The sequence below is a fragment of the Nelumbo nucifera genome, chromosome 1 (assembly GCF_055504915.1).
Source record: "Nelumbo nucifera cultivar China Antique chromosome 1, China Antique-T2T, whole genome shotgun sequence".
Lineage (NCBI taxonomy): Eukaryota > Viridiplantae > Streptophyta > Magnoliopsida > Proteales > Nelumbonaceae > Nelumbo > Nelumbo nucifera.
Window position 1 is genome coordinate 27,848,483 of NC_142649.1, and position 60,948 is coordinate 27,909,430.

The 60,948-nt window shown below is 39.1% G+C and overlaps 2 protein-coding genes across 8 annotated transcripts in view; both read right to left on the reverse strand.

Annotated features, from left to right (window-relative positions):
• The window catches only part of LOC104609666 (fatty acid elongase 3-like), a 1,104-nt gene extending 832 nt beyond the window's left edge, over positions 1 to 272 (reverse strand). The window contains exon 1 of the mRNA XM_010276030.3: positions 1 to 272. This exon is cut by the window's left edge and continues 832 nt beyond it. Coding sequence (XP_010274332.1) covers positions 1 to 215 — 215 coding nt within the window. The 5' untranslated portion in view covers positions 216 to 272.
• Positions 273 to 26,712: 26,440 nt separating this feature from the next.
• LOC104609667 (DIS3-like exonuclease 2) lies at positions 26,713 to 54,723 on the reverse strand. 7 transcript variants are annotated; one of them, XM_010276035.2, is made up of 9 exons: positions 54,076 to 54,722; positions 52,703 to 52,769; positions 38,999 to 39,055; positions 38,619 to 38,761; positions 38,444 to 38,497; positions 38,268 to 38,336; positions 34,255 to 36,504; positions 28,128 to 28,199; positions 27,114 to 28,054 (listed from the first exon to the last, which is right to left on the reverse strand). In XM_010276035.2, the coding sequence occupies exons 3-9, from the start codon at positions 39,027 to 39,029 to the stop codon at positions 27,635 to 27,637; spliced, it is 3,039 nt and encodes a 1,012-aa protein (XP_010274337.1). In that variant the 5' UTR covers positions 39,030 to 39,055; positions 52,703 to 52,769; positions 54,076 to 54,722; the 3' UTR covers positions 27,114 to 27,634. The 7 variants fall into 7 exon arrangements, 6 of the variants coding, with proteins under 6 accessions (XP_010274337.1, XP_010274336.2, XP_088753369.1 ...); XR_016082176.1 differs by lacking the exon at positions 52,703 to 52,769 and adding an exon at positions 26,713 to 27,010 and having other exon boundaries at positions 27,198 to 28,054; positions 38,619 to 39,055; positions 54,076 to 54,723; XM_010276034.3 differs by lacking the exon at positions 52,703 to 52,769 and having other exon boundaries at positions 54,076 to 54,723.
• Positions 54,724 to 60,948: the final 6,225 nt, after the last annotated feature.

Consider the following 60,948-nt stretch of genomic DNA (forward strand, 5'->3'; position numbering starts at 1 on the left):
GGTGGTGGTGATGATGTGGTGGGTAGGGTTTTAGTCATTGATTTGGTGGAGAGGTAGGCTTTGTGGAGGATTCCGACGATGGAGAGGTAGGTGATGACCGCTGTTGCGGTGAACTTGGGTGAAGAGCCCCATGTCTCCCCTTCCTTCCACTCGAAATCTCTCACCACCGGGTGCTCTACTAACCAGTAACTCACGTTGCGGTGGATCCACTCCATCCTCTGGTATTGTTCCTTCGCAGTTTGGAGTCTTTTTGAATGGAAGGGTCAGAGAGGACTGAGGAGTCTTCTATTATATATTGGTTATAACCTATAGCTCTGGGGCCGATTTTAATTGCGTCCGTAGGTACTTCAACTGAATGACTTATTACGTCTGGATAAAAAAATATATACTATTTATGGGCATACATCATATTAATTAATTATCTCTTCTATTCAGCCACTAACTAACCGACAACCTCCAACCTCCTTAATGGCAGTTTAATAAAGATAGGAAGCCATTCTATCTCATCAATTGGGGTGGGTTTAAGGAGGTTGGAGGTGGGCTGAGCTTCAAGAATTTAGATTGGATGAATGAAGTTTGCATTGCAAAATTAGGTTGGAAAGTTTCGAACAAAGAATATAACTTATGGGCTCAAGTTGTAAGTAGAAAATATCTTCAGAGAGAGGACTTTTGGGAGACTACATCAAAAAAGATTCATTCATGGGCTTGGAAAGGCATCGTTGGGGTCCATAGTTTAATGAAGAGGGGATTAGGAAAAATTATTGGCAATGGTTAGATGAGGTTCCCCTCGTCAATTTGGCTAACAAAGCATATATTGGTAATATTGGCCTCTGGGTTAGTGATGTCATCAATCATGAGACTAAAACTTAGAAAGAAGATTTGATTAAGAGCCTTGTGTTGTTAAGTGCGTGGGAAAAAATTAGAAATATTTTCATTCCATAGGATGATCTCAAGGATAGTAAAGTTTGGAGACCTAATCCAAACGGTGAATTCTCTATCAAGTCAGCATATAATGAGGCCTGCTGGATGCATGGAAGATCAATGTTTTTTTTATATATCTTGTTTAATAATAAACTCCCTTCCAAGATAGCTCTTAGGAGAAAAGGTGTTGATATTGATGACTGTTGTGACTTTTTTTTTTAAATTGCCATTTCACTAAACAAATTTGGATCATCATGAAAGATTCTATTCCGGTTCAACAAGGGAATTACAATTTGGTTCTTGAATGGTGGGCCTCCCTCGATGATATCATCCTAAAAGAAAAATGGCTATCTTGTTGTGACAAATTTGGAAAAATCGAAATAACAAAACCTTCAATAATAAAGAAATTCCTTCCCCAATTACCATTGATAAAGCTAAAAGCTTCTTTATGGAAGCTTCTGCAATTTATGATTGTGGTTCGTTAATGATGGAACCAAAAAAGATGGTCATCACTATCAAATGGACTAAGCCAAAAGTAGATGGAAATAAAATAAACTTTGATGCTTTTTGCATGAACGACAGATTTACCATTGATTGTGTGGCCAGAAACCACCTTGGCCAGATCTTAGATTTCAAAGCCTATGGTATAGGAACCTTGACTATCAATCTTGTTGAAGCTTGGGTTGTTTGGAAAGCTCACAATCTCGCTCTCAACTTCAACAGAAAGTCCATTATCATTGACGACTATTCAGAGCTTGTTATTGACTATCTTAAGAACTAGGTGGACCCCCCCCCTCCCCCCTCCCCCCTCCCCCCTCCCCCCTCCCCCCTGTTGACTTGCTAATTGTGCTCATTCAAACCTTGCTTGCTTACCCCCCGGGTTGTTTGTAGCCCTTCTTTGGTTTCTATTAAAAAAAGAAAAACACTCCAAAAGTTAGTATAGACAAGGCCATTCAGTTCAACAACTTTAATCGTTACTTATTCACTAAAAGATGGAGAATAATAAGTTACTCAATTCAGTCGTTCAGTTATATGAATCCATCCCAACCATTTTTCTCCAACGCAGCACCCGGCAAAAAACTTAATGTTGGGGGTATTTTGGTCAACATAGAAAGTGGTACAGTATTCAAAATGTTCACTGCATTGAAGCAGAAATTAATGTTCTGTGGGTCCATAGAACTCACCGGCGGGATTAGATTGGGCCACTAGGTAGTGCTGAAACAAGACATGTATTGCAAGGCGCTTGTGAGGCCCAATAATGCCGCGAGAGCCTATAGTTACGTGGGGTCATCTACAGAATACCATTTATCACTTTACCAGCAAAAAATAAAAAAATCACTTGTCAATATTAGATAAGTAGGGGTGTAAACGGATGGAATTCGAATAGGATCAGGTAACATTTGAACTTGAATCCGATTAAAAATTCATATCTGAATTCAATTTGATATCCCATGGATATTAAAACTTGATATTTGAATATTTGATTTAATTTAAATTAGATTAATTAATTATTTTAGGTAATTAATAAATATATAAAATAAATATGGATAAAATACAAAAATCTCCCCTAAAATTTCTGACAATCATAAAACCCCCCTTTAATTTAACTTTAGCAAAAACCTCTCTTCAATTATGAAAAAAATCGACAAAAAACTTCCTTTCTTCGATGACGAAGACGAAAAAAGTTAAATCGACGATAATATTTCTCGAAATACCTATTTTATCCCTCCAACCTCTCCTCTCTTTCCCCGTCCGACCGCAATCGGCTCGTCTTCTCAGATCCCCAGAAAAATCTTAACACGCTCCAAGTTTAAATCCAAACATGGGCCCCACTACTTCCGCCACCTCCACCTCCACCCCCACCACTAGCTGATGATTCCCCAATAGTGACTCACCCGCCATTGTTCAACAGGGTGAGTGATGCTGCTATCGTCGTAGCTCAACCATCTGAAACGGAATCTATGTTGCCGCTGCTGAAATCTCTCCTATAGTGTGCCCGACTGGCCGATTTTGCACAGGAACGAGCCGTCAAACCACTTATTCGACCTCGGGAATCAGTGTCTGAACGTGACAATCCGATGGAAAGAATTGTCTTTTATTTCACTAAAGCTCAGTCGGATTTCTTAAAAAACTGGGAGAACCGCACCAACTTTTGAGACCTCGTCGGAGGATTTCACACTCCCTAGCTTTAAACGATGCCTGCCCATATTCGAAGTTTACCCATTTGACGGCGAACCAAGCGATACTCGAAGTGACCGAGACTGCGAATCGGATACACATTATCGACTTTGAAATAGTTAAAGGAGTTCAGTGGGCGGCGCTCCTCCGAGCCCTGGCAACTCAGTCCACCGGAAACCCTCTATTATCCGAATATCTGGCATTCCTGCTCCTACAATCGAGGATCACCGACGGAATCTCTATCCGCCTCTGTGATTTCGTCAAGCTTCTTGATCTAAATTTTGAGTTCGAGCCTATCTTGACGCCGATTAACGAATTAAGTGAATTTTGTTGGAGAAGATGGGGTCGCTGTAACTTTGGAGGAGAAGCTTTAAGGCGCGTCTGAAGACATGTCTTTAAAACGTTTTTTGCCCCTACTTAGTTTTACTGAGTTTGCTGTTGTGTTACAGGCAAATTCGTTCCCAGGATACAACAGAGCCTTGGGCGAGAATCTGCAACCAGCAAAGTTGAAGAGTCTCCAAAGAAACCTTCTGTGAGACCGTAGCAGACCGGACTGAGAGAGTGAATTTCGAAATTGTGTGTTTTAGAGTCTGATTCATGCTCCTTAAATAATTTGTGAAGAGGTATGAAGAAAAGGTAGGTGCTGGTTTAGAGAAAGCACCTTGAACAGTCACAATTTCAAACATTGTGACTGTTTAAAAAGTAGTTAACAGTTTGTGACTGTTAACTTTGAATTGTGCCTCTTGATCACACCCAATCGAATCGTGACCGTTGATCTCATCAACGATGATCAACGCACCAAAACCAGAGTCGCCCATCGCGAGCCACGCGGGTGCGCGCAAAGTGCGAGCAAAGTGCGCCTCTAAAGCGCCTCATTGCGCGCGTTGCACAGTATCGAATCCCCATACTCTCCTCTACTAATTCTAAGGAGTGTAAATCAGCTCATATTGAAATATTGAAAACAAAACTTATAATTTTCCAATGTGGGACAAGTTCAAAACTGGGTTTTGTAAGAGAAAAACTGATTTTTTCAATCAAGTGTACAGGTGCAATTTCTCATGTAATTGATCAATCAAACCCATTGGATTTAATCTCTCATGAGATTAAAATCCAACAATCCCCCACATTGATTGATCAATTACATAGTTCTCTTTCAATCCAAACTACTATGACACAATTATGCATACAAAAGGTGTTTATCAACTTAAACCTCTTGTGAGTATAGTTATCTCAGAGCCTTGTCAAAGTTATTGGTGGTAAGACCTTAAACCAATTACTCTCAAGACAGACCAGAGACACCTATACAAACAAAAATGTTCAGTCTCTGCAAGAGTTTCAAGTTTTTCTTAGCACTGTTATGGCCATGTGCTTCTTTCCTTGTTTCATGAACAATCCCGAGAGCAAATTCAAACCCTCATGAGAAGCGCCACCACTTCTATGTTCACATAGGTGAATTTCCACTAAGTGCTCTGTTATTTGACACATTTCAGAACTTCATTAAGAGTTTATCTCAACCTCTCATCATAACGGATAACACTGTTTATGTTGTGATGGGAAATTTCTCAATGTCAGTGCTAACAGTCACATTGTTGTAACTTGTTGTTACCCATTAAACCCAATACTGATGGTTTTCAGTTCAAGTTGGGTTACCATTACAAGTGACTAAGTAAAGGGTTTTAATCTCATCTCTTTGGTTGTCATTCTTACCAATTCTCTGGCCAAGCCCTTGGTAAGAGGATCAGCCAAGTTTTTGCTTGACCTCACATGGGTTATATTGATGACTCCATCTTGAATCAGTTGCCTAACAAATTCATGTCTCAGACTTATATATCTGGACTTACTATTGTAGGTACACTGTAGGCCCTTGACAGAGTTGCCTCACTATCACAGTAAATGGAAATTAGAGGCATAGGACTAGGCCAAAGTTTTATATCCAATAATAAATTCCTAATCCATTCAGCCTCTTTTCCAGCAGCTGCTAAGGCTATGAATTCGGATTCCATGGTCGAGTGAGATATACAAGTTTGTCTTTTGGATGCCCAGGAGATTGCACCCCCACCAAGGACGAAAATCCATCCAGATGTGGACTTGTTATCTCCATTACCGGTAATCCAACTTGCATCAGTGTACCCTTCTAGTACAGCTGGATAATCACAGTAAAACAAGCCAAGTTCCAAGGTTTTCTTGAGATACCCAAGAACTCTTCCAATTGCCTTCTAGTGCTCTGCACCGGGATTACTTGTAAACCGACTGAGTTTACTTACTGCAAATGCAATATCAGGTCTGGTACAAAGCATAGCATACATCAAGCTTCCTACTGCATAGCATACTCAAGTTGTGCAATTGCTCTACTAGTATTTTCTACTAGCTTTATACTAGAGTCATATGGCGTGCTATATTCTTTAAACACTAAATGCTTAAATTTCTCAAGTACTTTCTCAATATAATGTGATTGGCTTAATGCATAGCCCCTAATATGCTTTTTAATTTTTATTCCCAAGATGGTATCTACTTCTCCTAAATCTTTCATCTTGAAGACAAATGATAAGTAGTTTTTAGTTTCATTTATGCCAACCATATTTGTACCCACAATAAGCATATCATCAACATAAAGACATATAATTACTCCATAATTTTCAGTGAATTTTGAGTAGATGCATCTATCAGCACTATTATGTTTAAAACCAAAAGTTAGAATGCAAGAATCAAATTTCTCATGCCACTGTTTAGGTCCTTGTTTTAATTCATATAGTGATTTAATCAGTTACAAACTTTCTTCTTGTTTTCAGGAAGAACAAATTATTCTATTTGTTCCATGTAAACCTCTTCATTTAAATCCCCATTTAAGAAAGCAGTTTTAACATCCATTTGGTGAACAGACAAGTGATAAATGGATACTAATGCTATGAGTGTTCTAATAAAAGTTGTTCTAGCCATTGGTGCATAGGGGTCAAAGTAATCAATCCCTTACTTTTGACTAAACCCTTTGGCTACCAATCTAGTCTTAAAAGTTTGTACAGTTCCATCAGTGTTGTATTTTCTTCTAAACACCCATTTACATTTTATTGGTTTTGATCCTGGAGGCAGGTCTACTAGTACTCATGTGTTATTTGACATTATTGAATCCATTTCATCATTTATAACTTCCTTCCAAAAGTCAGCATCTCTAGAGGTCATGGCCTCACTATAGGTTTTTGGATCATTTTCAATGTTTAGGACAATAGGTATCTTATTTAAAATCTTCTCTCAACCAAAAATACAATTGATTGAATGGAGATAAAATATGAACCTAACTGTTTCTCTGTTCTTTGTCTTTGACTTCTTCTAAGTCCTATTGTAGGTGTTACAGTTGTGTTATTTCTTCTTTCAGTCTCATTATTATCAACAGGTATTGAGATTTGAGTTTCTCTGTCATTTTCTATGGATTCATTTTCTATAGGTTTGGACTCTAAGTCTAGAAGCCTATAGGCCTTGTTATGTTCTGCATATCCAACAAACATACATTTTTTAGCTCTGAGTCTTAATTTGGTTCTTTTAGGATCTGGAATTCTATAATATGCTAAGCACCCCCACACTTTTAGATATGCTAAATTATGTTTTCTTCCTGTCCATAATTCATATGGGCATTTGTTATTAACTCTAGAAACAATTCTGTTATGTAAATGGCAGGCTGTTAGGAGTGCTTCCCCCCACAGGTTTAAGGGTGCATTAGCTTTTAACAACATGCAATTTAACATTTCTGTAAGTGTTCTATTTTTTCTTTCAGCTAGGCCATTCTGTTGAGGGGTATAGGGAGTAGAACACTGATGTATTATTCCAAATTCTTCACAAAAAGAATTAAACTCATTTTTAAAGTATTCAGCACCCCTATCACTTCTAAGGATTTTAATTTTCTTTTCTAGTTGATTTTCAACTTCAATCATATATAGCTTAAATATGTCAAAGGCTTCATCCTTAGTTCTCATAAGGTAGACATAGGTGTACTTAGAAAAGTCATCTATAAATGTTATGAAGTATCTTACCTTCTCTAGTTAATACACCATTGAGTTCACAGATGTCAGAATGGATTAGTTATAGAAGTTGAGAATTTCTCTCAACACTAGGGAAATGTTTCTTAGCCATTTTAGATTTTACACATATTTCACATTTTTCAGTTGATTCATTGTTGTAAGCAATTATACCTAGTTTGCTCATGTTCTTTATAGATTTAAAATTCAAGTGTGCTAATCTATCATGCCATAAAGAGAAAGAATCAACAATATAAGCAGAAATTTTTCCTTCATTAATACTTAATTTGAACATACCATTACAACCATATCCCTTTCCAACAAACATCCCATTCTTGGATAGGATTAGTTTGTCGGATTCAAAAACTCTTACAAACAAGATTTACTGAGACCAAGTTCTTTCTAATGTCAGGAACATGGAGAACATTCAGGAGAGTCAGTGTCTTTCCAGAGGTGAAATTCAGCTCTACGCTACCTCTTCCAGCAACTTTGATACATGTTTGGTTTCCCATCTGTACCTCCTGGCCATCAGTCACTTCTTCATATGTCTTGAACAAGGACTTGTCCTTGCAAACATGGACTGTGGCGCCTGAATCAAACCACCATCCAGAAGACGATTCTGCCATGTTGACTTCAGTAATCATGGCCACGAGATTGTCTTCTACCATGTTTGGAGACTTGGTTCCACCTTTCCGATGTCAGAAGACTCGGGCATAATGCCCCTTCTTTCCACAAACATAGCAGGATCTTTTCTTATTGTTGCTCTTCTTGAAGTTCCCATCATTCTTCTTTACTTGTAATGTAGGGTTAGTCTTCTTCGATCCGTTTTCCACAAAATTGACCTTAGAGTTCAGCATACCGGTCAGGGTCTTATCCCTACTGTGTCTAATTCGAGACTCTTCTTCAATACGAAAGTGTTGTTGAAATTTGCTCCATCGAACTGGTCTAGTCGAACAAGATCTTGGTTCATCATCTTGATTGAAATCATGCTTGCTTCCGCCTCCATTGCAGTATAACGTTCTAAAATTGTTGGAGAAGATGGGGTCGCTGTAACTTTGGAGGAGAAGCTCTGAGGCGCATCTGAATACATTGTCTTTAGAACGTTATTTGCCCCCACTCAGTTTTACTGAGTTTGCTGTTGGGTTACAGGCAAATTCGTTCCCAGGATACAACAGAGCCTTGGGCAAGAATCTGAAACCAGCAAAGTTGAAGAGTCTCCAAAGAAACCTTTTGTGAGACTGTAGCAGACCGGACTGAGAGAGAGAGAGAAAGAGAGTGAATTTCGAAATTGTGTGTTTTGGAGTCTGATTCATGCTCTTTAAATAATTTGTGAAGAGGTATGAAGAAAAGGTAGGTGCTGGTTTAGAGAAGGCACCTTGAACAGTCACAATTTCAAACATTGTGACTGTTTAAAAAGTAGTTAACAGTTGGTGACTGTTAACTTTGAATTGTGCCTCTTGATCACACCCAATCGAATCGTGACCGTTGATCTCATCAACGGTGATCAACGCACCAAAACCAGAGCCGCCCATCGCGAGCCACGCGGGTGCACGCAAAGTGCGAGCAAAGTGCGTCTCTAAAGCGCCTCATTGCACCGCATTGCGCGCGTTGCACGGTATCGAATCCCCATACTCTCCTCTACTAATTCTAAGGAGTGTAAATCAGCTTCTATTGAAATACTGAAAACAAAACTTATAATTTTCCAATGTGGGACAAGTTCAAAACTGGGTTTTGTAAGAGAAAAACTGATTTTTTCAATCAAGTGTACAAGTGCAATTTCTCATGTAATTGATCAATCAAACCCATTGGATTTAATCTCTCATGAGATTAAAATCCAACAAATTTCATGCTTCAGTTGTATAAGGACGAGACAACAGTTGCCATGGAGAGGGCTTTGAAGTTGGCGAAATCTCTGAAGCCCAAGGGAGTGGATTTGAATCCGTGGCTCTTAGCCATTATGCGATGAGTCAAGCAAATCTTCTGTGGATCTACAATTGCAGTGAGGAGGACGCAACCATTCTTTGGGACGGACCATGTTCAAACTTCAGAGACTTGTAGATATGGTCGTACTCAAAGTTGTACTTATTAGGCCAATCTACAATCTAAACTCCATTGATTCATCTGTTGAACGGTGGCGGATGAATTGTTGTTGCGGAATCATCAGCTAGTGGTGGGGGTGGAGGTGGCGGAAGTAGTGGGGCCCATGTCTGGACGAAGGAGAGGAGAGTTTGAGCTGACTGGAACTAGAAACGAAGGGATCACCGCCACAGAGAGAGAACTCGTGGTTGTGCCATGCATCGCAGTCGAAGGGGTAAAATAGGTATTTTTCATCGATTTAACGTTTTTTGTCAATTTTATGAAAATAGAAGGGAGGTTTTTATGATTGTCAGAAATTTTAGGGGAGGTTTTTGTATTTTACCCAATAAATATTTTATTTATATAAAGTATATAAATATATAAATTATTTAAATAATTTAATTATTATATGTAGAAATTACATAAAACATTTAAAATTTTTATATATTATATATAAGAATTAAATAATCGGTCGAATTTGGATATTTATCAAATCGAATCAGGTCATATCCGAATTCGACCAATTAAAAATTTGAATTATCCGAATTTGATTCGATTATGTTGAATCTTGAATTTGAAACCGAATTTTCTAATACCATTGACACCCCTAAAGATAAGCAGATCAGATTGGCCGATTTGACTGAAAAAACTTGGTTAGACTCTAAAAACTGGGTATTAGAAAAATTGGTCATAATCGGCTAACTGCCGGTATAATCGTGTGAATTGGTATCGGTTTTATAAAACAGGTTAAATACTTAAATGCTTCTATGATTCATAAATAGATAAAAACTTATCTTACCATTTGAAAAATGACTTAAAGCTGAGTTTGCAAGGAGTACAAATGCAAATATGTAAAGCATAAAATCTTATATTTTGTATTATTTTATATGTATTTATACTATATGTATTTGCATTTATACTTTTTTCAAATTGAGCCTAAAGATTTAAGTTTATTTGATAATAGACAAAATCCTTCTTTATCATTAGTATGCCGTTACAATCTGCTTGCATGTCATATGACTTGTATAATTTTTCTTAATTTCAAAATCACCGTTTTGTATTCTTTAAATTTTCAAAACAGAACCCAACTTACTCAACTGATGGACACGGCGATGTCGACCAGTTTAAAAGAAAGCAAGCCTATTTACATTAGCATTAGTTTTAACTTGCCTACTTTCAGTTTCTATGCCCTTAATCAGAATAGGTGGTCCCTGATCAGAAAGAACAGCTCCTCCGAAGGAGAGGATGACATAAGGGCCTGGTTTCTGATCTGTGCCCTTTCTGTTTTGTAGAGATTGAAGCCCCTGTGCTTTGTGCTCATCTAAGCTCGTCCTGCAGCAAATTTAGCCAAGAACTAAGCTCTTTTCTTTGAATTGGTTCAACAAATGGAAGGGTTAATGCATTTGATTCTACACCTGATCCACTGCTTTCACCATTTCTTTGCACTGTATCACCTCCAAAAACCAAATGTGACCAGGATACAAGAACTGATGGCATTTGAAACTACAGCGTCCAAACTGAAGCCTACCAGGCTCAGAATATTCCTGACAAGAGCTCAGAGTACACTACCAAATGTATATTGGGTTGGAAGACATGCGCACAAATCATCGAGCGCAAAATGTATCGATGGGTATAGCCAGATATCAAGCAAGTCCATGTAGCACCATTTTTCTCCAAACTTTTCTCCCAATCTCTTTGGAGACGGAAACAATTTTCCACCGTTTCTGAAACTTTATTACCAGTGCTGCTTAGGATGGGGCTGAGGGTAATAAGGTAATTTCATTTTTGTTCAAGACCGATGAATCCAACCTGAGAGTAAGAGGAGAGCATACACCAGAGGCCTTGGGTGTTATCTCAAGGGTGGAGACTCTGACGATAAAGTTAATCAAGTGCTTAAAAGACCCCAAAAGTCTTTAAGTCATTTTTCAAATAATAAGGTAAGTTTTTGTACATTTATTAAACCATAGGGGTACTTTATGTATTTAATCGTTATAAAACCCATTGGTTTTTATTCATATAAATTTTAGTGTATATGAAAACTTTCAAATCCCATGACTTCGTCCCTCTATTTTTGTTAAAAATGTTTTTTCTAACTTAAAATCTTAATTCTGTATATAAAAAATTAAAAATTAATAAAATAAAAGATATGGCATATGCAAAATATAATTATAATTAATATTATTATATATTATTTGTATACAAGGGCAACGCTTTCTCCTCACTTGATCTCCTACTAATTCTCTTTCCTCCCATTCTCTCTCTCAAGAGAGAGATCAAATTGGATGGATTAGTTTGGTTTGCAATCCATCGGAGAAATACGGACATGTCTAATGCAGATTTCTGAATTCTGTTGCAATTCTTTAAACATTCAAAAGTTTAAAAATCCACACTCTATGCATCCATACCCGCTCATGAATTGGTATCAATTTCGAACTGACACCTACCCCAATTATACTTTGGGCCTATGAATTCTGACACTGGGCTGAATGGTCATTCTCCCTAAAATATTAATCCGTACTCTCATACCCATCTTTAGGAGGGAGGTTGGCATATTCGGTGAGCACAATGACTTTTCTAATTGGATCAATTCTCATTAGTTTCTTCACCAACCATCCGTACTCTAAAGAAAATTGGGTCACAATTAGGAATAATCATGGGTTGGGCCGGGACCGAACTTTGCCCCAGTGATGTGATAAGGGATGGGCCGAGGCTTAATTCTGAACTTATGTCTTTTATGCAAAAAATGTGACAGAATTATTTTTAGTGTATCTTATAATATGTATCATAATTCATAGGTCTTATGCTTTGATATTTATATATAAAGTATAAAATATAAAAAAATAAAAAGCAAGCATAATAATTTACAAATCCATTTTTTTACAGGAATTTATAAATTCATTTGGGTTCTACTATCCACAAAATGTTCTCACATCTATACACACAAAAAACCCAACCCCCTTAAGTTGCAACCCTAAGAGCAATTTGACATTTGTAATTCTCTTAACCAAACTGAGCTATGGGGGATGGGCTACCCCCATTGTGTAGCCCAATGAACCAAAACCATAAAAGATATTGGGCCAGATTTTCATAGTGTATTAATAATTTTATAGGTTGCCATAAATTAAAATTAAATACAAATTGTAATTTATAAAAGAAATCATACTTTTATAATTAACACAGGCAAGCTTGTCCCTATCCCAGGCCCAAACAAATATTATTACAATTGGGGTGTGGGTTTAGTTGGGCAAGGCAACCTTAAAAACTATTAATACAATATTAAAATTTGGCCCAAGATCTTTTATTTTTTGGTTCAATTGGCTACATGAATGGGGGTAGTCCACCCCCCATAGTTCCTTCAGCTTCAAAATTAATAATTTTTATCTAAAATTATTTAAAACCCCAAAAATAATGTATGGATGGGTTGTCCTCATTTTGGTTCAATCCAATTACGAATGCCACATTTCTCTTAGGTGTGCAACTTGAGTGGATTTTAGTTGAGTTGAGGATCAACCAAAGCCCAACCCATAGTCTTAAAGCTCAAACTCGGGCTTAGATTAATTCAATTATGACTATAACATAACTTTATATATTTATTAATATTTAAATATTTTAAATATTTGAATAATAATTAAGTAATTAGCAATAATTTTTTGTTAGCTATACTTGTGTTAATTTTTATTAACTTTTCTATTAATGACTATTAATTTTCATCATGGTTAGATAAATTGTTATTAATTTTTATAATTCTAAACTGAATTTAAATGAATGTTATTTTTATTCATTTCTATTAATTTTTGTTATAGTTGTGTCTTGATACTAATTTTTATTAGATTTTATTCACTTTCATTTATTTTAAGTAGGATTTAAATATATGTGCGCTATACAAATAAAAATTTCAAATTAAATGGCTAATTTAAAACATCTATTGAAATATTACACATATATACTTATTTTAATTTTCATAACTTATCTTAGTAGTATTTTATTGTTACTAGCTTCATATGTTGGTATTATTAATTTTTTATCTAATTTTTATTAATTTAATATCTTAACATGGTGGAATTTAGGAACAGGGCATGGACCATACTCATCTCCTTGTCCTCAATCCCCATTGGGGAGGAAAATGAAACTCCATCCCCGAAATGGTTTCCCTATCGGGGACCCGAAGCCCTGATTTTTTTAATTAAAACATACTTTAGGAAAAAATATTTACTTAAGAGAAAAGAAATTGAACGATTTTCAAGTTTCCAAATTGCTGCATGTTTTAAAAATGGCCCATAAAATGAACACTATAGGTTTGGATTAGAGACTAATTTGTCAAATCAATTGACAAATTGATTTTATGGTACTTCTAATAACTTAGATTCTTTATTATTATTATTATTATTATTATTATTATTATTATTATTATTATTATTATTATTATTATTATTATTATTATTATTATTATTATTATTTGTTTCATGCGGCTACCTCCATCCCCAAAACCCATAACCTCCAACCCTAGTAGCAGTGGTAGTTGGTTCAAGATCTCCACTACAAATATCCAGAAAAATTATCAACTAAGCCACCATTAATTGGTAACCTAGCAATTCAGATGGTCTCCCACACGGATAAGGTGGCGTTTGATTGTACTTTTCAAACGTCTAAATTTGAAATTATTGCTTTTTAGACGCTACCTTTGTTTGGTGTTGTATCTGAAATACGATTTGAAAAGTTTTTTCAGATATGAAATTTTAAGACTTAGGCCTGTCACTTAATGCGTTCAGACACATTTCAGACATAGCCTAAAGTCAAAAACACCCATCCTTATTCGACCTCTCTCTCTCTCTCTCTTTGTCTCTCCCCTTGTCTTCTCGCCATCGATGCTGCAACTTGCAATGGCAGTTCTCTCTCTCTCTCTCCCTTGTCTTCCCTCCACTGTCATTGCAACTTGCAACAATGGTAGTTTAGTGAGTAATAATAATAACCATAATAATAATAATAATAATAATTATTATTATTATTATTATTATTATAAATTATTTTTACTATTTATTAATTATTTTAATATTTTTATAGTCATTAATTATTTTTTTAATGTTAATCATTTTATTTATTAATTTAATATTTGTATTGTTTCAATATTATTTTGAGGTTGAAAATTATTTTTTATGAGATAATGCAAATTGAATATAGTATGTTATAGGGGTAAAATAATAAAATCAGTAAATTTCAGATGATAAAGGGTTGATCCAATACAAACAAACTTATGGATTCAGAGCGCCTAAAAAGTAAAAAAGCACCTATTCTTTTTCTCAGATTTCACAAAAAAAGTATCTTTTTAACTTTTCAGATCTGAAATTCCAGATTTATCAAATGCCACCTAAGTGTTTATGTAATTTTTATATTTGATGAGACCTGAAAAGCTATTTTATGAAAATAATATTAGGCATTTGTTTTGCATTGATCAAGCTTTCCTGACCCAACATGAAGCTTCGAATTCAAAAAAAAAAAAAAGTGGAAGAGTTTTAGAATCTAGCTACCAACTCAATAATTATTACCGAATGCCAATCAATGTTTCCCATAAAAAATCCAAACTCAACTCATGTTAACCACAAAATAAAGTCCCTTCTACATGAATTCATTAGCAAACGACCAAATTACCCATTTCAATTGAAGCAACCAAAGCATAAATAAAACTCAACCAAGTAGTAACCCAACCCCTTTTTCTAAAATTTCTCAAAGAAAGCAGAAATCACGGTGTTCCAACCCAACCCTCTCATCAAATTCTATAGAACAACAACATAAGTATGAGGAAGATTATTGGCTACCCAAGTATTCCTTTTTTTAGCCTGTGTACCACTGATATAGAACCCATTTTCATTCATCATTCAACATAGGGAGAGTTGAAAAGTTACAAAAGCTAAAACAAAATTTAAAACAACAAAACTCAAGTCTATGAAGCAAAATAAATAAATAACATAATTAAAGAAATGAAAGTTTGCCTGTAAGGCTAAAACCTACAACAATGAAAAAGTTTAATTTGCTTCTTCAATGATGTACCCAATCCCATAAGCCCCTCGTGAACTTTTGCAACTTTTACCAACGAACAAAGCTCATCGACATGTTACTTATCATCCCTCTTTCGATCCATGAGAACTCGAACTCACCTTGTCACACTTTGGATCCCCTATTGCTTTCTATGTAAACTTTTTGATTTGTAGAGATTGAAGGTGTACTCCCTAGTGACGATCTCCTCTCATTTCTATCATTGTTGTGGAAGCTTTCTGAAAACCTAAATCTGAAATAGAAACTGAATTAGAATTGAGGCTGCAAAAACCATAAAAAAAAAAAAAAAAAAAAAACACAAAACATCCTCATCCTTCTTGTGGATTGAATAATCACCATAGACACTTTGAAGAACTTCGTGTCTATGGATTGCGCACATCTCACTGTCAAGTGAGTCTTCAGCTTTCAAAACCCAGGTTATATAATCACCAGAGACACCTCAACAAACTTGGAAATAGAGGAATAAAGGGAAGGATAGGGAAGATGAGAGGACAGTAGAGATGAAAATAAAAACACATAGCTACTATTCTGTACATGTACAACTGCAACGATCCAAAGATCCTCATAAAGCTCTCTCATTCTGCGCTGATTTTAAGAGAACTGATAGATAATTGCACCTGAAGCAAACCCCGAAGCATGCTCTAGGCTTCATTAAGAAGAAGAAGAAGAAGAAACGAAAAAGGGGAGGAATAAGAGGAGAAGTAAGTGAGGACGTAGAAGAGAAGGGAATGAAACGTCTCCTAAGAAATACTCCATTTGAGAGAAAACCCTCTACCCAAGCCTTGCTTTAATTGAGGACAGTAAATGACTAAAAGAACTTGTTCCTTTTTTAATTGTAATGCTGATTAAGGGCTAATAATGTATTTTACAATGAGAGACCATTCTCACCTTCTCTTTTTTGCAAGAGAATTGCTGATGTGGTACAAATATAATCAATGGTTGACGATAATGATAATTTTTTTTTATATTTTTAAAATAAAAGAAAATAAAAAATACAAAAAATAATAGAAAAATAGATAAATAACTTCTCTCTACCGATATGGCACGTTCAATTTTATTATATATATAAATATGTGGGCCCAGCATTAGGCCTAAGTCAAATTTGAAGTATTAAACTCAGGCCCAACCCTAAAATTTGCAGACCATGCTTAAGTCCAAAATTTCCAAGTCAAGCTGAAAATGATCATTCATTCCTAATAAATCTCAACTTGGATGAGTGTGGGTGAGTGGGTCTGCTGCTGCCCACAATACTGTGTCATGGGCGCATCAGTGCTCTGTACACATAAATGATCTTTTATGACCCGACCTAGAAATTTCTGAGCCTGAGCAACTTTTTTTTTTTTTTTTTCTTTTTTCTTAAGGTTTAATTTGGTTCAAACCCACACCGAGCCTACACATAATGAAGGCCGAACCCATACTAAGCAAATCCTAGACCTGGACGACCCAATACTCGCAAGACAGAAAGCCTGGTCTAATCCCAGACACATATTTTTAGTCTCGGGGTGCAGGCCGGACCCGGCCTAGGCAGCCCTTAAAGCCAATAATAGTTGTCCGAGCTGTGCCGGACATGACCCGATATTTTGAACCTTGCTTCCATCATCTTAAAAAACTTGTTAACCATAACTGCTCAATCAAGTAAATCTGAAATTTCTTAATGGCTTAATGCTCATAAAATGACAGGTTTAGTTCATGTGTAAGACTTTCTGCAATGAAATTACAAAGCATCTTAACCAACTTGTTGAAATCTGACATTAACATATAAACAACTGGTTAGCCTTTCTGGTCATTCGGTTTTCTGAGATAGTACTTTCCAAACCACCTCATTGATATTTCAATACAAACCACGGAGATAGGGATACAAAGTTAGGCGTTGTCCTCAGCATACCAAGCTTGCACTTGGGAATGAAGGATCCTTCAAACCTAACAAACTCTGTATAACACCCAGGACAAATTAATCCATCCAATTTTTTCAAAATCTTACATTCACGATTTGGATCATAAATTTCAAGGGTTTCGATTTGAATATTATGTCTAAATCATTTTCTGTAAAAATCTTATGATTTTTGTTTGAATCTTACGATTTGATCCATAAATCTTACGGTTTATACAATTTCTACGATTCACTAGGATTCAAAAAAACACAATTAAGAAATATTTCTTTACTTTGTTTTTATTTAGTTTTTTCACGGGAGACTTTTTTAAAGAGCAAATTTCTTAAAATATTCTTAAGGTTTAAGAAATTGACTATCTCTACCCCTATTGTTTCAATATTGTCTTAAAACACTCTTACTATTTCTAACAATTGACTAAATCCTCTATTTCCTACCATTAACTTTCCATCACACTTGATCTTGATCACATATGACATTATGTTGTCGATTTTTTTTTTTTAATTTCAAAAATACCCTTTAAAAAGTGGAGAGTCAAAGTTCTCAACATAGAAGAGCGTTATCTCAGCAGCTGGGCTGGTTTTTCTACGAACTCCTGATATGCGAAGAGGGGAGGTGGAGAGGGAGAACAAAAGGGGAAGGGAGCGGAGGAAGAAGATCACCGCCGCTGTACAGCGGCGAGGTGATTTTGGTCGATCCAAAAAGAAAGGTGAATGTTATGATCCATTGGTCCCACATCGATAGTATGGGATGTTGTTGTGGGGTGTATATGTGTTTGGGTTCCCTCCCTTTAACAACTAGCTTTTAGGGGTGAATTCTCCGGCACATATCAAATGGTATCAGAGCCTACGCTATACCTCTCAATTGCAATCATGCGTCGCAGGTGGTGACAATGGTATTGTAGTGTTTGGCCAGGACTAGGAGGACTAGTGCAAAGCTGACCTACGTGAGAACCAGGACTGTGGAGAGTGGTGGAATGCTACAATAGAATGGGATGCTGTTGTGAGGTACATATGTATCCGGGTTCCCTCCCTCTAACAACTAGCTTTTAGGGGTGAATTTTCCTAAGGCAATGAAGGGTGGAGGAAGAAGAAGATCATCGCCACTGCTAGAAGTTGTGGCGGCGGTGATTTTGGTGCTGAAAAATAGAAGGAAAAGAGGAAGTTGCCATTGGAAACCCTATTCCCAGTCTTTGTCCGTAAGCACAAACAACTATGGTGCCGAAAAATAGTAGTTGAAACCCTATTTCCGGTCTTGGAGTAGGAAGAGGAGGTCCTATGAAGAACAGTAGCTGAAAAATGTAAATATCCTCCAACTATGGCATCGCTGCAGTTGCCATTATTGACCTCTTTCAAGGTTCACAAGCAACTCGCCATAGGCCTTCAAGAGCTTGGCCTTGTCAGGCATGTGGATGACATCGGCTTTGTCGTCAAGTTCGGCTCTATCCTGCTTTCTTCACCAATGGCGGCAACCTTCCCTCTGATTTCTCTCTCTGCCACCTCTCTCCCATATCTCTTGCTTCCTCTCATTCGCCTAAATCTCGTCTGCCACCTCTCTGGATCATAGAGATGCTTCCTAAAGCTATGCTTCGTTTGAATCTTGAATAATCGCGTCCCAAGGTTTTCCTCTTTATAGAGGGAGGACGACATTGATATTTCTACCCTTCCTCCTAAATCTCCACATCAATCAATGGCTTAGGGCTCTGCTATGGTAGTTTACCGTAACATGTCTGCCTATAATCCATTGATTTTCTTCTAGATTTAATCGATTTATTTTCTTTATTTATTCTATTATTATTATTATTTTCAAAATCAAAGTCTAGTGGCCCTTTCTTTTCTTCAGAAATCAGACAGAAACCCCAATCTAAAACCTAAGAGGCTTATACAAAACCCTGGTCTCTCTTTCATTTTGAAATTTTGAAAGAGAATAATGGGTAAAATAGTGTTTTTCATTTTTCATTAATAGAGGTTAATGGCAAGGAGTATTTAGTGAATTGTAAGAAACAATAGGGGTACTTTAAGACAATGTTGAAACAATAGGGGTAAAGTTAGTCAATTTCCTAAACCTTAGTGGTAGTTTAAGAAATTTGCCCCTTTTTAATACCCTTACTAAAAATCTATTTATTTACATTATTTAAGACAAGAGGTTGAGTTTATTTTCCATCATATATAGGTTGAAGAGCCATTGTATGCAGATTTGTTTGATTTTTAAGTGCAACTTGATTATATCATCTTAGACTTCTATTGTTAAGTCTAAGATCTATTGTTTTAAGCAATGTTTCGAACTGTCGTTGACTTGGACAGTTGGACCATTTGGCCTAGGAACTATCTAGGCAATTGGTTCCATTTTACCCCAAACCTGGTATTTGGCCAAAAACCGTTGAATTGGTCAATGACCCGTTGACCTGGGTAGTCAAATTGTCGACCCGTTCAATGAGTTTTTGCCATTTTTTATTTTAATTATTGTTTTTTATTTTTTGTTAGAACGGGCCATCCATTCAAACTAGATAGTTGAATCACCGACTCGAAAACCAGTGGCCAAAATAGTTCTGGTTTCAGGTCATTTTTTAAAACATTGGTTTTAAGTACAGATATGGTAGATATTGATTAAAAATATAGTGAAGTCAATTTCCTATATATATTTAGCCTTTTAATATATCTACATTTAATTTTTGAGAAAATTTCTTAAACTACCCCTAAGGTTTAGGAAACTGACTAACTATACCCCTACAGTTTTTGACAATTGACTAGCTCTACCCTTACAGTTATCATCCATTAATATTCAATCAAATTTTGCACGCAGGTGGCACCACGTGATGTGTAATTTTTTTAAAACCCAATTTTACCCTTCACTCACCCACTCTATATCTCTCATTCCCCTTTGTTCTCTCCCCTATTTCATTACCACCACTACAAGTCATTGTAACAACAGACCCCTCCACCTCTAACCCCTCTCTCTCTCTCTCTCTTTCTCCTTCTTCCCCTTCATTTTCTCTCCCTCCCCTGTTTCATTATCTCCACCTCCGGCCCCTCTCTCACTCACTCACTCACTCACTCGGAAAAGGTGCCCAAGTCTACGGAAGGTTGAAGCACTTCCCCAGTTCAACGGAAGGTTGGGTGCCCATATTTGTTGAGTATCTCCCAGATTTGCAAGAAACCTAGATCTGAGATCTAAGAGATACTCAGGTCCATCATTGTTGGTCAAAACAAAGGGTTTGTAAACCCCTATAGAGAGATACTTTGACAATGTCATTTCCTGTTCATTTCTTTTCAAAAAACTAGAGCTTCGGACATGAGCTCCCTCGAAAAGTGGTATCGACATCTTCTTGGAGGAGCCGAGAAGAGTGCTTCCTACCTCTCCGAGCTATGGTGCTGCCGGCACCGCTCAGGAGAAATCTCGAAGACTTAGTGTATTGGGAAATTATTATCTCAATTCTCTGCTTATTCATGCTTTTGTAGGGGCTTTATAGGCAACCCTTATGGCTACAACCATGTGGGTCACTTCCATGTTGCAAATACAAATCATGGAAAGCTGGCCAATGATTGGCTATAATAACAACTGTTAAAAAGTAAAGAGTTTGGTGATAAGGTTCATGCAACATATGTGAGCCTTCTACCCGATCATGAGCTATTGGGTTGGGCCACCCTTATACGGGCCTTCACCTAAAGGAGGGATCCATATCATTCCCTCCCCCTTAGCTGAAGCCTTCTCCACAAGGTTGACCCTAGAAATTCTCTTCTGTAAATCTGTCCACTACTCCCATGTGGAATCTTGATCGTCTATTCCCCCCCATTGGATCAAAACCTTAGTAGTTGCCTTGTTTCCTCTCTTAACTATTATTCTATCCAAAATGGTTTCAGGAATGGGATCCAAAGTTGCATTTTCTTGTTAGGGAGGTAATGTGGGTCTGACAGTGATATGGGAGCCCAATTTCTTTTTCAACCAAGATACATGAAAAGCTGGGTGGATGCGACTTCCTTCAAGTAGTTCTAATTTATATGCATAGGCCCAATGCGGCTAAGAGCTTAGTAGCAACATTACATTGTCTATATGGTTGGATCCGAAGGTAAACCCAGTCACCAACTATAAACTCTCTCTCCGACCTGTGCTTGTCTACCAATTTCTTCATATGGTTCTTGGCATTATTTAGGTTAGCCTTCAGTTCAATCAAGAAAAACTCTCTGTTTTTCATCACCTCCACTAATTGAACATTAGTGGTCCCTAGGATGTATGACAGTAGTGGTGGTGGTGGGTACCCATACAGTAATTGAAATGGAGTGTTTTTGGTTGTTGAGTGGAAAGTGGTGTTATACCACCACTTAGCTAGAGGTAACCACCTACAGTAGTCTTTGGCTAAGAGTTTGAGAAACACCTGAGGTAAGTTTCTAAGGTACGGTTCAAAATTTCTGTTTGGCTATCACTTTGAGGGTGATAATCTGAACTCATGCTCAGTTGGGTCCCTTGTAATCTAAATAACTCCTTCCAAAATAGACTTGTGAAAGTTGGGCCCCGATCACTTACAATTGAGGAAGGCATGCCATGAAGTTTAAAAACTCCATCCATGAAAACATGAGCCACTTCTTGGGCCGTATAGGGGTGGGCCAGAGGTAAGAAGTGTCCATATTTAGTCAATCTGTCTACCACCACCAATATAACTGACTTTCAATGAGAGAGATGTAACCCTTCTATAAAATCCAAAAAAATGTTGGACCACACTCTATCTGGTGTGGGAAGTGGTTGCATCAACCCTGGTAATGAAATGTTTTCAAACTTATGTTTTTGACACACTTCACACTCCTTAACCCATGTCTTCACTTCCTTTTGGTATCCCTTCCAATAGCACACTCATCGTAGCTTGTGTATCGTGTTGTAGAAACCCGAGTGTCCTCCCGTGGGGGATGAGTGAGTTGTGTTAAACAGATTCCACCTGAACTTGGATGAAGAACTTAACATGTCTCCCTTTATACCACAACAACCCATTTTTGTATTCATAGTTAGGCCTAGGATTAGGCCCATGGTGAATGGCTTGGATTAATTTTTGTTTTTCGGGGTTGTAACCATTTCTTGTTTCAACTCTTCCACCTAACTTGGAATGGGCCTGGTTATACCCAGTAATTTTGTTTCTTCCCTTCTAGATAATGAATCCTCCACTACTTTCTCCTTACCTCATCTATAACAGACTTCAAAATCATACCCCATCAACTTCCCAATTAACTTCTGCTGAGCTGGAGTGTGTAGCTTCTATTGGAACAAGAATCCAAGGCTTTTCATACGTGGAGGCTTAAAGGTTTCTACCTTGAAGAATCTTGCTTAAATAAGCAATTGGGTTCCCCCCTTGAGACAGCACTGCTCCCACACTCATTCCACTAGCATCCGTTTCTACAATAAACGGTCTTGAGAAGTCAGGAAGCGCCAGAACAGGGGTAGAGGTCATGGCTTCTTTGAGTTGTTTGAACGCTGCTTCGGCCTTCTCAGATCACTCCCACCTTCCCTTCTTTAGTAGTTGGGTCAACGGTTGTGCTATGACTCTGTACCCCTTCACAAATTTCCGGTAATAACCGGTGAGACCCAGGAACCCACATAATCCTTTTACAGTTTTGGGCTTGGGCCAAGATAACATAGCCTGGATTTTGTCTTGGTTCACTACCACCCCTTTGCTGAAATAACATGGCCCAGATAATCTATTTGAATTGAGGAAAATTTGCACTTACTCCTCTTTACGAACAACCGATGATGTTTCAGAGTTTCTAGAACTATTCTCAAATGTTTGATGTGCTCCGCAAGGCTGTTACTATACACCAATATATCATCAAAAAAGACTAGTACAAACTTCCGTAGATAATCCTTGAACACTTCGTTCATTAGGGCCTAAAAAGAAGGAGCATTGGTTAAACCAAAGGGCATAACCAAAAATTCATAGTGCTCCTCATGAGTATGAAATGTTGTTTTGTGTTCATCTCCTATCTTGATTCGAATTTAGTGATATCCGGATTTGAGATCCAATTTGGAACTCATCAACGATAGGTATTGGAAACCTATCACTGTGGCTCTACTGACAGCATTGTAATCTACGCACATCCTCCATCCCCTATCTTTTATTCCTTACTAAGAGTACCGGGGCTGAGAAAGGACTATTACTGGGCATGATAATTCCTTCCTCCAACATGCTTCTCGTCAATTTTTCTATTTCTCTTTTTTGATATTGAGGGTATCTAAATTATTTAACACTTATGGGACGCCCTTCCTCCCACAAGGGAATTGCATGATCGTAGTTCCGGCTTGAAGGCAACCCCATAGGCTCTTCAAAAATTTCTTTAAATTCATCTAGTAGTGATTAAATACCTAGGTCGATCTGTTTTTGGGCCTTCATATCCCTACAACTCAAGGTTGATGGGACTTACCCAAGGTCTGAGAAGTCTTTTCTAGGCTTATAATTATTGGTTCACTATCCTGTACTCCCTTCAAAAGGTTTTCTCCTTCCTGATCTGAGTATTTCAAGCTTAGTGTGTTGAAATCCCATGTGATGGGCCCTAGGGATTTGAGCCAATTAATTCCTAAGACCGCATCATAACCAGGGAGTGATAATAGATAGAAGTCCGGGGTTATGGTAGTGCCTTGAATGGTAATGGGTACCTTGGAGCATTTCCCCATACCCTAAAGTCTTTCCCCACTTCCTACCATAACATCAAATGTAGTGTTCTTAGTTGGAAAATTTTGGGCCTTCTCAGCCATTCTTGGGTCCAAGAAATTATGTGTGTACCCACTATCTATCAATACATCCAGAGGTTGGGTTAGAATTCTACCAAACACGCACATGGCTTGGTATGCTGATGTACCTAGAAGGGCCTGCAATGATATCTTTGGTGTTGGGCTTGTCTCCTCTGGACTTTGTTCTTGTACTGGCTCACCCTCGTCTGTCTCCAGTTCTGGACCAACAATCCAAAAGAATTTTTGGATTTTACATCGGTGTTGTGGATGATAGACTTCATCACAATTGTAACATAGGCCCTTGGTCCGATGTTCCTTAGCTTCAGCAAGTGAAAGCTTCTTTATCTTTGGCAACTTAGTAGTGGTTGGGTTCGGTTGCAGTGTCATGCTCCTCTAAAACTCTAGCCTAGCGACTCGCTTCCTGGCATTCCACTCTTCCTCCTCTAAAAGAGCTAATCGGATGGCCCTTGTTAGAGTAGCAGGTTCTAGATTCTCCACGCCCGATCTCAATTCTGGTTTTAGCCTAACCATGAAGCATCCCCCCAAATGTTCCTCTGACCATCCTTTCACGTGACTCAAGAGGCGATGAAAGCTCTCCAGGTACTCCTGCACCGGCAAAGTCTGCACCAGCTTCATTAATCTTCCCGTATGGTTCCCCCTGACGGCCTGTTGAACCAGCTGTCCACCGTCTCTACAAACTGTTCCCACGCCATAGAAGGTTGATAGTTCTTTGCCCAGCAAAACCATTCCACCGCCCGACCTTTAAAGCCCATACTGGCAACCGTCAGTCATTGTTCCACCAACACCTCCTCTAGTTCAAAGTATTGGTGGATCAACAACAACCAGCCATCAACATTGGTACCGTCGAACCTTGGCAATTCCACCTTCAACCTCCGGAGTGACTAGGTAGGAGCCCCGCTCCCTTGAGTAAAGTCTTCCGTGTTCTATGGTGGCCGATGTGAGTTCACTTCAAATGTTGGTCGTGCATCAAGTCTACTCAGAATCTCGTTCAAGGTTTTCTGAAGAGATTCATGGCTCCTCTCCATGCTACTGACCCTCCGCTCTAAATCCTCCATCACTGCAGGATCGGTTAGCTCTGATACCAAAATGGTGTCAACCTTTTCTCGGAGGAGCCAAGAAGAGTGCTTCCTACCTCTCCAAGCTATGATGTTGTTGGCACCACTCAGGAGAAATCTCGAAGACTTGGTGTATTGAGAAATTATTATCTCAATTCTCTGCTTATTCGTGCTTTTGTAAGGGTTTTATAGGTAACCCTTACGGTTACAACCATGTGGGTCACTGCCACGTTGCAAATACAAATCATGGAAAGTTGGCCAATGATTGGCTATAATAACAACTGTCAAAAAGTAAAGAGTTTTGTGACAAGGTTCATGCAACCTGTGTGAACCTTTTACCCGATCATGAGATAATGGGCTGGGCCTCCCTTATACGGGCCTTCATCTAAAGGAGTGATCCGTATCAGAAAGTTTGACCTTTCCGATGACCGGGGCAATGGAGGTAGTGGATCACCAATCATTTCAGACCTATTCTTATTCCTTTTCAGAACGAGGTTCTACTCTCTCTCTCTCTCTCGTTCTATAGTAATGGGGTTCTACTTCTGTGTTCTGGTGTGATGGAAGAGAAGAATAAGAAAGGAAGAAAGAAAGGGACATTTGATTTTTATGTTTAATGTGCGTGAGAGATGAAATAGAGGCTTTCTGAAGACACGAGGAGCTCGTCATTGTCATCAATGTCATCGGCTTCGTCACCCAAATCGAGGCTTATCACCTCCTCTACCTCTACTGCTTCAAGGAGGTCAATGGCATGTTCCTACTTGGAATCATCCCTCTCCTCCGATAACTCTTCCCAACAGCTTTTAGTGTAGGAGACAAAACTTGGAATAAAGAAGAAAAAAGTAGAGGAAGAAATAGATCCCTCCTCTACCTCTATTGCTTCAAGGAGGTCGATGACATGCTCCTACTTGGAATCGTCCCTCTCCTTCGATAACTCTTCCCAACAACAAAAAGAACAATATGCTAGAAACTGTAGCAGTTGCCGACGTTGTTCTCGTCGTGAGAGAATAAGAAAGAATCAGAGAGGAGGGACTACCATGTCTAGGAAGATTTAGATTCAACTAAGGTATCCCTCCCTTTATTTCTCTCTCTTCCTCTCCTTTCTTTCTCACTTTTGTCAATCCAACAAGCTTTGCTCTACCATTTTCAGGGAAAAGCAAGGCCCAAAAACTAGCCATTATTATTAGAGTTGGCCTTGGTTCCTCCTTTCTCATTCTAACAATTGCCCTCTTCATCGGGTAGCGGAAGAACTAGAAGACCGAAACAGTATTGAACATAAATGTTTAGCAAACGAAAAACCCATTAACAATCTCTCTTCAAAACCAGAACCCACCAAAATTTTTCATTAATAACTAACTTTTGAGCTCATTTGGTTTTTTTGGCACAGACAAACAAGAGGCCATTTCGATAAGCCTCAACAATCTGAGATAGTTCACACTCCCTATTAAACATTGATAGAGTTTGTTGAATTTGTTGGTTCTGGGTCGGCCAAGTTTAGTGTTTGATCCTGCTTGGTCTCAATCTACAAATCATGGTTTTGGGTCCATCTCCTCGTATAAGTTTTGTTTGAAGTTCTCATTTTAAATAAGGATTTTGAAATTTTAAATAAGAATGGAACACTGATGGTAAGGAAGATTTAGTCAATTGTCAAAAAGTAAGGGTACTACTTTAAGACAATACTGAAACAGTAGAATTTCCTAAACCTCAGGGGTAGTTTAAAATATTTGCCCTTAACTTTTTTGAGAAGTTTGTCAAAAAAATAAAAATAATCTTATGATTTACAATACAATTCATGATTCGATTGGATTCAACTTTCTCTATGATTTAGAATACGACTACGATTTTCAAAACATTGAATACATCTCTTTAACACCTTCCTTTCCTATTCTTTACTGGTATATTGACAGCAACCCTTAGATAAGAGAAACAAATTCAAAACAATAACAATGCGAAGATTTAACTGGTTCAAGTATCCACTCCATCAAGAAGCCTTTTCCCGACAACCCAACTAGCATTCTTTGCAAGAATTTATTGTTTTCATTTACTGAATGACACTGCAGGGACAGTCAACATTCTCAACAATCTGGACATGATTGAATTGTAATACCTGTGAATTACAACATTGCGAAAGCACAGAGTTTCATCAAACTTCCATGAGGAAATAAAAGAAGATGGTTCCACATTTAAACTTGATTTTCTCTAGATGTAAATTTTCGAAACAAATCCATCTAATTGAATGAAAAAGTTGCATACATAATTGAAACCAAAATAATCATACTAAGTGAAAAACTGACCAGGATCAAAAAACTAGACCGCCCATAACTTGAAAAAAAACCATTGGGCTTTCAGTTCAGCAAACACAACACTGCTCTTTCAGCTCTGACACTCGGTATTTTGAGCATCAGAAATTGGCAACACTGTCAGGGTAATACGGGATGAAACTGGTCTTAAAAAAAAACGACCAATTCCCAGGAAGCAGCTTAGATAAAATATAGCCACTGATACAGCCACAGCCAAAACCGTACACTTATCTACACAACCACCATTATCTCCATCTTCAGTGTCAATTATTCACACCATATTTATCCATTTGGAGCTTGGGATATTACTCAATTTGAACTATACATTTAACTTAGTATCTACATTGGCACTTATCCATGTCCAATCTACCCATCGAACTCCCCCTATTATACTCCATCAAACCCAACTGATGCTAATTCCAATAATTGGTTCACTTAAGATACGAGCTCATGTACAACCTTGCTCCTATATCAAGTGGTTCATCATCCCCCCCAATTGCATGGAGAACAACAGGGATAGTTGAAAGGAGCCGCACTGTCAGAGGAAAAACAGCAGGACCAATTTCACTACCACCTGAAATGACAGGCTCAGAATCTTTGGATGGCACAGAAACAACTCCTTCCTGGGTTGCGCCACCCTCATAATTAACATCTCCAAACGCCTCCCATTCTGGCTTCAGGTCACATGAGCTAATAATCCAAGCAACATCTTCAAGTGCTCGGCATTTACCAGGGCTACCTCTGTTCTGAGAGCGCTTACTTGTACATAAATCAATCACTAATGCAGATGTCATCTCAAGCCACTCTACAGTCAATCCCTCGACTTCATCATAATATATCCTTCGCTCAATCTACAAGCATATAATTATTGTTGTAAGAAACAATTAAAAACTTGAGAAATAAAAAAGATAATTAACTACTTACTGCAAGTTTATGAATATAGATTGACATGAACTTGGGTCCCAGACCCAAAACTCTAGCTTCCGATAAAAAAGCCTGTATTGAACAAAACATAAATTATGAAGGCAGGGACCAAATTTCAAAAGACAAAAATCCAATCTGAATATAATAATAACATGATCCATTTCAGAATTTTATCTACTAGCCAGTTGCTCTGAAATGCATCAAATTCTCCTTAACAAATAAAAATCTGAAGAAGAAGAATAAGAAGAAGAAGCAGAATCAGAAACAGAGTGTACAATAACTTTTTGGATCAATTTCAGCTAGAATACATTTCAATAATTTCGGGGCTTCCTAAAATCAGAAAACTGTGTTTGTACAGCATAATTTAACATGTTAATGTACTTGTAAGTAATGAAAGTGATGGCATGAAACAACAAAGGAGGAGAAGAAATTTATGCTTGTATGAGAAATTAAAATGTGTTTAGCAATATGGCATGAGTCATGGTGAAGAGTACTTGTCTTTTCATGTACTCTTATACTCAAATAATAATATGAGCAAGCATGTGAGGTCTAACTCTTTCATTCAAATTTTTTTCTTCTCTTGTCCTTTCTCTCTTCTTTCTCTACTCCTTTCCTTATCTCTATTGCATGCAACTAACCACTTATTAGAGCATATAGATTAACAGAGAATTTTTCAGACTGATCAACCTGATATCATCATCCTCTATACTGATGATGCCAGCAACTATCAACTGTATGGACAAGGTTTTTTTGGTAATCTTATGGGCAAGGTGAACCTACAAAAGGCAAACCCTGAAATTTGATATAAGGGATTTAGGGATTTCTTTTTACTTTTCATTTTGATTCAATGAAGATGTAAATGTGTAAATTCAAGTATTCTTTTTTTAGATTGGTAGCTGTGAAATTTTATTAATGTTGTAAATTATGTACAAGTATTTATAGTTTTACGTTACTTCCCAAAACAGATTTTCTCTATTGGTCCCCTGTTCAGTTAAAGTACCTGCTAGTTCATTGGCCGATCTGCCCACCCATCTGCAATTTACTTCTACCTCCCTAGTTAAACTTAGTATTCACTCAAAGTCTGCCTATATACTGAGGCCCCTTACTTATTCTTCATCCAACTTACCACAATTTTTGAGTCACCTTCAACCTCAATTTTCTTGAACTTCAGTTGCTTAACCAACTTCAATCCTTGTAAGGTTGTAGAATTGCTGATATCATTGTTCTTATAGGGTCTCCTTGTCCAATAGGGCCGGAAAAAAGAAAAAGAAAAAAAGGAAAAGCTGACAGCACAGCACCAGAATGCATAATATGAAAAGGGAAATGAGCTCTTTTATTAATAGGAGGATATGAACTTCTACAATGTTTACTTAACTGACAAGTAGAACATTCCAATGACAACAAAGACAATGACTTGAACAAGTTTGGAAACAAAATTTTTAATGAAACAAAGGCAAAATGACTCAAACGACAATGCCATAGGTAAATATGGTCTTGTTACAATGACTCTTCTGCAAACCAGACCGACATAAACTGGTGCCTTTAGAAGAATCAAAAGATTAATGGACATCTCTGGAACATGGTAAACATCAGACAAGCTTAAGCCAACAGAAAAGGAGACAACTCCTTGTCTAGAAATAAAAGAACAAGGGCTATGAACATGTTGTGGAAGAAGCAATATTAGCTACATTAAGTCCTTTGTTCTGTTTCCCCCGAAACTTCTTAGGCTTGCCAACCAAATCTCAATAAAACACTTTTGTGTGTCCAGATCTTTTACAATGAATACACCAAAATTTGTCCTTGTCACCTCCTCCCTTCTTCTGTATCTCACCCTTCTTGTTGTCACCCTTAGACAATAAAGAAACCTACTCCCCCTCAGGAGGACTCATAGCAGCCCTTTTAGTTTCTTCATATTGCACCAAAGCAAACACTTTCTCAAGGCCTAGAAGCTCCTTACCACCCAAAATCTGAATCTGAATAGGCCCACAAACAGATTTCAGGCCTGCAAAGAATGCAAACACCCTTTCTTGAGAGAGCAGTTTTCTGTATGCTGTAGGATCCCCTTCACTCCTCCAATCTATAGACTTGTGATCCAGATCCTTCCACATAGAATTAAGAGCAGAATAATGGGCTACAAGGGACTTCTCTCCTTGTTCCAAAGCTTCTGACTCTACTTGAAGTTGGTAGATTTGGAAAAAGCTCCTTTGTTCAGAGTATGTTGACTTGCTTGGTCCCAAATCTCTTGGGCTTTTTCAGCCCACATAAAGTTCTAAGAGCAGGCTGAATAAGAAGAGATGGGAGAAAGAATTTGGGATTTAGTTGAACAACCACTGGAAGATCTAAAGAGGAAGGAGTTGGAAGAAAATAAAACCACAGAGAATGAGGAAAGAAATGATAAGGTAAATGCTATCATAGTGGATGGAAATATGGACAGTGGGGCAGAGATGGAGGCTGAAAAACAGGAAGGAGACACAGCAGAAAAGTTTGTGGAGAAATTGGAGTGTAAGGTGAAGGATTCTAATGACTTAAAAACATATTTAAGACTTAAGAAAACTGAAGAGAAAGTGAGAAAAAGGAAGATGAGTGAGGTAGAGAGGCTAAAGCTTGATGTGGAAGGAGATAGGGAGTTTAGTCAGAGGAAGGGTAGAAAAAGAAGGGGCAAGTAAATCGGTCGTTTGAGGTAGGGGCTACAAAATTAGTTAATCGATGAAAATGATCAGCTGGAATGTTTGAGGATTTGGGAGCGTGAGGAAGAGAGCCATAATAAAAGAAATGCTGAAGGAGAAATCGGATGTTGTTTTGTTGCAAGAGACCAAGCTCTCGACCTTTGATGACAGTTGGGCCATAAGTATTTGGAGGTCTAGGGGAAGAGGTTGGGCAATGTCACCGTCATGGGGATCCTCCGGTGGTATGGTGGTATTATGGAAGAAGAATGTATTGAAAGGAATGGAGGAATTGATGGGGAAGTTTACAATGTCTTAAATTCCGACAAGAGGATGATGGTTTTAACTGGGAGTTAACATGCATTTACGGACCTAATGAGTACAAGGAGAGGAATGAGATGTGGGAAGAACTTGAAGATAATACAGGATTTGTGGGATGGACCATGGTGTATTGGAGACTTCAACGTGATAAGATTTGTTGAGGAGTCTAACAAGGTGAGAAAAGAGTAACCAAAAGCTTGATGAATTTTTTAGTAGAGGAGTAATTAACCCAAGATTAAATTCTACTTTCATTGCCTTGATTCCAAAGAAAGAAGGGAAAATACAACCTAAGGAGTTTATGCCCATCAGCCTAGTTCACAACCTTTGCAAAATTAGTGCTAAGGTTCTATCAAGAAAAAATAAATCAGTGCTTCCTTCTATTATTTCCTTAAATGAAGGAGCCTTTGTCAAGGACAGGCAGATCATCAACCAAATCCTTATTGCTAATGAGAGTGTGGAGGAGCTAAAAAGATTTGGAAAGAAAAGTTTGATTTGCAAGCTCAATCTAGAGAAAGCATATGATTTGATGGATTGGGATTTCTTAGTGAAAGTGATGAGGAACTTTGGATTTGGAGATAGGTGGTACAAGTGGATTAAAGGATGCATTAGTACTTGTCATTACTCAATTTTGTTTAATGGCACAGTAGTTGATAACTTTCTAGCCTTCAGAGGTATTAGACAAGGGGACCCACTCTCTCCTTTTTTATTCACACTAGTAGCTGAAATGCTAGGTATTCTTTTCCAGAGAGCATATGTGAGGGGTTTCATGAGAGGTTGGAGAGTGGGAAGAGAAAGAGTGCCTATTACTCACTTGCAGTTTGCTGATGATACTGTCCTATTTTGTAAGGGAGGTAATCTAAATTCGGTGAGGAATATGAAGGAGGTGATCCAAGTATTTGAGAAAATGACAAATCTGAAAATCCAAACAATTTATTTTTTCCTCAATTGCATTAGTTCAAATAGCTAGTGTGGTGTAAAACATCTTGCATTCTTGATTCTACGAGTCACCTTTGTACCAAGCCCCTCGAGGCAAGTCCAAACAAATCCATGTAGGGTTTTAAACTCTTAATCCTTACACAAAATTAAATCATTTTATAATTGTCTTTTAAGAAGATATTTTTGTGTAAGGATTAAGAATTTAAAATCCTACATGGATTTGTTTGGACTTGCCTCGAGGGGCTTGGTTGGAGGTCCGGGGGTGGAACCCCTAGTCCAGCCTTTTTTTGAAGAATAAGATAAAAATTCATTAGCAAAAGAAAATAGAATACAATAGGAAGGTGATAAGACATCACTCGAAGAGGAAAAAAACCCAAAGAGCCCAACAAAGATCTCAAAAGTCCCATACTAAAAACCCATAAAACCAAAATTGGCAAAAACTTTAAAGCTTTTCTCAAAACAATCTCAAGCACAAGCCAAGAAAACAAACCAAGAAATCCCCATAAGAGCAAAAGCATCTGAACCCACCCCTAAGCAGAAACTTAAACCCTCCTTGCTCCATGACCAAAGCCTCAATCTTCCACCACAAAGTCATCCTCCCAGCTTGAAACATCTTCGTCCCCAGCCCAGCCTTTAGGTTAAAAAAAAAAAAATGGTGTAAAAAATTAAAAAAAAACGCACGCCTGGGCTGAAGAGCAAGGCATAGCCTCTTGAAAGTGCTGCGCCTAGGACCTAGGCAAGGCGCATACCTTAAAATGCGCCTTTTAAATCACTGGTTGTAACTGTTTTAATTAATGAATGAATGCAATCTTCTTCTTTGCTGCTGATTAAGAAAAAGGTAACGAGTGTGACAAACAAAAGAGAAAATAATGAACGATAGTGACATGATGAATAGAAGAGTGTATATTCACATATTAGTTAATTTCATCCATGATTTGCAATATTAGTGAGATTTGGCAAAATTTCCCCAAAATCTCCCCATTTTGCTGGGGGGTAAAATGAAAATTTCCAAGAATCTTTTTTTTAATATCTCCAACAATCTACTGACATGTCAATGATATTTCAGATTCCACTGATGGACTATACCTTTAAAATTTCAAACTTTCGAATATTATTAGAAACTTTCTGGTGTTTTATTAAAATCATCATAATTTAAAAAAAAAAAAACACCTAAAAGTACAAATGGGGATTCAGTGGTTCAATTATTGGCATATTATTTTCATATGATTCACTTAAAAAGTCACTACAATTCAAAAAAGAAGAATTAAAAACATCAACTACAAAAGAGGATTCTCAATCTAAGTAAAACTTTTTAGCAACAAAAAAGACAAGTCAAAATGGCAACTAAATGACATACATAATGAAGACAAGATGGATAAAAGGATAAAAAGGAGATGGAGAGAAAGCTATCTATTTAAGTCTCTTAATCTTCTCTTATTTGATTTATACAATCGTTTGCTATGGTTTTCTAATCCTTAAAATGTGTAAATATACTTCTAAATACTTTAGTGAAATTAGCATAATCTCTTCCAAATTTTCCCATCTCTACATGGAAAAATCTCGATCAATATCAAAACCGCTAACTATAATTTCAGCCAGACTTCGTTGCAATAATTTCAGGCCTTCCTAAAATCATAAGAAGATGATGCAACCCAGAGATCCTAATTCAAATTTATTTTTGCATATCAGACTACAATATGTAAATGTACCCATAGTAATTAAAATGATGGCATAATACAATAAAAGAGAAAATAGTGAATAGTACAGACATGCGAAGGGAAGAATATACACTCACCCTTGCAATAATTGGCTTCCTTGTAACTAAAGCATTTTTTTTATGGACAACAGATTATTTACCGATTAAAAATGAGAAAAGTATCTTCTATTCTATCCATATTCAGTTAATAAATATATTAGGATAAAGGGTATCTGAACAGTTTTTCCATGTGTAAGTTATAGTTTAAAAGCAGATTTTGCACATCTAATGATTATCACCAAGATAACAACACAGAAGCATGAGAACTCTCTTCAAATTTCATATGAAACTTTCTCATATACCCAGAAGGTGGAGGAACATACTTTTAAGGGTGACTGAACATCAATAGCTACCAATGGGAAAGCTAGAATATTGAAAATGAACTTAGAGCAATCACAGTAGAAACATCCAGTAGTAGAACTAGGAAAAGCCATAAGAAAAGTATACGTACATCTTTCCTTTTCAGCAGAACCCACATGTACAGTTTGTCAGCAGCATCTTCAGCATTCCTACTAGATACTTTTCTCTCATTGCAATGAGCAGCAACATCTGAAAGTACTTCTGTAGAGGGAACTCCATACTTCAATGCTGCAGCTAATAATGCTTCCTGGCCTTCTTTGGACTCTATAGCATTTTTATCAAAATAGATATTGGTGAAATAATTCCTTGCAACTGCCTCCTGCTTAATTGATTTAAGCAGTGTCTTTTGTCCCTTCAGGTACATATCTTGAGCTTCTATAACAGCACCCAATGTTCGATGAACCACAATATCAGGATATCTACGCAATGGTGATGTAAAATGCGTATAGAGAGAAACAGCCAATGAATAATGAGACCATTCATTCTCCCTGTCTTTTAATTCTCCACTACAAAAGTACGCAGCCAACTGCATTGGCTTTGAAGCATATGAGATGAGAATATCAAACAATGTAGGGTCATTATTGAGCTTTTCTCTGATCTTTTCCAGTGAATGGTGAAGCTGGCCGGAGGAAGAAGCATCTAATTCTAAACCACGCTTTCTACAAAATGACTCAAAATCTCTTAGCTTCCGTGAATTAGGTTCTGGATGCCTACGCAATAATGCACAACTTGGAAAAGCTCTAGATATGACTTCTGCAACTGTCCTGTTAGCCAGGAGCATGAACTCCTCCACGAGAAAGTTCGAACCCTTCCGCTCGCATAGCATACTGTCATAAGGTATTCCACATTCATCAAACAAGAAAACCAGCTTGGGACTCTCCAAATGCAGTGCCCCACCTTTGAACCTGTTCTCTTTCAAAATCTTGGAAATCTCATGGAGGCTTTTGATAGACCTGATGACATCACACCACTGAAACTGCCCAAGCAATTCTGGACACCCATTTCTGAAGTCATTAGGACTCTCAACATCTACTAATCCATTAATGATATCCTGAGCATGCTCATAGGACATCTTACAACATGAGCGGATAACAGTACGACCTATCCAGCGATCCACTGTTTCCCCAGCAAGATTGATGTCCCAGAAAATAGAGAATGCAAGTCTATCCACCCCAGGAATAAGTGAACCCAAGTTCTCTGAAAGTAGTGAGGGCAACAAAGGTAGCTTATGCTGCAAAAGGTAGACACTAGTAGACCGAATTTGAGCTTCCATGTCCAAAGATGTGTCTGGCAAAACAAAATATGACACATCTGCAATGTGGACACCAACTCTGAAAATGTCAACAGACACCCTTTCAACTGATAAAGCATCATCAAGATCAATGGCAGTAAAAGGATCAATAGTAAATATACAGAGATTTCTGAGATCTTTTCTTCTTTCTATTTCCTCCACAGGCACCTCCCATGGGGTTTTGGGAAGGCAGGATAGAGATTCAGATGAGAATTCAGCACCAGGAATTGCATATTGGAACAAAATAGCGGCAATATTTGATTCAATTTCTCCACCCCGTCCAAGAATATACATGACATGGGCTTCTGGCAGAGTACTTTCTTCCTTCCAATTATCAATTCTTGCAGCCACTAACTCCATCTCAACTGTTGGATCACCCTTCTCCAGTCGTGTCTTCATGCCAATTGGCAAGCTTATAACAGAAACTGTCATTTTAGGAAATTTTGGATCAGTGGGTATCAACTGGATGTATTCCCAACCAGAGAATGATATAGAATTCCTGTTTTTCTTGTTTTCCTTTTTATGCCCTTCCCTATAGGAAAGCCACTTTTTAACACCAAGAAAACCAACAACAGTGTTACGCCGAGGAGATTTTTCAATGACAGCTACTACCCTACCAGTTGGTCGCTTTGATGGGAAAGAATTTATCATGGCACATAACTTTCCTACTGAATTTAAAGGTTCACTCTTGTCAAAGGAACAAACTGTACTTGAAAGGTCAATAATAGAGGAATGACATGCATTTGACCCACAACAATAACTTATAGGTTCGACTCTCAGCTCTGCATCAACAGCTTCGCTAGCAAAGGCTCTGTCCAAATTATGAAATTCCTTCCCAGTAAGGGGAAGACTACTTCCACTATCAGCATCTTCAGACTCAATATCTAGTTTATCCTTCCCTTTGTGGTTATTACCAAGAATATCCATGTCTCCAGGGAGTACATTACAATCATTCATTGGGGTAGATTCATTGAAATGGCCAGCTGACCCTTTGAGCCTGGTCCAAAATGGCAAAGGGTCCAACTGAACTGCCACAACATCTCCTTCAACCTACAAGGGAGAAAACATCACTTAAATAAGAACAAGCAAAAATAAATGAATGAACACAAGCATCTTGACAAAAATGTAGTCACCGGCTACTTTCAAAAGGGGAGATGAAAGAAAATATGTTAGCCCAATAGTTTTATTTGGACTCAGACAAGAATAATGTTGCCCAAATTGCAGATGATATCAAGTAACCAGCATCTCCTGTAACCGCCAATTACAAGCCAATTATCTCCATGAGTTTGGGGCTTGGTATTAGGTAGGCTCCATAGACATTAGACTAGTGAGCCATGAGTGTTATTAGGAACAAGAAAAATTAATGATCCCAATATAAGTGATAAACAGTTTATGTATTTATCCTAATGCAGTTACACCAAATCATTTTTTACTCTGCAGTTACAGATAACTCTAAGCCAACCCCATATGGTTGCAACAAGGATTAATAGGTTGAGAAACAGGTAACTCTAGATGGTTGTTGGCTTGTTATTGGTGGCATCTGTGTCATTGCATATTCCTTTTTCCCTATATGCATGTGCCTCGTTTTGGGTTCTGAAGGGTTGGAGAATGCCAGGATCAAATGGTTCTTTGATTGTAGATGGGCCCTCGCATGATTGTTATGTTTGGAGTAAGACGCTAGATAAATTTTCCAGATATCTGCAAAAACCATTTACAGGATCCAGACTTATATTACAGTGGTAGTTTGTCTTTCTGCAATTTAAGTTCCTACCTGTTGAAAGGACAGAATAAAACATAGCTTCACAGGAAAAGCAAGAAAAATAAATATGTTAATGAGTGGATCATCCTCCCATACAATATGATAAATTATTCAGTTGGCCCATAGATATCTAAGTATTCAGTCACACTTTCTCTCATATACAATTCACTTGCATGTGTTGTGCCTCTACTTGCAGGAAATAGTATTATTTTGGTTTGCTCATTTATCTTGAAGGAAATAGAGGAATTTGGTTTCTCAGATTTTTTTTTCTTTTTATGGATGACTTTAAAGAATTTTATTAGATTTGGTAAAAGAATATTTTGAAGTGTTTTTTGACTTGCACCCCCCTAGCTACACTGAGTAACAAACTCTACATTTTCATTTTTTTATCCCTTTAGTAGGGGTGATCATTCTTGGCCTGGGCCTAGCTTTTTGTGTGCAGGCACAAGTCTGCATCAAGCACGGAAAATTCTAGGCCAGGCTTGGGCCCAACACATAAGGCCTGGCCCAACCCACAATATAATATAACATATATTATTAAATAAATTATATATAATATACATAATATTTTAATATTCAAATATATTTTATTTTATATTAAATGTTTATTATTTAATATAAAATATAAAACTTTTAACATATTAACAAATATTCATGAATTGACACCTGTCAACAAAGAGTCAACACATGTGTCAATGCATGAGTCAACTCAAGTATGAGAGTTGTCCTCCTGACAAGAATAAAAATTGTATGCTTTAACTATGCCAGTTCTAACTTGTGTCTTACACTTACAATCTCAAGCCTGGATCTGAGAGGTTTGAGTGAGGTTGGTAATTGTGTAATCTGTTTCCCAAATTCATATGAAGAATTTTATGCTTTGTATTCGAGACTGAGTGAGTGGAATGCATTATCCAGATATGAAATGCACAACTAGAAATATGGACATAACAAATTGCAAAATACTAACTGAATGAAATTAATAATGGAAAGTAGACTTCCAACTAGTTTCTTTGGGAGAAGCAGCATCAAACCACAAAAATTGCTCCAAACTTACAGCTCTATTTTGAGCCACAGCTCCACTAATGAGCACATCTATTGGTACGCCGTCAATGGTGCAGTATGCCTGACAACATGGAATTATTTAAATTATCTATTCAAAAAATCATTGATCAAGGAATATCAGAAAACATCATGAATGTAGCACAAGGAACAGATGATTAGACTTCATACCTCAACCCGATTATAAGCATTCACATGGAATGATGCTCTAACCACATCACCTCTCTGCAAAAAGGGGAAAAATGCCTATAGTCTTACTCTCATCCAACCATCTTTATATATTCTTAAATATGAGCAAAGAATACACCATAGAAAGGACTACATTGAAATTCATGGTACAACTTACCTCTATGGCTTCATTAACAGTCTCAGCTGACCAGTGAGGATCAAAATACTTTCTCTGCATAACAGCATAACATTTAGGGTTCCGGAGAGGAAAATTTACTTTATTTACAATTGATCCATTTGCCTCTTGATGACATAGTTGCTCTGGACATGATTTAGAATACATTGTTACTCTTGAATCAGATGGAAAGAAATAAGCATCTTGCATACTACCCCCATCAACCATCAATTCCTTATCACGGGTATGCATCGTCAGAAAAGAACAGAAAGAAACATTTGATACCCTGGATGGTCTATTATTTTTCAATGCATGGACATCCGACTGGTATTTCTGTGATGAGGATGCACTCATGGACAAAGCTATGTAACTTGAGGTGCTACCTTCTTCCAATCTAGATGTTTTGCCAAGCATTCCACTAAGTGAACTGTCAATCACTCCTGTAAAAATAGGTGAGAAAAATCAATGAAGAAAAATAAGATACACAGTATATATTCAAAGCCATTGAATCAAAATAAGTATAAGCTTTTTTGATGTAGGAAACATCACAGGTATGTAAACCAAATATAAATTAGAGGAGCAAGCTGGATTAAACAAGTTTCACCACAATGAAATGATAACCTAATGGCTGCTTTCAAGGCAGGCTACCCTAGAGAGACACAAGCTTAGAAGAGAACTGGAAAAGTTGATTCACAAAGAAGAAATATATCAGAGAGAGAAATTAAAGCTATATGAATCAAATAGGGCAATAGAAATACAGCCTATTCCCATGCATATAGGACTAAAGGATAATAAATTGCATATGCAGAGTGCAAGTAGGGGAAGAGGTATTTGATATGCAGGAAGAGATAAAAGTGCAATTAGAAACTTCCATAGAGCCATACACTGGAATGCCAAGAAGAATACGTTTTTTTTTTGGAAAATAGAGAAGTTACGAGGCTTGGAAGAGAAGAAGCAGAATGGGTGCAGAGGGGTTTCGAATCGGAGGAAGTGTGGGGGACAGTGAATAGTATGAATGGGGAGACAGCTCTAGGTTCAGAAAATTTTAATATGAGATTTTCTTAGAAGACGTTGGAGTACAATAACAAACATAATCTTTTGAGGAGCCACATGATCATAAATCATTAGAGATAGATCTAATTCGACCTTCATTACTCTCATCCCAAAGGAACGGCAATGATTAATGATGTTAGGTCAATTAGTATTATCTCCAGTCCTTATAAGATAGTTGCTAATGTGCTGTCATGAAGACTAAAGAAATTGATAGAGAAGGTTGTTAGACCTCATGGTTGAACCAAATAACGTTTGTGGACATTCAATAAATTTTGGAAAGAGTATTACATGCAAGTGAATGCATATATTCAACAATAAAATAAATCCAGGTTTGATAAACCTTTTTTTTAGAAAATGTGACAATTTTATTCAAAAAAGGAGAGATGTACATGAGAGGACGTATAAAAAAAGGGCTACGAAACAAGGAAAAAATAGCCCACTCAAGACATAAGTAAGCTATTTGTACTATACAAAATGTTTCTCTCCTATCCAGATTTAGCTAAAAGAATTAGCCTTTTGATTCAGTTCTCTTGGACTTCACCTATAGCAGCAGCCAAGGGAAAAACAGATAACTCATTAATTTCATGAAGAAAGTGAGCCAGCCTCTCCAAGGCCAGTCCCAGAATTATTAGCCCAGCCAATCACATTACTGGAATCACTCTCGACTAGCAGAGAAGCAGCTTGGGTACCTTTAGCAAATCTGAGGCCCTCAAGAAGAGCCCAAACATCACTTCCATAGGCATCCCTTGCAGAAAAAGGGCCACTAAAAACCCAAGTCAGAATACCATCTGACCTCAAGATGACCCCCCAATTCCAACTTTAATATTATCCAAAATTTTCAAGCTGCCATTGAACTACAAAAACAAAAGGCAGTAAGAGGTCTTGGATCTAGAAATATAATGGGCTGAAGAACCAAAGGGAGGAGCTTAGGATTTCAGCAATATTACTATCAAGATCCCCATAACTGACTCCAGAGAAGCTCTTGTTGGTCAACATCAAAGAGTTTACTTAGAGCTGTCAATGGGTTGGGTCTGGTTCAGGACAGGGTTTACCGGTCCTGAACCAATTAATTATTAATTGGTTCCAATTGATAGACCCATAACCAATCCAATTATTAATTGGGACAATCAGGTCTGACCCGATTAAACCTAATTATAGTTGAGATCTATAATTACCTATGATGATAACAACTTAAAACTGATCTTTGATAATATAAAAGTAGATATTAAAATCAGCAAAAAAGTGTATTTGAATAAGAAAAGAGAGATTGGAAGAAGAGAAATAGAGATTCACAACGGTGGAGAGAAGATGGAAGAAGAGGGAATTGGAGAAGAATGAATTGTGTTCCTTTCCAGACCCATAAATAAGTTTTATTAGAGCAAATCATAATTAATAATGAAATTACATAGATGCCCTTAGTTGGGTGGCAGACTCAATAAACATACAAAGAAGACTGTAACAGGCACAAAAATGAAGACCCACTAACTCAGAAATAAAATGTAATGAAAAGACAAACAAATAATAGAAATTAAGGCCTATTCAGCCCAATATCTCTACACTCCTCAAGCTGGCATAGATGTCAATCATTTTTCTTTTCTGATCGGCAGCATAGATGTCAACCATGCCCAACTTGCTTATATAATGTTGCAACTTCGCCTTGAAACTCCCTTAGTCAAAACATCCACCAACTGTTCCTTAGAAGCAATGAACAAAAAGCAAGCTTCTCCTAATGCTAACTCTAGGACAGGGTTTAACTGGAATCTGGAGTTCAGGAGGGAACTTAAGGATTCCAAATTAGCTAGTGTCTTGTCACTGCTTCAGTTATTAGGAGTTTTTCTGGATCCCAATAAGTTTGACAGGTGAATTTGGACCCTCTCTTCATTTAGATCTTTCTCATGTGCATCTTTCTTTAGGACTTTAACCCTTCCTACTGACAGTCTTGGGCAGCCATTTCTGGTTAAGAAGGTGTGGAGTAAACCCATTCCCCCCAATAAGTTTGACAGGCAAACCCATTCCTGGAACCTCTCAAACCATGCTCAAGAAGACTGTTTAAGTCCATAAAAGGATTTCTTTAGCTTGCATACCTTGCCCTACATCTCCTTACCATACCTACCAAGGAGGAAGAGACATGTATACTTCTTCAATCAAATCCCCATTCAAAAAAGCATTCTTAGCATCAAACCGATATAGGGGCCAATCACAATTCGTTACTAAATATAAGAGAACCCTCATAGAGGTTATTTTAGCCACCAAAGAAAAGGTTTCCATATAATCTTATCTCATACATCTGAGTATAACCCTAGGCAACGAGACGAGCCATATATCTCTCAATAGTACCATCAACATGATACTTAATGGTGTAAACCCTCTTACACCCAACCAGCTCCTTTCATCAGGCAAGTCTACAATGTCTCAGGTAATGTTTTTATAGTATTTCTATTTGAGTCTTCTTAGCATCCCTCCATTATATAGTTGATATAGCTTTTGGTACAGAGTTGGGGATAAATTGAGAAGAAATAAAGGCCAGGATAGAATAAGAAACTAATTTTGATGGGATAGGCAGTGCATTCCTTTTTCCTTTTTGAATTGAAATGGGAAGGTCAAGGTCAGGTTGTGAGATATGTGGCTTAGCAAAAGTAGGAATAGGAAGCTCAGAGTCAACAATAGTCTCAGGTTTAGGGTTGCTTTTAGAATTACTTAGAGTCAAGTGATCAGATTGTCGTGGACATTCAACTTCATGAGTAACCTGTTTGCATCTTATGAACCACTATTGCTAGGATTGCTGCTGAAGAATAGGGGGAGGAGTAGGAATATTGTCACTTAAAGTGGGAAGAGAAGAAGATGAACTAGGAATATCCAAAAAATCAGGAACAAAGAGAACGGAGTCCGATCTTCACTAACACTCTCCCCATGAAGAAAAGGACGAGGTAACTGAAAAAAAAAGTAGACTCAAGAAACGTAACATCCTTAGACACATACCATTGGCCAAAGTGAGAATCAAAGCACATGTACCCATTTTGGACTGGAGAGTAACCCAGAAAAACACACTTGATGGACTTAGGATCAAGTTTGAGGCAATGGCTCAAATCATAAACAAAGCAATTACAATCAAAGACTTTGAGAGAAAGACAAAAAACGAGATCATTAGGAAAAAAAAAAGTTGATAAGGAGATTGAGGGTGAAGGCTCTATAAAGGAAGTCTATTAATGAGATGTATCACTACTTCAACTACATCTCCCCAAAAATGAGTAGGCACATCTAGAAAAGTAGCACTCTGGCAACTTCAACCACATGCCTATTTTTCTCTCCGATACACCATGTGGAGTATGGGAACATGAGCTTTGATGACTTGCCTTATTTTCGTCAAGGAAGAATTATAGATGCTTATAAACGTACTCAACATTGTCAAAACTTATTATCTTGATGTTCCTCTCAAATTGAGTTTCCACCATTCTAAAATCTCTACTCTTCATCAAATATAGCTATGTGTATCGAGAGTAATAATCAATGAACAAGATAAAGTAGTTATAGCCACCTATACAAGGAATAGAATATGGGCCCCAAACATCAATATGTATCAAGCTAAAAGCAACATCACTTTTTCTATTGCTTGCAAAATATGTAGTCTTACATTGCTTTGATAGATGACAAACTTCACATTGCAAATTCAAATTGGACACAAACTAACACAAGTTTGGAAACAAAAACTTAATGAACTTAAAAGGCACATGACCAAGATGGAAATTCCACAACTTCAAAAAGATTCAAATTTTCACTTTGAAATGTCTCGTTATGGCATAATAATCCTTGCTCAGGAGCTTGATCAAAAAGGTAAACTCCATCAGCTTCATGTCCAGATTTTTGTGCAATTATGTAATTTGGTAAGAGAGCTAATAGATAAACAATTTTTGTGCAACTAAAGAACATGATGGATTGAGCTCAGTGTAGAGAGAGTGAGCTGAATGGGCCCTAGTATCTGTTTTTATGTTTAAGTAGTATGTTATTTGTTTTGTATGTTAATGGGCCTGTCTTTATGGGCCTGTTAACCTCTTTTATACGTTCTTGCTTAGCTGGCCGCCCACTTAGGGGCAGACTTGTAATTAACCTAGTTAATGAAGATTAATAAAAGAATTAGTGAAGGGTGAGAGGAGATTATCGAACTCCTCCTTCTTTCTCCCTTATTCTCTATATTTTTCTTCTGAAATATTTTACTGTTCTTTTATTGGACTAAATCACATCTCTCAGGAAAAGATTATGAGTGAGTTTGACACCCAGACCCAAGATTGGAGTTGAAGATCCATCAACTATAGTGATATTACCTTTCCCTGTCCTATAACCTTCTATGCCCTACCTATTACTCTTTTCTTGCTTTTGTTTCTACCCATGTGATTCCCAGGTCTGTGTCAGAAGCCCTATCCAAACCTGAATGAAGGGATGCTATGATGACTAAACTAGATGCTTTTCATAAGAACCATACCTGGGATATTGTGGATTTGCCTAAAGGGAAGGAACCAATGGATTGTAAATGGGTGTTCACTATTAAGTATCATTTCGATGGAACTATTAAGAGATTTAAGGCTAGATTGGTTGCTAAAGGCTACACTCAGATGTATGGTATTGATTACCTTGAGACTTTTGCTCTTGTGGCTAAGATGACTTCAGTTCGAGTTTTATCGTCTCTAACTGCTACTTTTGACTAGCCCCCCCCCACCAGTTTGATGTTAAAAATGCCTTGTTGAATGGAAACCTACATGAAGAGGTCTATATGTCTTTGCCTCCAGGGTGTATGGAAAGGAAATGCAAGGGAAGGTGTGTAAATTGCAAAATCCATTTATGATATCAAACTGTCTCCTCAAACATGGTTTGAGAGATTTAGAGATGCCCTTGTCTCTTTTGGTTACACACAAACTCAATCTGACCATCCTTTGTTTCTGAAACGAAGTAACTCCTTGGTAACTCCTTAGTGACACCCAAGAAGTGATTAAACTCAAAAGATTTCTTAACTCTGAATTTTTTTATCAAGGATTTGGGGGATCTCAGATATTTCTTGGGAATTGAAGTTGCTAGATCTAAGGATGGTATCTTTATTTCTCAATGCAAGTACATTCTTGACCTCCTTGCAAAGATTGGTAAACTTGGTGTTAAATCGGCTTCCACCCCTATAGACCTCAATCATAAGCTCTCTACTATTGATGGTGAACTGTTGTCTGATAGGGGAGTGTTTCAGAGACTGCTAGGAAAGTTGTTATATCTCTGCATGACTCGGCTAGAAATTTCCTATGCAATGACTGTTATTAGTCAGTTTATGCATTCTCCCAGAGATACACATTTGGGTGCTACAGAAAGAGTTTTGTCTTACTTGAAATGCACTCTAGGGAAAGGTATTTTGTTTGCCAAGTATGGACACATGAATCTGGAGGCATACATTGATGCTAATTAGGCTGGATGTATTGATGATAAGAGATCCACCTCAGGATATTGTGCTTTGGTGGCAGGGAACATTTTCTCATGGAGGAGTAAGAAACAACATATAGTGGCTAGATCCTCAACTGAAGTAGAGTACAGGGCAATGGCACATGGAGTGTCATAATTACTATGGATGAGATCACTTTTGGAAGAGTTGGGTATTGACAATGAAAAGCCAATGATTCTCTACTATGACGACTAGGCAGCTATCAACACTACACATAATCCTATTCAACATTACAAAACTAAGCGCATAGAGGTTGATAAACATTTTATATGGGAGAGAGTTTCTTTAGGGGAAGTTTGCTTTCCATTTATCTCTTCAAAAGAGCAGTTGGTTGACGTTTTGACCAAAGGTATTTCAAAAGGGAAGATAACACACTATATAAGCAAGCTGAGCATGATTGACATCTATGCTCAGCTTGAGGGGGAGTGTAGAGAGATTAGGCTGAACGGGCCCTAGTATCTGTTTTTATGTTTTAGTAGTATGTTATTTGTTTTGCATGTTAGTGGGCCTGTCTTCATGGGCTTGTTAACCTCTTTTATAAGTTCTTTCTTAGCTGGCCTCCCACTTAAGGGCAAACTTGTAATTAACCTAGTTAATGAAGATTAATAAAAGAATTAGTGAGGGGTGAGAGGAGATTATCGAACTCCTCATTTCTCCCCTCTTCTCCATCTTTTTCTTCTTTTCTCCTATAATCTGAAATATTTTACTGTTCGTTTATTGGATTGAATCACATCTCTCAGGAAAAGATTATGAGTGATCTTGACACCCAGACCCAAGATTGGAGTTTTAGATCATCAACTATAGTGATATTACCTTTCCCTAAAGCCAATTTATAGGAGGTGAAGTGAGAAGGCAAACCAATCATGTGTGCATTAGCTCTAGAATCCACAACCTAAAAGCTAGGAGAGGAAGATTAACAAGCAAGTACCATACCTGATTTAGCCAAAGCATTGAAAGGATTACTAGAGCCAGTTGTTAATGTTGTTCATTCATTCATTGCAATAAAATATCTTCTTAAAAGGCAATGAAAGTTATAAATTCATTATTTTTTGTGTGAGAACTAAGAATTTAACACTTGACATGGACTTGTTTGGGCTTGCCTCAAGGGGTGTGGCACGAGGTCCGGGGGTGGAGCCCCTGGTCCAACCGTTATGTTCAAAAAAAGCAAAAAAGCATCAATTTTTCAAAAGGCGCACGCCTGGGCTAAGGGACAAGGCACACCAGGCGTGTTGTTATGGGCCTGAGAATAGGATCTCGTCACGGGTCGGTCCACGAGGAAAACCTCTTGTTTTCCCTTGTTCCTCCCTTCTCTTGATGAACCTATCTTGGCGCCCTAATGGTGATTTGTTCAAGAGATCACCTTACTCTCCTTGCTCTCTTTCTTGACTGAAATTTTCGATGGTTTTATTCAATATTCTCAGCTCCTTAAATAGGAGATTGCAAGAGATAAGAGTCCTACTTTTAGGAAGACTTGCTAATTAGGAAGACTCCCTACTAATCTATCCTACTGAACTGATAAGATAAGATAAGAATGAATTGATAAGATAAGATAAGACTCCCTTAATCTATCCTACTGAATTGATAAGATAAGATAAGACTGAACTGATAAGATAAGATAAGATAAGATAGGATGAGAACACTAAATTGTTGCTGCTGAGAACACTAAATTACTACTGCTGCTGTCGGCGCCCACATCATTACTCCCCTCCTGGACTATGAGCTTGTCCTCAAGCTCGAATTCAGGATGGGTGTCTTGGAACACAGTCAAAGGAATCCCAGATAGGTGGAATGATTTTGCCCTCCTGGATCGGGTTCCAATGAAGAGGGTTCATCCTCAGACAGCTGTAGTGAGATACCAAGATTTGACCATGCATAGCTGCATTCTTTGTCGCGGGCAACTGCAGCCTTAAGGTACTTCTGAGATGTCTTGAACTATAGAGTACAAAGATTGTGAACGCCAGGCTGGTGCCACTGAACTGCATCATCTGGATCCTCTTCTATTGCCTGTTTTAGTGTGTACAGAGCTCGCTTTTCCACTTCCGTCAAATCATTATGTCCAGTTTCAAACGTTGCTGCAATTTCATGCTGAGCCTTGTGAACCATGGCAAGTCCTGCCCATGCTATCCGAAGCTCAATTGTTGCAGAGTCCCCTTCTCTGAGCATTGAAGCCATTTCATTCGCAGCCCATGAAAGTTGTTCAGTGGGATCTTGAGACCTTTCTGCATCCTTGATACGATGAAGCGCAACAGCATATCGAGTTGACATGCAATTAGGCTCCAGCTTTGCTGCCTTCTCCAGGCACTTTCCAGCACTTCTATGATCACCAGCCAAATAGTATGCATTAGCAAGATTCACCCAGATATGTGCAGCCCTAGGATCTGATCTGACTGCAGCTAACAAACACTCTTTTGCAACATTTTCAGCCGCAACATGAGGCATACAAGCTCCTTCACCAGCGATGATGACCTTGGAGTAGTTTCTCTTATTCTTCTTTGAACTCTCGTCGATGGAATCCTCGACGACACTGGATTCTTGCTTAATCGGAACATTCTGGGTGTTGCTAACCTGCGCTAGGGCAACGACCTGCTGCTCGCCGGACGATTCTGCCATGTCTGGTCGGCGGCCGGTTGCGGTTGTAGCCTCTTCCGGGTTCCTTTCCTTGCTAGAAAAGAACAACTCCATCAAGCGCCTTAATTCTCGAACGTCGTCCTTGATCTCGCGCACCCCCTTGCTGTTTTCCACGAGTTTGTGCTCCAGATCATTAACCCTAGACGTCAATTGCTCAAAGTCACCCATGACGCCTTGCTCTGATACCAAATGTTATGGGCCCGAGAATAGGATCTCGTCACGGGTCGGTCCACGGGGAAAACCTCCTATTTTCCCTTGTTCCTCACTACTCTTGATAAACCTATCTTGGCGCCCTAATGGTGATTTGTCCAAGAGATCACCTTACTCTCCTTGCTCTCTTTCTTGACTGAAATTTTCGATGGTTTTATTCAATATTCTCAACTCCTTAAATAGGAGATTACAAGAGATAAGAGTCCTACCTTTTAGGAAGACTCCTTGCTAATTAGGAAGACTCCCTACTAATCTATCCTACTGAACTGATAAGATAAGATAAGACTGAACTGATAAGATAAGATAAGACTCCCTTAATCTATCCTACTGAACTAATAAGATAAGATAAGACTGAACTGATAAGATAAGATAAGACTCCCTTAATCTATCCTAATGAACTGATAAGATAAGATAAGACTCCCTTAATCTATCCTACTGAACTGATAAGATAAGATAAGACTGAACTGATAAGATAAGATAAGATAGGATGAGAACACTAAATTGTTGCTGCTGAGAACACTAAATTACTGCTGCTGCTGCCAGCGCCCACATCACGTGCGCCTTTTGAAAGGGCTGCGCCTAGGACCTAGGCGAGGCGCATACCCTAAAATGTGTCTCAGGCACACCTTTTAAATCACTGATCACAACAATGCTCCTATCCCCCTCTCCCTATACCAAGTAGTATGCAATGGCAAGGGAAACAACATCTGCAATCAAGATGTGTTGCCAAGTAAAATCATATTCAACATACAAACCTACCAAGAAATCAAACACTCTGCTCTTCTCGACATACTTTCAGCACTATTCACCATCCTCAAGATTCTTCCACTCCAAGGCCTCCAGATGGTCCATTGCTTCCCAAAGAGATTGTAAGGAAGAGAAGTACATAGCCACAATCCTCTCCCTCTGATGCAGATTGCAGGCTTCCCTTTGGAATTGGTAGACTCGAGTTGTATTTCTAACCTGGGAGTACACGGTAGTAACACAACGTCAAATATCCTTGGTAGTGGTGAAAAACATGTAGTTGTGAGCAATATGTGGCTACATCGAATAGACTAGCCATGACATCAGCAATGAATTATTTTATTCCCACTTGGCTAACTTGGGGTCATCAGATTTTGGCTTCACCTCCTTGCCTATAATGAATCTCAACTTACCCCTTCCTCTAATGGTAAGTTTGGCTTATTAAGACCACTCTAGAAAATTGGTTCCAATAAGTTTTACAGTGGTTATCATAGCACTGGAAGCATCCACATCACCTAGGAGCACTCCAAAAACCATTTACACTTCCTTAGGCGATTCCATTAGACTTGGACTAGCAACTTGACAGCCTTATAGAACTCCAACAACCAATCAGCACGCAATACACCCACCAGAATAGGTGAACACTCGATTGGAAGCCAACGAGAGGCCAAAAGCAAAGCTAGAAGCAATATAGGTGCTATACAGGAGAAGAGTAAAATCACCCAAAAAATAACCAAGGTTCAGAAAAATGTGGAACCACTTCCCATACCCCAAGAAAAGTAAAACAACCTGAGGACAACAGGTCTTAAGCAAGAACCAACCTCAAATGGGAAGAGAAAACCCCAAACATTGAACCTGTATTTTTTTGTAATTTTTTATTGAAAAGTCCAGGAAAAGCATAGAAGTATCCAAAGGAGATGAGACCCATACCAAAATCTTCCTAAAATCAGGGTGCACAAAACTGAACCAGATTCAAGGGTTGCCATCAGCACTTTATAGAGTGCTGATATCATCTAGCAGTGGTCTGACATCAACAAATCTTCCTGTGTTCAAGGGTCAGAAAAGGAAGCTCTTCCAAGATTCCAACCTACACATGAATATTGTGGGAAGAAGGTTTCGGAGAATAGGGTGTTAGGGTGCATTACTATTCACACCCAATAAGTTCCCTTTTAACTTAATAATGAAATTGCATCCATTCCCCTGAATGGGCACCCAAATACAAATAAAATAGAAAGACAATAATACCCCTACCCACAATACATAATCTCAACAAGCTTATAGGCTGGCTAGAGCCTATAAGTTGAAAAATAATGTGAACAATTTAACTTTTGGGAATAAGTTTCAGCAATACTATCCCATATCTCCTTTGTTGTATCTATCCATAAGTAGTATTGGTTAATATGAGGTTGCATAGAATTTACTAGCCAGCCTATAATAGTGTAGTTCTCCTACATCCACTTCTCATAAGTAGGATCATCCTCCTTAGGTTTCTTCTTACTACCTGTGAGGTACCCCCACTTTCCTCTACTACAAACATGAACCCTTGCTGATTAAGACCAAGCCAAATAGTTGATCCCGTCTAGCTTCACAGTAGTCACTACACCCAACAAAGAATCCATAAACCCTCCCGGATCCAATCTGAATTCAGTTCCTTACTTAAGTTCCATTAGATTATTCCATTAATCCAAAAACTTCAATATGGAGTGTTCTGAAAACAAAAGAAAACCAATTGGACCTTAATCACTGACCTCCGAATGTGAACCAAGTAAGAGAAGAACCAATTCTAGGGTTTCACACAACCCTACAACCTGGGATTATAGAGAAAACACAAACCACTCCTACCAGTGATCACCAAATGATCGCCAAGGTAGAATGATCTCAAAGAAGATCCACTAGTGTCCTTTTAATCACCAAGCGCCAGCTTGGAAAACTCCCTAGGTACCAACCAAAAAGGGCTCCTCCTCTTGAGTCGATTCAAATTTAGGGGAAAACTATCCAACAACCTTTCTGGGCAGCAAAACAAAACTCCTAAATCCTCTCCCAATCAGGCAAAATCAACTTCAAATGCTCAGCAACTTAGTACTCAAATACAAACTACTGATCCTACAGTATATGCGCTGAAAGAAGAAAGAAAAGGAAGAGCACCTGCTTTGATACCAAGTAGAAGATTAAAATCAGCAATAGAAGTGTATTTGAATAAGAAAAGAGAGATTGGAAGAAGAGATTAGAGAAATAGAGATTCATAACTGTGGAGAGAAGGAGCTGGAGAAAAGTGAACCATGTTCCTATCCAGACCCCTAATTAAGCTTTACTAGGGAAAATCATAATTAATGATGAAATTACATAAATGCCCCAAGTTGGGTGGTTGACTCAATAAACATACAAAAAGGCTGTAACAGGCCTATAAATGATGGCCCACTAACTCAGAAATAAAGTGTAATAAAAAGACAAACAAATTATAGAAACTAAGGTCCATTCAGCCCAATATCTCTACAATAACCATAGAAAAAATGACAGTACAGTAGTAAACTATTATAAATGTTAATAAAATGTGTTTTTGACCAAAACTACCTTATATACTATTTATGAAATTTACCCTTTTGGACATAAAATGTAACAAAAGTTACAAGAAAACCAGGAGGCCTTTATGTATTATTAACCATATAATTGATTTAGGTCTGAATCGGTTCGGAACAGCTAGAACTGGTCCCAATCCAATTATTAATCAAGACAAAACCACAGAACCAGAACTGACATAATCAGTTGAGTTCTGTCAGGTAGACCTGACCCATTGACAGCCCTGAGTTTACCAAGGCAAGGCTATGCCTTCTAAGACCTTCCAAGGAGGTGCATTTGTTTTCAAAGAAAAACCATGAAACTCCAATTGCAACATATGAAACTTTTCCTTCAATATCGGCATTGGCTCTTCAACAAACTTCAATTCATTATTGGTGTTGGTGGAATTTTTACCATAGGCTTAACTCTCAACTTTTGAATAGTTGAACTCCTATAGCAAACTCATGGTGTACTTCCTCACAAATCTCTTTTTCCATATCCAATTGAGCTGTGATATGTTCCTTATGGCTTCAATTGGTTATAAGCAAGAATCTTTTTTTTTTGATAAATAACATCAATTCCATTAAAATAATGAATAGATACAAGAAGATCCCCTTAGAGGCGGGAGGAGCAGCCTCTCCAAACAGCAAATACACAAACTACAACAGATAAAACATGAATGTTGAAATTAAAACAATAGTTACAATTGTGCCCAGAACAATGTTTCCCTATTTATCCCTTGTTTTGCCAAGACATCAACAAAAGCATTAGCTGATCTCCCAACCCATTGTACTGTTATAGACATATTTCTTGTCAACCATTTGAATTTCTTTAACTCATTTTTGTAGCCCCAAGTGACATCCTCCGAATTATTTAACCAGTCCACCACTGTCTTAGAGTCTCCTTCAATCAGAAGCTGCTCCACGCCCACTTCTTTTGCAAGAAGTATTCCTTGTATTGCAGCTAGCAGTTCTGCCCGGATAGAGTTCCCAACTCCTAAAGGGCCAGAATAGATTAAGACAACCTCTCCAGCCTCATTCCTCAGTACACCTCCCATCCCAGAGAGACCCGGGTTACCCTGGCTACTCCCATCAAAATTCAGCTTCAAAGAACCAAGAGGAGGGGGGACCTAGCTAGTCATTGCCCTTCCCTTGTAGGAGGAACAGCTTGCTACCAACTTCCAATCCTTCCAACAATCAGCAAAAGTAAAATGGTTAAATAATTCTAGAGTCTATAACCAATGTAAAGACCTGGACAAAATGCAGTCCTTTAAGGTTTGACTGCTTCTTCCTTTTTCTTGGAAGATTCTGGCATTCCTTTCTTCCCATACTGTCCATAACAATGCTGCTCGTGAGCATCTCCACATTTTCCTTCATCTTTTGTGGGGCCAAGAGAAGAAAGAAGGGTTAAAGATTGTGCTTACTTTTGCTGGCATATCCCAACTAGACCCAAACAAAGATAGAAGCCAAGCCCACAGCTCTGCAGTGACACTACAAGATAAAAATAGATGATCATGAGTACCTACATCGTGAGTAGGAGAGTAGGAGAGTAGGAGATTCTTCTATTGCAATCAATGTATCTATTGTTAGTTTACTGTTACTGTTATGCTGTCAGCAGGTTTTTTTATTTATTTTCTATTTTGTTTTTCATTAGAGTAGGAGATTCTTCTATTTATTTTTTATTTGTTTTAATCAAACTAAGATTTTCTTTGAGCTAGGATTTTAATCTTGTTTTTGGGCTAATTTGGTGTTTTATTGAGGCATATTTTTCCAGGTCTTATCTGATTCTGATGTTGGGATCCTGAATGTGGTGGGATAAGCTATGAGAGGGATGGCTGAGAAACAAGTGGTTGTTGTTCAGCGGACCAAAGATGGTGATAAAAAGAGGAGGAGGAGCAGCATAAATCAGAGTACAATTAAGATTGGAGGTTTTTGTTGGCTTGGTTCAATAAACCATAACAAGAGATTAAGGAGGACGTTGCCCATAGAATTAGAGCAGGATGAGCAAAGTGGAGGGTTACATCCAAGCCCTACATGATTGGAGAATATCACTTGGGCTAAAAGGAAAATTTTGTAAAATAGTTATATAGCACCAATGATATCATATGGACGAGGGTGTTGGCCAGTCAAAAAAAACGTCCAAAAAATGAGTGTAGCAGAAGTGCAATGTTGAGATGGGTGAATGGGAAAACTAGAAATCATGAATAAAAAATGGACATGTTTGCTGGAACCTAAGATAGCCAAAATAGGTGATAAAATGTGGGAAAGTAGACTAAGATGAGTCGTTCGCAAAGAAGACCATCTACAGAACCAATGATAGAATTGCTCCATCCAGAAAAATTTTTTAATAACCTTAAAAAATTATGGATTTCAAGAACGTATTAAAATATTGAGAGACCATCATAACAAAACATATCCTCCTTGTTGTCTTAGCAAGAAAAAAGTGTATACTGCAAAAAGAAATAAATTCCTCTTCTATGATAATGTAATCGTAACTTCTGGACTGAAGATAAGTAACGCATCGTGGATTCTTGATGAATTCACATCTTAAAAGAGATGGATGAGAACATAAAAAATAGAACAACAGTTTTGCATATGGTTCTTAACATTGAATTAGAAATGAAAATAGAACCCAGAAATAAAAAAAAATGGGTAAATTGTCCACCTTTTTTGGTAGGAAATATAATTTAGTTCGAACATAAAGTTCACATTGAAACACAAAAAGAAAAATAACAAGACTAGATATTCAACCAGAAGAGAGAGAAAAGGAAACCGAGAGAGAGAGAGAGTGTATTACCTGAAACATCAACATTCTCTTTGGAACGTCGATTTCGACGCTTCTTCCTCTTCTCTTTATCACCACCTTCAGTGCTCTGAACAACAACCACTTGTTGCTCAGCCATCCCTTACCCCACAAGATTCAGGATCTCAACATCAAAATCAGAGAAGACCCGGATTAATAAACCTCAAGAAAACAGAAAATTAGCCCAAATACCAAATTACGATCTAGTTCAGAGCAAATCTAAGCTTGATTACGATCATGATCTCTTCCGTTCAACAAAAAAAATACACGGAAGAACCTCTAAAGAGAAAATAATAACGAAATAAAAGAAACAGAAATATGTAAAGAAGAGAAGAACCAGAAAGATAAAGAAGTTTTATTTCTGTTTAAAAGAGAGGAAAGAGAAACGCTTCGACAATGTTGGTTCGGAATCGGACTCCGGCGGTAAGGACAAAGACGTTACGTTATGATTGATTGTCGGCAAATACATCGACGGCAAGGCCGACTCTCGATCTTTTTGAGTTTCGTTTTCTTCCCACTGTTCCTCCTCCATAGAAGCAGTTGCCACGTGGCTAACCCCCGCAAATGGATTCCAGAATTGTTCATGACTTTTCCAGCCATTGGATTTGGAAATTTTATGGTGTCCTTATTTTGTCAAGTGAGAAATTGATACATGAAAAGAAAGAAAGGTACGTTAAAACTTTAATAAGAAAAGTTATGCAAAATACACTCATAGACTTGGGGTGGCCGGTGGGGCTAGCCTAAGGTTTGGTAGATGAATGGACACGTGTTGTTTTCTTTAAGCTTGTCTTTTGGAGTAGTACATTAGTGTACTTTTAGTAGTTAGTACTTCAAAGGTCGGACTGAATAAGACATCCAAATTGCCAAATCGCCACCTGACAATTGTCTTTTGGACAGCAAAAGACATCCCCACCAACATTTTGGTCTCTGCATAGGGCAGGGTAAATTCCAACACCACCACCCCCCCCACACCTACGCTTGTATGAGGAAAAATAGATGGAAAATGATCATGTGCACATCATGTGATCTTTTAGATATTTCAAAACATTTAAATTATCCTTCTAAATTAGGGTGATTATTCTTGGCCTAGCCCACAAATTTCTACGCTCGGGCCAAGGCTTTTGTATATAGGCCTAGCCAAGTTCTAGCCCACATCAAGCTCAAAAATTCTAGGACAGGCTTGGGCCTATAATATACATATTTTTATATTATATATTGTTTGGGACATGGCTGAGCTGGCCCAGAGGCCTATGGTCATCTGTCACAGCTCGGCTACATCAGCACCATCTGTCTGAGCTATGGCATTATCGTGATTCCGTCGACCACGTCAGCCACACCCCTCACGGATAGGCCCGCCTAGCAGATAGGGATGGGAAGACAACTCTGCTGAGGAGTAAGACTCTATCCCTTGTAACTTCGGTAGGGAACTCTGTCCCGATTTCCCTAGAAACCTACTCCGATCAAGATACGGACCCTTTAGCTATAAAAAAGTACTCCATGCTCAAGGTAAGGGACTCTCCCAACTTCTAACACCCATACTACTAATTAGCTCGGACCAAAAACCCTATATTTCGGCCCGGCCATCCACCACCTCCTACTGATTTGAGCGTCGGAGTACTTACCCGGGGATAATTCCTCGGGCCTCTGACTTCTTCCTTGATTGCAGGTCTTGAAGCGTGGCCTTGTCCTTGAAGCTCAACCCTAACCTGCCAACAAGGACTATCTGATTGACATCCTCGGTTTGTGCACTACCTCGGATTGAGCAGCATCAGATTGGCACCGTTTATGGGAAATGCACAAGAAGCCATTCTGGCAAATCTTTCATTCCTCACCGCACAATCAAGAAAGCGATTAAGATGCCTAAAAACTAGTTTGAACGATTAGTTGGTCATTCCCCGTCTCGGGAGAACCGACACCATGACTCCTCGCACCAAGAAGTCCTACAACCTTCGGCCATAGTAGATCTAGTGCAATTTCGAGCCATGCAAGAAAAGGTTGGTAAGACCTTCGAATTCATGTAGACACTAGGGTCTACTACGCCACCCAACCGAGCTGTCTCCCCTCACGCCCCGATGCACATGAAGGACGACCCTCAGACCGAGGACCCCAAAGCGCGCTAGTCAGATGTAAGGGGAGAGCAGTCTGAGCGTATAAGGCAGGACAGGACCCGAAGGCCCGCCGCCGCTGCCCATTCCTGTGGATGGGACTACCATAGCCAAACACACCAGTCAGTGCGCATCCCCGCCAAACAAAGTCTCGGAAAAAGGACGCCACCCTTTGTAGTCTCTGTCGTTGAGTCAAGTTCGATCAAGGATCACCCCACACGACCCAAGAGGTAGGCCATACACACTGCAACCCCAAACAAAAGAGATGCTGAAATTAAAGAGCTCTGGCAACGTCTAGAAGAGTTAGAGCGCACCCTTCATCCAGGACATAGTGGACGAGATACCCCATGTCAGATGGCGAGCCCCCGAATTCGACAAGTGCGACGGGAACTCTAACCCTTTCGACCATGTTGCGGCGTTCAAAGACTAGATGTGCTACATGGTGCGTCAAATGGACTAATGTGCAAAGCCCTTGTAACCACGCTACAGGGCCCAGCCTTGGCATGATACTCCTCTCTTCTGCCGATGTTTATAACATCACGGGCCCAACTAGAGACCCAGTTCCTGGCACAGTTCACAGCTAGTCAAAAGCATTGGAAAACGTCTGCTAGCCTTATGCAGGTTCGACAGAGGAAGGTGGAGTCCCTCAAATATTGCCTAGCGAGGTTCAATAAAGAAGCACTCCAAGTCAGGGAATTAAATCAATCAATTGCGGTGATGGCCATACAACACGGGCTCCGCCCTTCCCCATTTAACTTCTCCATCTCCAAGATTCCTCCTCAGACGCTGGCCGCGCTAATGAGCCATGCGCAGAAGTATATCAACACTGAAGAGGCCCAGGCGCAACTCAAAGATGAAGATGAGAAGCCCGACAAAAAAAGGAGAGAGATCGACGACCGAAAGTCCGAGAGGTCAAACAAAGACCACAAGAGACAAGATCACCGAACCGACCATATACCTCACACCCCTCCATCGACTTATCGGAATTTCACGCCACTTAATATTCTGTGGTCTGAAATTCTGATACAAATCCGTGACCGCAACTACGTCAGGTGGCCCGAGAAGATGAAGACGCAAAGTAATAAGAGGAACCGAGACAAATATTGCAAGTTCCACAAGGACCACGACCACCACACGAAGAACTATTTCAACCTGCGCAACCATATTGAAGATCTGATTAGGTGCGGTTATCTCAGTGGCTTCATAGATAGAAAGGAGAATCTAGCCCAAGAGGAAATAAAGAGCGGACGAAGCTTGGCAACCCCCGCCCCGAGGCCCCCCAGCTGGTATCATCCACGTGATATCAGGAGGAGCCGCCGCCGGAGAGGAAAGCAGCTCGGGACAGAAAAGATACGCTCGACTATGCGAGATCGACGACCAAGGTCATGGGAAGAGACGCGACACATCAATCACCTTCACTGACAACGACCTCCGAGGGGTCCAGACAACGCACGATGACTCCTTGGTCATCACAGCCAAAGTGGCCAACTTTGAGCTACGGCGGGTCCTAGTCGACACAGGGAGTTCTGCCGACGTATTATTTGAAGATGCATTTGAAAAGCTCGGCACTGACAGAGAACGACTTACACCAGTTAGCACTCCCTTGAAGGGATTTTCAAAAGAGTCCCTCCAGCCCACTGGGAGGATAACTCTTCCCCTCTTGATCGGAGACGGCGATGTTACTGTGACGACCATGGTAGACTTCATCGTGGTGCATTGCCCCTTCTCTTACAACGTGATCCTCGGCAAGCCGACCCTCAATGCCCTGCAAGCCGTAGTCTCAACGTACCACCTCGCCATGAAATTTCCAACCAAGTATGGCATAGGAGTGGCTTGCGGAGACTAGAAAATAGTGAGGCAATGCTATCAGCTATCATACCAAGGACCACGTCCAACGACCGAGACATTGATGACGGAAGCATAAGACCTATGCGACGAAGTAAAGGCACAGCACGGCCGACCCGTGGAAGACCTCGTCCAGTCCCCCTATTTGAGGATGATCCCGAAAAGACAGTCCAAGTTGGCTCCCTGCTAGGTGACACCTCCGAGAGGAACTTGTACGACTAATAAGGAATAACGCCGATGTATTTGCTTGGTCGGCAAAGGACATACCTGGGATCAATCCCGAATTTATCACACATCGGCTGAATGTCAACCCCTGTTACCGACCTATGAAGCAAAAGAAGAGAAACTTTGCCACAGAGCGGTGACAAGTAATCACGAATGAAGTACAGAAGTTGCTCAACGACGGCTTTATTAGGGAAGTCAAATACCCCGATTGGTTGGCCAACATAGTGATGGTGAAGAAGGCCAATGGAAAGTAGAGAATCTGCATCGATTTCACCAACCATAATAAGTCCTGTCCCAAAGACAGATTTCCCCTACCGAGGATCGACCAGCTCGTCGATGCAACAGCAGAACATGAGCTCTTAAGCTTCATGGATGCCTTCTCAAGCTACAACCAGACCCGGATGGACCCGGACGACCAAGAGCGAACGGCCTTTATCACTGACCGCAGCCTGTACTACTACAAGGTAATGTCCTTTGGCCTCAAAATTTCCGGCACGACTTATCAGCGGCTGGTGAATGAGGTATTCAAAGAACCATTCAGTAGGAACGTGGAGGCATATGTCGATGACATGCTCGTGAAGAGCAAAAAGGTTGAACATCACCTGGCTGACCTCCACGAAGTCTTCGACACACTTAGAAAGTACAAGATGAGGTTAAACCTAACCAAGTGCACCTTCGGGGTTGGCTCCGACAAGTTTCTGGGGTTTATGGTAACACAGAGAGGAATCAAAGCAAATCCAGAGAAGATAAAAGCCACCCTTGACATGTCATCCCCCCAGACCCACAAAGAACTACAACGGCTCACCGAGAGAATAGCTGCCCTTGGCAGGTTTATGTCCAAGCCCGCGGACCAGTGCCTCCCCTTTTTCAAAGCCCCCAAACGGCCAAAGGACTTCCATTGGGCAGAAAAGTTGAGTAGTCTTTCCTGGAACTGAAGCAGTACCAGAGCTCGCCGCCCCTCCTGACTAAGTCGAGCCTAGGGGACGAGCTATTTCTCTAACTTCCGGCCGGGGATGAGGTCGTTAGCTCAGTACTGGTCAAAGAAGAGGACCGAGTACAGAGGCCGATCTACTACACCAGCAAGGTCCTCAGTGGCGCAGAGACCCTGTACTCTAATCTCGAAAAGTTGGCTTTGACCCTCATCACCGCAGCCAGAAAACTCAAACCCTGCTTCCAGGCCCACAATGTTCGAGTACTCACTAACTAGCCCCTTAAGCAGGTGCTACAAAGACCGGAAGTGTCAGGCCGCCTAGCCAAGTGGAGCGTGGAGCTAAGTGAATTCAAAATCGAGTACGCACCCCAGCCGACGATCAAAGCCCAGGCCTTGGCAGATATCATCACAGAATGTACATTTACCATTGAGGAACCGGCCCCACTGCCCCTAGCATGGACCCTCCATGTAGATGGCTCATCAAACCCGTAGGGCAACGACGTCGGCCTTATCCTCCTCGGCCCAAACGACGTTGTCTTGGAACACGCCCTCAAGTTTGAGTTCAAAGCATCCAACAATGAGGCTGAATATGAGGCCCTGATTGTTGGTTTCGCCTTGCTTTAGACCTCAGGGCATGACAGATCAAGGCCTTCAGTGACTCACAACTCGTGGTCAACGTAATCCATGGCCAGTTTGAGGCTCAGACTCCCTCTATGGAAAGCTACCTACAGAAGGTGCAGGAGCTCATTCAGCAGCTCAAACATTTCGACATCCAGCAGATACCTCAAGCCGAGAACGCCTGAGCCGATGCCCTTTTAAAGCTCGCCAGCTCACCGCAAACCGACCTTGACTCAGCTGTTCGGTTAGACACACTGGCCCAGCCGAGCATCGCACCATCAGCCATCCTCATCCTTCCAGTGCAACATGGCTCATCTTGGATGGACCCCATATTCGAGTATCTTTGAGAGGGCACTTCCCTAGAGGATCGAGTAGAAGCGAAAAGGTTCCAACACAGAGCAGCTAGGTACTGCCTAATACAAAGTCAACTCTATCGTCGTTCCCACACGCTTCCATACTTGAAGTGCCTCCCCCTAACCGAAGCAAACTATGTCCTTAGGGAGATACATGAGGGCATTTGCGGAGATCACCCTGGTGCGCGCACACTAGCCCATAAGGTGCTCCGACAAGGGTACTTCTGGCCGACAATGAAGCAAGATACCGCCCAATTAGTTCGGAAGTGCGATAGTTGCCGTCACTCTAATCTCCATCACCAGGCTACGGCTGCTTTGAAGCCGATCGCCAACCCATAGCTGTTTTCCCAATGGGGAATGGACATCCTCGGCCCCTTCCCCACCACGATTGCGTAGAAGAAGTTCCTTCTAGTAGTAGTGGACTACTTCATGAAGTGGGTAGAAGCTGAAGCTCTAGCATGCATCACCGCCCACAATGCTCGAAACTTCCTTTGGCAGGGAATTGTCTGTCGCTTCAGTATCCCGTGCGTGCTCATCACAGACAACAGAACACAGTTCACCGGCAAGAAGTTTGAGGCCCTCTATGCCGACTTAAGGATTGATCATTGGACTACCGCAGTACATCGACCTTAGAACAACGGACAGACCGAGGTAACCAATCGCATCCAGCTACACGGCCTGAAAACACGCCTAGATCAGGCCAAGGGAAGGTGGGTTGATGAGCTACCGAGCATTCACTGGGCCTACAAGACAACCCCGCGAACTGCCACTAGAGAGACCCCTTTCAGTC

What these genes read in the sequence shown, in the direction of transcription:
- LOC104609667 (XM_010276031.3), bottom strand. Translation starts at nt 54,181, where the DNA reads ATGGCTGAGCAACAAGTGGTTGTTGTTCAGAGCACTGAAGGTGGTGAT. An exon ending in CTGTTAATGAAGCCATAGAG is followed by an intron (nt 38,498 to 38,618) that starts GTAAGTTGTACC and finishes CCCTTTTTGCAG; the next exon opens with AGAGGTGATGTGGTTAGAGC. An exon ending in CTGTGGCTCAAAATAGAGCT is followed by an intron (nt 36,505 to 38,267) that starts GTAAGTTTGGAG and finishes TCTCCCTTGTAG; the next exon opens with GTTGAAGGAGATGTTGTGGC.